This window comes from Neolamprologus multifasciatus, chromosome 2 (assembly GCF_963576455.1).
Source record: "Neolamprologus multifasciatus chromosome 2, fNeoMul1.2, whole genome shotgun sequence".
NCBI classification, from domain to species: domain Eukaryota; kingdom Metazoa; phylum Chordata; class Actinopteri; order Cichliformes; family Cichlidae; genus Neolamprologus; species Neolamprologus multifasciatus.
In genome coordinates, this window is record NC_140440.1 from 6,885,227 (window position 1) to 6,956,656 (window position 71,430).

The window sequence follows — 71,430 nt, forward strand, 5'->3', positions numbered from 1 at the left end:
GCCACAGAAGATCTGCTGACATGAAGTTATTCACTTTGCCCTTTTCCTCTCATCTAAAAAGAACAAAAAACACACACATTCACTTTATTAGGTGAATGTGTACTTTATTAGGTACAGCTGTTGAAGTGTTTACTAACGTAAATATCTAATCAACCACTCAGCCAACCACTTGGCAGTATCCAATGCCTTTAGGCATGTAGACATGGTCAGGATAAACAGTTAATGTTCAAACCAAACATCAGAATGTGGACAAAATGTGATTTAAGTGATATTTAATGTGGCATGGTTGTTTTTGAAAGACTGGCTGATCTGAGTATTTCAGAAACTGCTAAAATAATTTTTCAGAGCAACCGTCTATAAGGTTTACAGAGAATCTGAAAAAGAGAAAATATACAGTGAGAAGCAGTTTTCTGAGAAGAAGTGTCTTATTGATGCCAGAGGTCAGAGGACGGGCTGATTCAAGCAAGGCAACAGTAACCACTAATAAGTAAATAACCATTCATTCCAACCAAGGTATGCAGAAGAGCATCTCTGAATACACAATACCTTGACGCACATGGACAGCAGCAGAAGATCACAGCGAGTGCAATTCCTGATGGCTAGGAACAGGAAACAGGCCAATGAGGCTCAGTTTCTGCTGGAACGTTCAGGATTTGATGCGAACAACATGAAATCATGGATCAGCGGTTCAGGCTAGAGCTGGTTGTGTGATGATGTCAGGGATGTTGTCCTTTAGACTTTACCAACTGAGGATTGTTTAAACACCACTCCTCATCCAGCTGTTTATAACCACAGTGTAGCCATTGTCTGACGGCTGCTTCCAGCAGGATGATGCACCATGTCACAAAGCTCAGATTATCTTAGACTGGTGTGTTGAACATGACGACGAGTTCACTGTACTCAAACTTCCTCCACAATCACCAGATCTCTGTCCAACAGAGCACCTTTGGACGAGCAGCCTACAAATCTGCAGCAACTGTGTGATGCTGTCGTGTCAACGTGGATATTCAAAAAGTTAAGTTTAGGTCTGAAGGCAAAAGAGGGCACTGATGAAGTGTACCTAATAAAGTGTCTGGTTTTATATTTGTGCATCTGTCAATAAAATTAAAGAATAGATGATTCTCTGCTGGACAGATGTGCAGTATTATACAGAATTAGTGGATGTGAAATGATTTCCTGTGTCTGTCATGTGCAGAATCACTCTGTTGGTGCTGCCTGTGGTGCAGAGGGTGGTCAGGATTTTGGACAGTTTCTTCAGTGATCTCTTCTCCAGCATAGTGGACATTTAAGTCTCATAGCATTTGTTTCCTCTGTTACTTTTGAGTTGCCATTCCAGATGAAAAAACATCACAATTGCCCAGTGGCTTTGTTTGAAGTCACAGTATTTCCTCTTACTGGTCCATGAACTTAGATGTCTCTGACATGTCCATTCCTGGCTTCAGATCGCCCTTTAATAAAGAAAAAAAAGACTTTCTGTTTTCTGGGGTTAAATACTGATTTATTTTAGTTCGATGTGATTTTATATCTGAATATCTGAAAGTGGAAACCACTCCACATTTAAACTCCCTCTGCACAAAGACATAACGTGTCCATGTCTGTGCGACAGCTGCTCTTCATTTCCCCACACAAGCAGATTATCAGCAGGAAAGCATCACAGCAGAAAATTTAATCCTGCATGAGGAGATGTGAGCAGGCTGATAGGAGCAGTTTGGAGGAGGTGAACTGGTCTGGAACTGGACCTCCAGGGTGGGCTTAAGTTGTTCCAACAAATGCGTCCTCAAACTTTCCAGATTTAAAAACAGCAGGAAGCAGGAAGTTGCTGCTCTAGTTTGCATGAAGTAACTTTACAGATTATTCACTCTGACACTGATTTTTTCCACCAACTTCTCCTTCTGCTCCTCAGTGAAGCATCACAACAAAGATTTTTTCCAGACTTCTGAAGTGCCTACAGTTACAGTTGATGAGGAGCCATTTTAGCATCTGTGGGAAGTGATTCACTTTTGGAGCCAGCCTCTTTAGTGGTTACTTCATTTCTCTGCCCCAGAGGGTGATGCTTGGCCTTGATGTTTTGGCAGTATTAACCACTGATAGATCGTGGAGCTGTTTTACAAACCTGCAGAGATCCTGTCAGGGTAGTAGGGGCAAAGGTGCAGGTTTGCTTTCATTTATAGTTACACTCTCAATAACAACTCGGTGTCATGGTCCCTCCTGTCCTTCAGGTGGGGTACCTGTCATTGTGAGTGTGGGTGGTCTCTTTCAGTGGCGGGCGTGGTCCAAGCAAACTACAGTCAGACGCACCACAGTCGATGCAGTTTATAAACCACCAGATTTTTAACCTACTTGTCTAGTAGTGGACGTATCCGCTTCTGTAATGCCTCTAGTATTATGCCCATCTGCAGCACTGTTGGTCTTGCAGAGGTGACAGCTTCTGGATGTTGCATGGGTTTAAATCTAAATTGTCTACACCTGAGAAGTAGAATATCTCCCTTTTTGTGGGCATGATCCCTTGAAACATGTGGGTCACAAACAGATTCTGATCTGTGGAAGAAGGTTGGTTATTACCAGACCAAACAACAGCTGAATGTTTAACAGGAGCTACAACAGCAAGAGGAAGATACACTAGACTTCTAGTGTCCATTTATACTTACTAGAAGTTATAAAATGTAATTCAAATAAAAACAAAACAGTATTTCTGGCATACACAAGACAAAATTTTGATTTATTATCTCAGATTTTAATTGTAAAAACGCAAAATTCTGAGTTTTTAGTTATTTATTTATTTTTTAATCACAAGTAAATATTTGGAAGTTGAAATTTCTAGATAAAACCCTGAAATTTCCATTTGAGTGCAAAATATGTTTCCCATAAAACACAGAAAAACACACGATTGTAATAAATATGTGATAAAAGATCAATATTATTTTAATCCATATTCAGTAGCCGTTTAGATTCCCTCCGCGCCGCTAGGGGGCGACATAGCCACCAATTCATGTTTCCGCGTCAGAGGTTAAAGGTTGTAAGTCTGACACCGCCACATGCATGTTGTTGATGTTGGATACTGGAGAGATTTTCCTTACCTCGGCTTGTTTTTTCACGGTGGGTTTATTATTTTTGTTATCGTTTTTATTTTGGCCTCGTCGCGTATTAAAGTTTCTTTAGCTTAAAGCACGCTAGCACGTCTTGTTCCATTTTCGGACACCCTGTAGCCTCAGCGTCTTCATCCCACTCACACTCAGCAGCAAGTACTGGACAACAAACCAGCTGTTTAAAATGTTAAATGTCTTCAAAAAACTTTTGCCGTCATCACTTTTATTTATTTATTTTACTGTTTATGCGTAAAAAACGTTCAGTCCTGACTCAGAAACCTTGCTAACAGCTTAATACGATTCCTTACATACGTAAATATTCCTGTAAGGAGGCTCGAAGTTATTTTCACGCCTTTGAATAGTAATTAAACTCATGTGAAACAAGAATGTGTATTTATATATTTAATGTTTATGAATCTGGAGAAATGTAAACAGTTAAAATAGCCTTGATAAATACAGTTGCAGTCGTTCGTAAATAACCCAGTATTGATGAGGTACAATATTTTTATTATTTTATTTTATAATTTGTTTGGGCGCTTTTAAGATTTGTTTCCCATCATAAGGCAAAACTAAAAAGAACTTTTTATTTTCTGTTAAATGTAGAATTGTTCCTGCATAATTTTTTCATATGTGATATTTTCTGATTCTGTTGTTAGTTTTTATAAGTGTACCATTTCATTTGAGAGCAAACTAAAAAATGTGTATGGAGAATATAACTAAAGGAAAAACAAACTAAGTATCTGACTTCTATAGATGAAAAAAGTTCAGCTGATAACATCCATTTCTTTCTTTGTTGTACGTTTTAGACTTTCAAAATAATAACACTGGTTTAAAAGATGAGGTTGAATGGATATGAAACTTTTCCAGTAAAACAAAACAAATGCAAACGTCATTTTCTCCACATTCAGCATAGTTATTCTATATTTCCTTCCAATATTATTAAGTGTTGAGTTTTGAAACTGAAACACAGATCTTGTGGTTTTAATCTGTGGTAATTTAGGTAAAAACTCTTTCAACAAAACATTTATTTTTTGCCTAATTTTTACGAAATATACTGTGTCAGGTCTCCTTTGGCCCTTGGAGTCAGGTCCTGAGGTGAAATGAGGAATCTGAAACTTCTGAAGAGCCTTCGGAGCTCAGAGCTGCAGGGTCCAGGCTCGCCACAGTGTTTCTCTGTGCGGGCGGACACTGGCTCGCTGCTTATCGCCTCTCAGTACTGCATCACAGAGTACGACCCCCGAACAGGCCAGGTGAGAAGCGATGATGTAACACTAACACACTGGAAATACTATGAAGTGCTGTTAATACTCAACAGGGTGTAGTTTAGCGTGATTCAGTGAGGAGACGGACGTGTTTAAAGTGTCCAAATTTGAATATTTAAGTGTAACATATGTTTGCCTCAAGGTGCACCTGGAGTTTCTTCATACCTGTACTGTTTGGGACTTGAACAGGGCATCTTTCTTATAAGCTTTCAGCTCTTCTCCGTTTTTCTTCGGCAGGTTGTCAGTGAAGCCTCTTTGACAGCAGACGGTTTCCTTCCAGAGGACGGCAGCGGGGTCGTGGTCGGACTTCAGGACCTGGCTGAACTGGAGTCTGCATGTTTGGCCACAGCAGGTGGTGATGTCGTCCTCTTTAACCTCAACACCTGCCAGGTTAGTAATGCTCAAAGTCAGACAGATTTTTAAAACTTGTGTCCCCCAAAAAATCTGAAGTTAGGTTCAAGCTCTGGTTATGATCAGGGGGAAAGAAGTTAGGACAGTCGGGGTCCTCAGTAAGTGTGCTCTGATCCACAGCTGGAGTGCGTCGGCAGTGTTGATAGGGGCCTCACCTCGATGAGCTGGAGTCCTGATGAAGAGCTTGTGATTCTCACTACTGGTCAGTATGTTATATAATCGTCAGAAATGCTGATGATTTCCATAGTGAGCAATATTTCTTAGATTAGAAACCATCACAGATGAAGAAAAGTTCATCTGTGATGGAATGTTCAATATTTGGAGATTTTTTTTTAAAATTTTGTGACACATCATAGCTTAGGTAATTATTGATCACACACAGTTATAGGTGTTGTGGTTGAGTCACTAGTGTTTTGTGTTCACAGGCCAGGAAACGATCATCATGATGACTAAAGACTTTGAGCCGATCACAGAGGTTGGAATCCACCAGGACGATTTTGGTGAAGGTACGGTGACTCTAAATAAATTTGTGGTCTCCCTGCTGAGTATCAGGAGCTACTCAGGTTCACCAGACGGTGATGTGCTCACCCACATAAGTTTGTTTTGCAGGGAAGTTCATCACTGTGGGCTGGGGGAAGAAGGAGACTCAGTTTCATGGCTCAGAGGGCAAACAGGCAGCACAGAGGAAGATCCAGGTCCCTTTTAATTACTCAAATATTTGAGTTTATAAAAAGAAACTGTAAAGTCAAGTTGATGATTTGATCATGTGCCTGCAGGAGGTGCAACCTGCTGTATCATGGGACGACCACAGGCCGCGGGTGACGTGGCGAGGGGACGGGCAGCTTTTTGCCGTCAGTGCCATCTGTCCCCAAACTGGAGCCAGGAAGGTCAGAGTCTGGAACAGGGAGGGTGTCCTGCAGGCCACCAGTGAGCCCATCAACGGCCTGGAGCAGTCGCTCTGCTGGAAGTAAGTTAGTTCATTAGTTTTCCCCCTTTCTCTCTCTGGAGAACTTTTATAAATCTGAAGCACACTTATTGTTGTCTGCTTCAGACCTTCAGGCAGCCTGATAGCAAGCACTCAGCGCCATCCCAACAAGCACAGCGTGGTGTTCATGGAGAAGAATGGGCTGCTGCATGGAGACTTCGCTTTGCCGCTCAGTAAAGACCAAGCCAAGGCATGCTCATCGAAATCACTCTTTCTGCACGAACACTGCAGTTTATGATCCAGTGGAAAGTTTAATCAGATCATTGCACTGTGTTTGTGTTTTTAGGTGAAGGAGCTCCTGTGGAACAGTGACTCCACGGTTTTAGTTGTTTGGTTGGAGGACATGAGTGCTGGAGAGGATGGACAGGTCAACGCTTACAGTAAGTTCACCATCAGATTTAGTGAACTGTCTGCCACAGATGCCACCAGCTGCAAACTCATTTTTGTTAAGAAGCAGGAACAGGAAAAATACCGTTAATGTGGAGAGTGTTGCATGTTGTAGTCAGTCAGAAAATCAGGAAACAAAAAAAGTGTCTTCGCTCTGCAGTCCAGCTGTGGACGGTGGCAAACTACCACTGGTATCTGAAGCAGAGCCTGGAGTTTGGACCAGACCCTCACAAGGTGCCAGTCTGTGTCTGCTGGGACCCGGAGCGCCCCCTACGGCTCCATGTGGTGACCCGGAGCTGGACCAGTATCACATACGACTGGGGCTGGACGACAGAACGGAGCACCGGACTGGACGCCACTGACAACGCCAGCGTGGCTGTGATCGATGGAGGTAAGGGTCAATGAAAGACGAGAGGGCGCTCAGTTGTAGATTTATTCCAGTATGGTGTTAAGATTTACCAAAATCCCCTCAGAAAAAATCTTGGTGACGACCTTCCGGCAGTGTGTGGTTCCTCCTCCCATGTGTTCCTTCGAGCTCCAGTTAAAATCACCGGTTAACCAGGTGACCTTTCTGTGCCAGCCTGAGGGAACCAATCAGCTGGCAGCATTCACCGCCGATGGACAGATTTCAATCTACACCCAAGGTGGCTTAATAAAAACAAATTAATCTATTAATTTTCCTTCAGAAAAAAAGTTGAAGTTTAAGGATTCATGTAGTTTTAGAATGTAACACCTTTTAAAATCTATTCATCAAATGCATAAAAGCGATGTTTACCTGATGTTAAAACCAGAGAGCGTTTACTTCTGAAATACAAATGAAACTTCTAAATTTAAGTGAAAATACAAACTACTTAAAAGAAAAAATCATAATACTTAAAGTTTTGTGGCTAGAAGAAGACCTATATGACTGTGTCTTAAATTCTTTTGTCTCATAAACACGACTTTATCTTCCTGCATGATTCCAGATTCAGGAGAAAAATCAAACAAATTGGCAGATGGGTTCAGGGTTGTGTCTCATCCTCTCATCCTGCAGAAATCCTTCAGGTAACACAGCCTTCAGACACACATTCTCATTTTCTTCACCTGATTAGGCTGTTTCTACAGTCCCCAGATTTTTCTCCCTCCTGCAGACCGGCAGTTCTTCAGGATGTTCCTCTGGCTCTGCGGCAGCTGCTGTGGCTGCAGGATGAGCTGTTTTTGGGTGTCAGTCCTGGTCTGCTGCCAACCTCCTCCACCCTGCTGATGCTCCGCCCCAGTCAGGATGCTGGTGATACCCTCACTGTCAGGTCTGCAAATTAAGAAACCTCCTGCAGCCCCATAAAGCTTGTAGAGTGTCACAGATGTCATTAACAAATCTTTCTAATAGTGATTTTCTGCCTCAGGTCTGAGGTGGAAGTGGACGGTGTTGTGGTCAGTGTGGTTCATTCCTCTCAGACAGGAACTGTGGCCCTGCAGCTGGAGGATGGACGGATCAGGAAACTGATCTGGGGTCAGCAAACGTACCTTTATTCATGCGTTTTAGCAACTGATCCATGGGGTGGGGGGTTAATTTTCCTTTTTTCATTTTTCTGACATGTTGATACTTTGCTTTGAAGCTTGTTGTACATGTAAGGAAGCTGTATCAGTTTACAGGAATAAATGTTTTATTTCTGTATATTTCTGTGTAGATTGTCAAGAGCCATCAGTGGAGGACTGGCAAGACTCCAGCGGCTGCAGCATCAACTTTCCTGTTCCCTGTGTCCAGATGGCCCTCTGCAGCATCGGCGGAGAGGTAGAAACTCACCAGCATATAATTAATTACATGAGTAATTATCTCTAAGTTCTAGTCTGCAGGCCTGATGCTCATGTATGCTTTTGCTTTTCATCCTCAGGAATATCTGCTCGGCTTGACGGAGAGATCTCACCTATATGCTGGAGACTCAGAGGTCTGCATTTTTCTTTCTTGTTTCATTGGCAGTGAAGAAGCAGCAGAGCTTATTAGAAATATGTACATTTGTCTCTGCTTACTTTCAGCTCGCCTCTAGTGTTTCTTCCTTTGCGATTTGCAACGACTTCCTCCTCGTCACCACGCACTCACACACCTGCCGATGCCTCCAGCTGAGCACGCTCACAGTCAAAGGTGGGAGTTAAACCTCCTCTTAATAGGCCAGGTGTGAAAGTAACAATCATGATGGTTCATGACCTGGTGGATAGAAGCCTCTGAGTGTTTTCAGTGTCATCATCTTGGTGTTTTAACATTGCACACTGGCTGTGTGATCATACTATGGTTTATGTAACAAGGACCATATTTACTAAATGAACCTTAAAATAGTGCTTTGAGCTCATAAACCTGTCAGTAAGTGTTTACTGAGGCTGGGGGACAGTTGGAAGTGAGGGGACTGAAGATTGTTTACTTAAACACTTCTATGCGCTCAGAAACCTTTTGGGTATTAGACTCCAGACACTTGCCCTTTAGGCTCCAATCGCAACCTTGTCCCAGGGAGGCTAAGGCCTAATTATCATGTGGTCTTTTTCTAGTGTTTTATATACAGTACCCGCCAATTAAAAACAAATAAAATGCTGTTTGTTTGTTTTTTCCCTTCCTGGGTCCACTCCATTTGCTTTGTGCAGTTTTTTTTTTTAAGGCAGACATATTTGTCCCTCAAGTTTTTCCCCTTCTTTGTACATTCCCTCACATCAATTCTGATCTTTTTAGCAGGAATCTGCTGACATTTGTGAGTCTTTATATTGATGCTATAATTTTCTTTTCTTATTCTGTTGTGATGATCGTTAATCTCTTATTGAAAAATTCAAAAACTGCAGTGAAAAAGTAGCGGGAAATGTGCAGGATCAGGATGAATTGCACTGAACAGGCTCATCACTGTAGTTGTGGGCTGCGCTGACCCAGAGTGTAGTAATATTTCTCGAGAGGTGCACGTCAGGTTACAGCGTAGATTTCCCGCTGAAGCATAAGTCCCTGCTAACTGTGCATCATAATCGGCATGGTTTTTAGTTGGAAAAGAGCCCACTGTGGGTCAAGGATGATTCGTTGCCACAGGTGGAGGAGTTTAAGTATCTTTGAGGTCTTATTTTCTTAACTGAGGGAAAAGCAGAGTGGGCGATCAGTCTGTAGTACAGATGCTATACTGGTCTGTTGTAGTGAAGAGGGAGCTGAGCTAGAAATTTACTCCATCTGTTTGATCTATGATCCATGTTATGTGTGATCCATGTTTCTACATGGATCACACATAAATGTTCACCTACAGCCGTGAGCTCTGGCTATTGACTGTAAGAATGAATCACCGATACACTCAAATGGGTTTCTGGGCTCTTCCATAAAGAAGAAGTGAGTAGTCATTTCCAGCTCACTGTAGCTTGGACATAAATGTTTTTCATTTACTGAGCAAGGTCTTCTTTTTTTGTGATAGTGATGGTGAGCTGAGTGAACTTTGACCCCACAGGGTTGCAGGCAGCTCTAGCCTCCGATGGCGGTCAGAATGATCAGAATGATGAGACGCTTAGGCGAGTGGAGAGAGGATCCAGGATTGTCACTGTGGTGCCACAAGACACCAGAGTGATTCTGCAGGTCACACACACACACACACACACACACACACACACACACACACACACACACACACACACACACACACACGCACACAAGCCCGTTCAGCTATCTTAGTGATGACCTTCATTGACATAATGGTTTTCCTAGCCCCTTACCCTAACCCTAACCATCAAAAATGAATGCCTTACCCTTACCCTAAACCTAACCATAATCTAATTGTAACCCTGACACTAAAACCATATTTTGACTCTCAAAAATGCCTTCAAACGTGTGGGGACCGGGATTTTGATTTAACTTGTGTCCATCCAGATGCCTCGTGGGAATTTGGAGACCATACATCACAGAGCGCTGGTGCTGGCTCAGCTCAGGAAGTGGCTGGATAGGTGCGTTTGAGATCGACTTGTTATGTTCTTTCAGAGAATATTAAGGTTCTGATATCCAGAGCCAAGACTAAACATTTTACACTAAATCGTAAAAATGAGACGTGTTTGTGTAGATGATGGCCTTCTTTTTAAAATTTTTGGTCCTTTTTATTGGTCCGTTTATCTTTAAAATATATTCTGTTTATGGCTAAAATTCAAAGTTATTTCTGTTTGTTGCTATGAAACATTTGGAAGAATTTAGAAAGTTTTAGTACACAGTTCATGTGGGATCTGAGTACTGTAAACATATGTGCACCTGACATTTCTGAGGAAGAGCTTTTAAAAATGTCTCCCTTTCTACGCTTCCAAAAAGTTTGAGAACCAGACATCACACCTCTAAATACTGTAGCCGAAATCTCAGCAACAACCTTCTGCTCCCAGGCTGTGATGATCTGTTCAATTACCTTTTTTTTTTTTTTTTAACCCTTTAAATTCATTAATTAATTAATTTAATCTTATAAATAATGTGTTAAGACTGAAAACAGTAAACTTGTTTTTTTTTATAACCAGTTTGAAATTCAGAGACGCCTTTGAATGCATGAGGAAGCTGAGGATCAACCTGAACTTCATTTATGATCACAACCCAAAGGTTTGTTCTGCGTCTTTATGTGTAGTTTTATAACTTTTTATTTTCCTTTAATGTTCAGGGCAGGCAGTTTATTTAAAATGAAGCTAACGTTTATAGTAATATCTACTATTAGTCACCAAAAGTGATGTGAATATATTGCAAAGCCAGAGAAGCTGCAGGAGGTTTCTGTGCTTAGACACTGAAAGACGGATGGACGGGTGGATGTTTCTAAGCTATAACAAGGCTGTGAATGAGTAAAAACAATGTTATTTTTCTTCAAAGGCTTTCCTGGAGAACATAGAGACCTTCATCAAACAGCTGAGCTCCATCAACCACATCAACCTCTTCCTCACTGAACTCAAGTAAGACTTTTCAAAAAGGTCAAAGGAATACATCCTCACCTTAAAAGAAAAATGACTGTATGGTGTGACATCACCTGCTGTTTTTACTGCATTTTAAAGACTTGGCATCAACATTTCAGCCACAAGTTATCATATTGGAAAAGAATGTTTAGTATTGGTGCAGTGCACAGAAACAGATGCCTGCTAATTAGTACTAACTGATTAATTAAAATACTAGAATTTAATAAAGCTGAAAATATTGGATGTTCGTTCCCATTGAGTCATATTATTTGTTAGATCCTTTGTGGGTTTTCTCCGGGTACTCCAGTTCCCTCCCACAGCCCATAGACTTGCATATTGGTTTAACTGGTGACTGTAAATTGGCTATACGTGAAAAGATGGATGCCTGGATCAAAACAGTTTTGTATCAGGCTGTAAACATGTTTATTTCTGCTGTAAAGAGATTTTAACATGGGAGTCTACGGGGACTGACTCACTGCTGGAGCCTCAAGTGGACATTATTGGAACTGCAGTTTCTTATTATTTGTGCATTTGTTTCGATCTTTAATCCCAGAAGGTTGCAGTTTGTTTTTTATTTTTATTTTTAAAAAAACGTTTTGTCTTCCGTTTTTTACTCAGAGAGGAGGATACGACCGGTAGTATGTACCCCCGTTCCGAAAGCAGCCCGGTCCAGCCTCAGCCTGCCTCGAAGCAGAAGAAAGTGGACGTGGTGTGTGATGCTTTACGGAGTGTCATGGAATCAATGGATCCAAACAAGTCAGTGAAATCTTTTTTTTTCTTAAATGATAGTAAACATATTAATGTAACAAACCTTTACTATTTGCGATCTTAAAATAGCTGAAAGTAAAACTAGGAAGGATCAGAAATGTTCAGTAATCGGATCATTTGATGGGAGCAGTGGGACATAAAACAATTCTCCTTTCAGGTTCTGTCTGTCCATCCTTACTGCTCATGTGAAGAAGACTGTTCCTGAGCTGGAAATTGCTCTGCAGAAGGTCCACGAGCTTCGAGGTGAGCACACCTTAGACCCATTGATGACCTTTCTGTCTGTACTTGCTCTGATCCTTCACTCAGTGCTCTGTGTGTGCATTCCTATTTAGAAAACCCTCTTAAAGCTCCTGGTGCTGTGAGTGCTGAGGAGGCGTTAAAGTACCTCCTCTTCCTCGTCAATGTCAACGACCTTTATGACTACTCGCTGGGAACATACGACTTCGACCTCGTACTCATGGTGGCGGAGAAATCCCAGAAGGTAGGAGACTGCAGGGGAAGAGGAACCACCAGACTTTACCTCAGTGCCATGATATACTATATACTTTATACAGAATTGTTGATAGTGAGATCAGTAAATAAGTTAGTGGATCATCAGGATGTGTTATTTAAAATATGTTTTACATTATTTCTAATAATGATAAACCTTTTGATATTTTTTATTTTTCAAACATTAAACAGGAGACTTTAATGCTCTTGAGAGCCTGTGGTGTAATCAGGGGAAAGAGTATCAGTAAATTTGGTGTGAATTAAAGACTTTTCCATGTCCAAAGTTTTGAGATCTTCATATTTTGGGCAGCAACAGAAAGGTTAATCTTTCACATTGTTTATAGAGTAAGGATACAGCTGATTCATGTTGCTATCTCCTCAATCCCTGCAGGACCCCAAAGAGTACCTGCCTTTCTTGAACATGCTGAAGAGCCTGGAGCCAAACTACCAGCGCTACACCATCGACAAACACCTGAAGCGCTACAGAAAGGCCCTGCACCATCTCAGCAAGTGTGGTCAGTCCGCTTGTGCCTGTCAGCTTGGTCTTATCTTACTGAGAGTTGCTGTTTTTGGAAACTCTGCCAGAATCTTTTTAAGTTACATGATGAGTGTTTTTGTACAGGAGAGGAACATTTTCCTGAAGCTCTGCAGCTCGTGAAGGAACAGAAGCTCTACAGTGAAGCTCTGAGACTGTACTCAGCCGACAGCGCTCACTACAAGGTACGCACACAGCTCAGGACTGTTTCAGGTTCGTGTCAAGCCGAACCCAAACACTGCAAAATGACACATGCATTCATGACACTGATCATAGTTTTTCAAATCACTAATACCAGGAATGACAAACATACACCCACAGAAGGGTTTAATCTGGCCCATAGGATGGTTTTGCAGAAAAAAATGGAAAATAAAATGGCATAAATTTTGCACAGGAAGCTGTGTGGTAAAATCATCAAGGCTAAATCACGATGAAAGAGGCTTTCTGAGCTGTTTATAATTTCCAGGCCAGAGGTCTGATTCTTTGTCAGTTTTACAGCCTTTTGTCTGACAAAGACATCCCATATTGTCTGCCATGCCACACCAAAGTCAGGTGGTTAAACCCAAAAGAGCCGTGCTGATGGGGCTCTTTGATTTACTAGTGGAATTTCTTTGTAATGACTGGATGGATGTGGGAAAACTGAGGCATTTTGTTGAGATTGTGCTTGTTTTTCCCAGACTCAAGTTTTATAAAAGATAATTTGTTAAATGTGAAATTTGTCAGTGTTGTGTTCTCAGTCATCCACAGATCTGGATGGAGTGAAACACTTGAAACGTTTCACCTCATACAGCTGTAAACACTGATGGAGAGTCTCGGGTATTTAACCCCTTGCAGGGTTGTCCCCTTGTATGCTGTGCAGTGCACGGAGAAGCGTTTGGACCTTTTAGATAGAAGAGACTGAACAGCCACGGCACAACATGAGGCCCAGGACTCAGCTGTACTCTCCTCTTTCCTTTAAGTGCAGATGTTTACATTTTGGACTGAGTAGACACGACACGTGGTTTAAGTAAAAGAGGCCATGTAGATCCACTGTGATTGACCATCATCAAACAGAGGTGGTGGTCTTCAACACCAGCTGACGGTGTTGAAGTATAACACAGACTTGAGATGCTTTACCAGGCGATTTGGCCCACACTCACATCTTGACCCATGTGACGTTAATGGCTCGTGATGGCATGATGGGGAAAATCCGACAGAGTGTTCACACCGTGGCCTCTGTGACTGCAGTGAGCCACGTCTTGGGTTACGTGAGGTTCATTTTGAGTTAAAGACACCGAAGCCATTTGGATGAAAGCTGGACAGATCTTAAGACATTAAATGTAAAAGGTTTTTTATTTAAAGAAAAGGAGAACAATTTTAAAAAGTTTTTATTTTATTATTTGAGGTAATTTAAAGAAGAAAAATCGGACTACAAATGTCTTAAAAACATCTTTAAGAATAAAAAGGCACTGAGCAAAGTCTAATGAAATGAAATGAACACAAATATAAATAGAGAATTTATTTTGCATTCTTCGATAATCAAACCTCATTTCAAATCTCACTGTGGCACTTTACGCTGTGAATAAGGTCACACACATAAATTCAGGTTAGCTTGCCAAGTTTGGCTAACGTTAGCAGTGCTAGCAGCAGCCATCTTTCCACGCCGGTCCACTCACCCGTAGAATGCGCTCACCTGTTCACCCGGTCTTATGTTTATATGCCAGTTAATTTTGACACTTTGCTCTTTGACCTCAAGACACTGAGCTGTGCCTATGCCGAGCACCTGGTGGAGCAGCAGCAGGCGGAGCAGGCCGGCCTGCTCCTTTGGCGATGTGGAGAGCCAGCACGGGCCCTGCAAGCTTTTGCCACCAGCTCCAGCTGGAGGAACGCCATCTGCGTGGCGCAGCAGATACCGCTACCACCCGACCAGTTAGCTCTGCTGGCCAGAGACCTGGCAGGTAATCATAAGAACAGGTGGTCATGTGACCTGGAGATTAAGTGGAAAGTCAAGAAGCCACATCACTGCTGGATTATATTTCCAGTGAATTTTTCTGCTTTGTTCCTTTGTAGAGAAGCTGAATGAACAGAGGCGCTACTCAGAAGCTGCTCTGCTGTTGGACCAGTATGCTAAAGTAAGCTCTTTTGCACCCATAACCAACCTGAGAAATTCTGATACAGCTAAAGATCATCCAACAGTGCAGCTCTTCCTGCCTGCAGTTGCTAGCCGAGGTCTGAATGTCTGATTTTCCTTTGTTCCCACAGGACTGTGAGGAAGCCATCTTAGCTCTAATCACTGGGGCATCCTGGGAGGAGGCGCTCCGATTGGTCAGTAAATAAACCACCATCTCTTGGGCCTTTTCACTTTGCCTTCACCTTTCTGTTTACACAATAGAACACAAATATTTCCTCTGCCTGCCTCAGATTTACATGCACAACAGACAGGACATCACTGAAACCAACCTGAAACCCGCCATATTAGAAGGTAAGAGAAGTTCAGTCTCTTATTTTATTGAACCATGCTACTAAGAAAGAGGGCAGCCATACAAAGAGGATATAGTCTTATCATGTTGATGTTTTCCATCAGCTGTAAACACCCAAACCTCCTTCCTGGAGGCTCAGGTTGGGACTTTCACCCGACACAAGACCCGCCTGGCTGTGGTTCGAGAGCAGAAAGAGAAAGCCAGACTGGACATGCTCGGTGAGAATCGGACTGAATCAGCGGTTTTTGTGTTATCTGACGTGAACGTGTTGTGACCCGACCTTTTGTCCGCCTCACCAGACGAAGACGGTCCAGACTGCGCTGACGCTGAGCTTTACTCTGAAGCCAGCAGTGTGATGACCAATTCCAAATACTCTCACAGTAACTCCCGCATCTCCTCGTAAGCCAGCCGCTTCCACCTTAAGAGTTTGTCAAGCGTAGCCCAGCTGGAGAATACTTTAGCTTTGTTACTGATGGAATGTTTGTCAACGTGCTCGCAGGAGATCATCGAAGAACCGGCGGAAAGCAGAGAGAAAGAAGCTCAGCTTGAAGGAAGGAAGCCCAATGGAGGACAGAGCACTGATGTTCGCCCTGGCTGAGATCATCACTACTGTGGACAAAATGAGAGGTACGACTATGAAACAAAAACATCAGCAAACAGTTGTGTTTGCCCACATTTAGTGCTGCTCCCCTTCACAAGGTTTTTTTTTTTATAATCATTCCTCTTGTTTGAACTCGACATCAAAAGATTAATTCCTGGTCTGACTTGGTGTGCAATTTAAACATAATAAGTAGAAAAGTTTTACTGCTCACATGCACACGTATTGTTTTAATACAGAATTCAAGACTTGTATAAGTCACTGTGCCCTTCAGTGATGTTACATCCATCTAGGTGAAACCTTATTTGTTAATTCCCCCTGACAGAGGAAGTCCACAACCTGCTGAAGGTGTTGGTGCTGTTCCAGTTTGACAAACAGGCAGAAAAGCTGCAGCTGACCTACGATGAAGCTCTGCAGATGATGGAGGCAGCAGTTCCTGAGGTGTGGCCTGAAGGCCTGCAGACCAGCCAAGCCCCGGTAAATATAGTTCTTATCATTGTCTTTAAGTCTTTCTGCACATTTGGCTTTGTGCATTAGTATGGATCTAAAGATCTATCTTACATGAACTTACATGAATCCTAAATACACTAAAAGGACCTTTTATGAAAGAGAACAAATAAAGGGAGCTGTTCACCCTGCCTGGGATAAGGGTACACTATTGCACTATTCAGCCTTCCTGGGAAGATGTATGGCAGGGTACTGGAGAGGTCTCTCCATTAGTCGAACATCAGATTCAGGCTTTCTTCCTGATTGTGGAACGCTGGACCAGCTCTTTATCCTCCTGAGGATATTTGGGGTGTGTAGGAGTTGCCCAACCAGTCGACATGTGTTTTGTCACTGAGAAAGAATTCAAACATGTTTTTTGGAGGAATCTGTGGTAGTTTCTTCAGGAGGTTCTTCAGAAGTAAGACATATCTGACTTATGGTAAATGGCCTGTATTTGTATAGCGCTTTTCTAGTCCCTAAGGACCCCAAAGTGCTTTGCACAATCAGTCATCCACCCATTCACACACACATTCACACACTGGTGATGGCAAGCTACATTGTAGCCACAGCCACCCTGGGGCGCACTGACAGAGGCGAGGCTTATTGCTATGAGCTGGCCTCTCCTTTAGAGTGAGGGTTTAAATCATTTGGGAGGGACACAGAGTCGAGTCGTTACTCCTCCACATCAAAGGAACCAGATGAGTTTGTTCGGCATCTGACTGTGATGTCACCTAGGCAAGGTATTGTGGACATGTCCTACCGGGATGAGGTCACAGGATAGACCCAGGATATGCTGGAGAGATGTATGGAGCATCATTGGTGTTTATTAATTTGCAGTGTATCGCTCAGGGTGTAGGTACAGCTCAGTGGGTTGAGCAGACAACTGCAGATGCAGGGTTCGATTCCGCTGTGGGCCTTTTCCTTAACGTCATTCCCTCCTTTCCTGCCCGCTCCACTGACCTGTCATAAAAATGACAAAGGCCAAAAATAAATCTTAAACTTTTCCTGCTCTGCAGCTCACTGGGCCAAACTCCACTGCAAACAGCATCATGGCTTCTTTCCAACAGCAGCAGAGACCAGCAGCTTCACAGCAAGGTCAGCACAATTTGTTTCTTTAGCCAGTCGCTTCTCTTCTCCTTAGTTTCACCTTTTTAGTCAGATAAATATTAAATGCCACCATTTAAATTTTTCTCTTGTTTCCCATCTTTTACCCTCCGTAGACGCCGAGGTCCCGACCGCTCCAAAGATGAGAAACGGTGTCAAGTGGAAGCTCAGTGTTCTGAAGTGAATTAGTTTTGTTTTTAATTTTAAACTGTAAGGTCAAATACTAATCATGTAATAAAGAAAGACTCAGTTATTGACTTCTCTTATAAAATGTGTTCATTCTCTTGAGCTCAAAGAAAACAATATGACATCACATACAGAATAATTAATGTAGCTTTTGCTGCAGACTTTTTCCTAAGTTGCTCTGCTGCTCCACAGCAGAAGATAAAAACATTTCTAACGTGTGAATCCTGCGAAGGTGGGTCTTTGAACCAAGTCCTGCTTTGTTCTCGCTTTGATCACGATCATTATCACACCCTCTTTGCCCGTTTTGCAGCAGCAGCGCGTCTCCGGTTGATCGCCTTGGTGGTGACACGCAGCTTCCGCATGCGTAGCTGCCGCAGCCTGAGCTGCAGGTCTTTGGGAAGTTTCCCTCCCTTCATCAAAAGCTCCTTCAGCCTCTCTTTGGGCATCTTAGTGAGGCGGAAATCACAGGTTGTGGGGTAGTGGTCATACATGACCTGGCAGGTGCGGGAGGAGGGGAAGTAGCCCTCTGCGGTGGCCGTCACCCGATACTCGCCGGGGTTCAGCAACCGCCAGTAATCGCCATCGGCCACTGCAGAAAGGAAATAACAGAAGGTGGCATGAGGAAAAGTATCAGTGCCGAAAACCTTGTTTTTTTTCCCTTTATTATAAAACATGCAAAAAGGGCCAACATTGTATATCACGTTATCAGATTTCCACTTAACATCATGATAAAGAAATAATTAAAAATGTCCAGAATCTGTTGACAGGCTATTGATGTTTAGTTGCTTCTGTTATTCTTACCACCAAAACTGATTCAATATCTGACGTGAAATAAAAATGTACCTGATCTAATGTGATGATTAATGTCATCGACTTTGATAACGGCGTCTGCTATTCCAGCCCCCGTATCCTTGTCGCGAACCACACCCTTAATACCACGGTGCACCTAAAATAAAATAAACACAGCCTTCAAAAAAAAAAAAAAAAAGATAATCAAGCCGTTCATAAAATAAACCTATAAGTAATATACCTGCTCCATGTAAGTCAGCAGAGACTCCCTGTTGTTTTCCCACTCGATGGGAAGTTCGCTGGCGTGAGGAAATTTATCACAGGACAACTCCACAGTCACCTCGAAACAGTTGGTGTGCAGATAGCTGAAGTCATTCATACCTGAAAGTAAAAAAGAAAACTATGACAAACTTTATTTATTCAATCCAAGTTTTGTGCTGAGGTTTTTCTGGTGTTGAGTTTATGTTTTTAAAGACAGTCATGTTCAGCTAAATCAAACACATCGTGTTATTAAACTCTTTCTCCTTTGGTCACCTGCTAGGAGAAACCCTAGTTTATCTGTTCTGATCCGAGAGGTTTCGGTCATATTTCAGCCCTGCTTTCAGAACAAAATGAAGCTAGTGAGGGTGATCTGCAACTGTGAGTCTTACTAGGGATACCCTCGGAAAAAACTGTGACCTATTCTAATGTTTGTCAAACTACGTCTTTACTTTAGGTCAAAACCTGTCATTAAGGGTACAGAGGTTGTATAATATCGTCTTTATCCATTTAGTCTCCCCTATTTCACCCAAAGCATCTTATTTACTTTTAAATAGGTGTGCATATGTATACCATCAGTTTCAGAGCAACCAGGTTTGTTAGCAAGCTGAAAAACACTTTTAATATTTTGACAGCAACACTTTGTAATACAGCCCACGACAAAGGCCTTAATTCCTCTGTAACTAAATGAAATTTCAGTGCAGTTATATTTACCTACATATAGTGAAAGTCGGGGTCCCGAACTCCAGGCCTCGAGGGCCAGTGTCCTGCAGGTTTTAGATACCACCCTGGGTCAACACACCCTGAATCAAATCACCTGAATCAAATGATTAGTTCATTTGATTCATTACCTCAACAAGACATGTTGCGGAGGTTGTTTAGCCATTTAAATCAGCTGTGTTGGATCAAGGACACATCTAAAACCTGCAGGACACCAGCCCTCGAAGCCTGGAGTTAAAGGTAGGCACACCAGATTAACAGGGTAACAAGTCAGTTTTTCACAGGTAATAAAGAAATGATTATACTATTATTAAATTTAAGCAGACTGTAAGTAACCTAGTAATGCGTAAGTAATTTTAGGTAGTGAAAAGGTTAGAGCTAAGGTCACATCTGTCTGCAATTCAATTCAATTCAATTCAATTTTATTTTATTTATATAGTGCCAAATCACAACAAATGTCGCCTCAAGGCGCTTCATAGATACAGAGAAAAGCCCAACAATCATATGACCCCCTATGAGCAAGCACTTTGGCGACAGTGGGAAGGAAAAACTCCCTTTTAACAGGAAGAAACCTCCGGCAGAACCAGGCTCAGGGAGGGGCGGCCATCTGCTGCGACCGGTTGGGGTGAGAGAAGGAAGACAGGATAAAAGACATGCTGTGGAAGAGAGACAGAGATTAATAACAGATACGATTCAGAGGTCTGTTAACACATAGTGAGTGAGAAAGGTGACTGGAAAGGAAAAACTCAATGCATCATGGGAATCCCCCGGCAGCCTACATCTATTGCAGCATAACTAAGGGAGGATTCAGGGTCACCTGGTCCAGCCCTAACTATATGCTTTAGCAAAAAGGAAAGTTTTAAGCCTAATCTTAAAAGTAGAGATAGTGTCTGTCTCCTGAATCCAAACTGGAAGCTGGTTCCACAGAAGAGGGGCCTGAAAACTGAAGGCTCTCCCTCCCATTCTACTTTTAAATACTCTAGGAACAACAAGTAGGCCTGCAGAGCGAGAGCGAAGTGCTCTAATAGGGTGATATGGTACTACAAGGTCATTAAGATAAGATGGGGCCTGATTATTTAAGACCTTGTATGTGAGGAGCAGGTTTCTGCAGATTCTGATGGTATTAATTTTGTCTTGTAAGCTGATAAAGGAGATAAACAGAATAATAATTAAATGTTAATTTAAGAAACAGAACAGAGATTTAAGCTTTAAATCTGACTTTAAAAACACTCGTTCTTACTTCCAGGTACATTGTGCCAGTCGGCTCCATTGATGATGTTGTTGTATCTCAGGAAGTCCTTGTTGTGGCACGGCCGGCGGTCATGGTTGGACATCACCTGTTTTGTATTACGTGTAAAAGTACACTGTTCTCTCACTTTCTTTAAGGTGTTTTGTAGTTTAAGAACGTGGAAGGAGCAGTCACCTGATTGGTGCTGGCGTACACTACCGCCAACCAGCGGAAGAAGCTCTCATCAGCGGTGGGCGTGTGCTCACGAGGCGCCCAGTCCCGTGTCATGTCGTATGGGTAGGTGACCACCAGCTCTCCACCGTGGAGATTGGCACCCAGAACAAACGGGATGTTCTGCATCCAGCTGATGACAGCTCGGGTCTCTGATGCCACCTGATGTTAAAGGTGGCGAGTTTGTTAAAACGTGCAATCAGGGTCAACTCGACTCTGTTTTAGGTGACATTTTAATGCCAGTAAATAGTGGATGGTATCCCCAGAAAACATGATGCCGTGGATATCTGTCCACCTTTTTAGCTGTTTTACAAGCTCTAGCTGTTGTTTGTTCCACAAGAAACAAAGAAGCATCAATTATAACCCCCCTGCAGCTCCTTTCTTCCTCTACCCACTAGGTGCATTTGAATTAAGACATCCTTCAATGTGTTGTATTGAGATTAGCTTTGGGATCGCAGGCAGGAGGAAAGAGGAGACAAGGAGGCACAAACTAGCCAAAAGAAACATTTAGGTATGACTCATCACAATCTAAGAGTGAAACCTACAAAATTACAGGAAGAAAAACTGGAAGCTTATTAAAAGGACTAAAAACTAAGTTTAAAATATCTGTTTTTATTTTAAAAAATCCCTTTTTCTTTCTATTTTCCAGTTTAATTTTTTTAATTAATTGTTTTTAATGTTTTTATTTGTTTAATGGTTTTTTCATTAATTAATTCATACTGAAAATCTTTATTTATCACCCAGACAGTCAGAGAATTTTAAAGTTAAAAATAAAATGTTAAATTTAGACATGTTTGCTTTGAACTATCCCTGCTTCTAAAAGTCTCACATGACCCTGGTCCACGTGTACAGGTTGTTTTTACTGATGCCTTTTCTCAGGACTGAATCGATGTGAAGATACTATGACCCGTCACCCTCGTGTTTAAACCGTTAGGATTAAAACACCATTAAAGTCTCAAAGTTTTAAATCATTCTACAATAAAGTATAAATATGAAATTGAGAGGCAGGAAAACAGGTGATGGAGATGTTTTTCGTGTATGTGAGATGTGTGTTTGTCACTCGTGTGTCTCACAAAAGCTTCTTCGGTGGTGTACTGTTCAGGGATGGGGAAATAGTGGTTGATGAGTTTGGACCGGTCTGTCTCCAGCTCGATGGCGGTCCACATCACTGAGTTGAGGTCAGCAAAGTTGTGGTTCATATCGATGCCTTCATAGCTGTAACGTCCCAGCGACCAGCCTGCCAGCTCTGAGCCCTGAACGTCAAAGAAAACAGGATTGACTCCTTTCAGTTCTGCTAATTTATTACTCTCATGTCTAGTGCTGACGTTCAGAGCTGACAGGGGAGTTTCCTGCACCTTCTTAAAAGCCATCTCATATCCATCGGGGTTCATGGAGGGCAGAAGGTGGATGCGGGTCTCTTTGACCAGGTGCACTATGCGCTGGTCTCCCCGTTTATACTCCTGGCAGATGTACTGCATGAGATTTAGCAGGAGCTCTCGTCCCAGCACCTCGTTTCCATGCATCCCTGCAACATATCGGAACTCTGGTTCTCCTGCAGGGGGCGCCAAACACAGAGATGGGAAGGCTGGCTCATACCAGACTTTTACTTGTCATTTGGTTAATGCCTTTAAAGATTTAAACACAAATCTCATCAAAATCCTTTATGTGCAGTGGATATCGTATGCAACAGCTTTTAATACACGTGCAGTTTGATGTTTTACACGCAGAGTTGCACAGATCAGTGGGCCACATACTGCACATTCAATGGCAGGTATCTCTGAAATGTCACATGTTATTCTCAGAAATGCTCATGAGGAGGACTCTGAGCTCACTTCACTGCTAACAACAAATACGCCACATAACACTCAGAAAGTTTTCAAACAGCGAGCTGTGCCGTAAGCAAATATATTTTAAATATGAAAATGGCTCTGAGGCTATTTAAAACACTTTAAAGCACAGATTTAAAGCTCATCCACCCATCCATCCATCCAACCTCGTGTATGTATGTGTATATATGTATATATATATATATATATATATATATATATATATATATATAGTATAATAGCAGCTGGATAGCGTATTGGTAAGACTACACAACTCTAGAGTGGGACTTTCAAGTTAGACTCTCACCTGGGGCATCTGTATTCAGCAAGGGTACTAGGCTAGACCCCTCATGCTGCTCTCACAGCTAGAGATTGATGAGGTACAGCACACATGCTATGGCAAGGGGGAGCCAGGATGACAGGTCGGGGGGGAGATATCATCACCCCTCCCAGTGTGGTGTTCTGGGATTATACCAGGGGGCCAAGTATAAGATGAGTATGGGGGCAGATTTGCATTCAATTTCTTGTTCACACTATGTTTAAAGGTCATATTCTATAAATATGACCTTTCAACATAGCTTCAACAAAACACTGATGACACAACCATCATCAACAGCACCGTAAAACAAATCAGAGAAAAGAACAATGAAGAAGATGTGGTTAACCAAGCACAGATTTAAACCCAAACAGACACCCCTCCCCCCCACTGACTTCAACATAACAACCTGAAGTGATTTTTTTGGCGGGAAATATCCTACCTACCACTCTGCTGCCACGCGGGCTGAGTTGATGAGGCCAAAGAAAACATTTGTACACCTTAAAGCAAACGAGGGAGAACTCTGGACTGTTTATGTCTCGCACAGTAGTGCACTGTATCTGAAGAAGGGCTGAAAGACACGGTCAGAACCAGCATACTGACCCGCTGACCTCTTAGTTTACTGTCTCATTAGGGGAGAAGCGGCATGCAGCACAGCACCATGTGGAAGATTCAAGGTTTAGTTGAAGCTTCAGATTGGAGCTTTCTTATGAAACAGTGCCTGCCCAGATTAAACGGTAAATAAAACTGTAAATATTCTACACATCAATGAAAAGGCAAATTATGTTGAGGAATACTTTGACCTAGATGGAGCATGTACAAAGAGAAAAAAGAACAGGCTCCATGATTAACCCCTGTGGAACTCCAGATGTCATAACAGCTAATCTGCAGGAGTATTTTCTAGTGATAGCTGAGAAAATCCTGAGTTTAAGATAAGATTTAAACCAGTGAAGAGCCAAAGCCCTGACTCTTCACAGTGTTCCAAGCTCTCAATAAGTAAATGATTGCAGCTTTGTGCCATGTTTCTAATTGGAAATAAGAAGTTCAGCTTCTGAGAAGTAAACAACAGCTATTAAAAAACACCAGTGAGGAGGAGGTGGGACGTCATGAACACGCACAGAGCACCACTGCCATCCTCAGGGAATTTGCACAAGGATACTCTGACATCCAGACTAGAGGAGTCAGGGATCAAACCAGAAACCTTCTAACTAGTAAGACTGGATTAAGCTTTGATTTGTGTTTAAAAAAAAAACTAATGATTTCACTGATGAGCTTTTCTTCCTAGAGTTAAGCTTCCCTCTCCTGCAGCTTTCACATTTCTCTGTAAGTCTCACCCAGCTCGTGTTTTCCTGGATTGTCGGAGATCTCCATGACATAGAGCTTCAGCCCCATATAGCTCTTCCCGATGCTGTAGATGCGCGTGATGTCAGGGCACTCCTCTTGTACTGACTTCATCAGCTGTTAAAACAAACAAACAAAAACAACGTGTTTCACTGACACAGTATTTCAAAGGGCAACTGTTTTGTAGCCTCATTGGAAATGTGTTAAGCTTAGATGATGCCCAGACAAAATTCAAGTGCATCATTTCAGCCCATCTCAGCGGGAAACAAATGATATGTATAAAAATGTGGGGTAAATTATTTTACAAATGGATTATTAGAAATTAATTATCTGAAGGTTCCTCATTTAGTCTGAGTGTCTTTGAACCATCTGAAGTATTTATCCAACACTTCTTTTAGGAAATTGAAGTTAAAAAACTGCCAAAGAACGCATAAAATACACATACAAAGTAAGTTAGATGGCACAGAGAAACCTCTTGTCACTGAAGTGGAGTATAAACATTTCATACGTCTACATCCCATAAATCAGCCATGTCAGACCTCTAGCTATGTTTGGGGAAGGTGGACCTGTGTTTGCTTTGGTTGTTTGTTTTCTGACCGTCAGATTCAGACAGCTCGTAGTGGCAGCACAGTTCATTCAACAGAATGAAACCTCTGTATATTTGCTTTTGGTCAGACCAAGCAGACCACACACACATTAAAATGTTCAGGATATAAAACAAACACCTTTCTCATCTCCTTATAGTTGTGGTGTCTGAAGTCCAGCTTGTCTTTGGACTCTGTGGGCTCTGTCTGCCATGGATAGATACTGTTTGGATCTGTAAAATGGGAAACGTGTGTCACTTTAATTAAATACTTATATCTATATGAATGTAAAAAGCTATTTCCAGCTAGTGGCCTCTTATACCTGGGAGTGCACAGCCCAACACCTCAGCTCTCAGGCAGATGTCCCCCTTCGTCCCATTCTGGTACCAGGACTGTGGGTTGATCCGAATATAGCGTGCCACTGTGGAAGTGTTGAAGAGGGCGAGGACGGGTGTCTCTGCATCTTGGTTTCCTTCAAATATCTGCGACACAAGGACACATTTAGGTTAACGACCTATAATACAAATACGATTTTTTTTAGTAATAAAAATAAAAAATTGTACTGTAATAACTGAGGAAGAGCACATTGCTCTTTCACTGCAAACCATGAATTTTAAGGTCAGTTTGTGCACGCTTGTCATATTTTGATCTCCTCTGATTTTCACCACCTGAATTCAAAAGCCCCGTGGAAAAAAAAAAAAAAAGAAAGAAAAAGGTTGGACAAAGCACATCTGGCACATCGTGCCAGCTGTGGCTGAGTCACACATGCCAGACAGAGCAGGGGAAAGAACAAACCCCAACAAATCTGCACAGTTAAACCAATTTTTGAGTTTTCAATAACTGAAAGTCACAAACTTTGCCCTCATACTGTAAAAATGAAATAGCATATAATCTTTAAATGTGCTGCGTCAACACTATGGACCAAACTTTCCTTTACAGGACTTTGTTGGAATGATGGTAACAGCTTGCGGGTAAATTAAACTCTAATGGCTTTTCCTTTTTTTTCTCCACGAAGTGGGTTCAAGCTTCTGTGGTGGGAGTAAGAATAATGCAAAATTATTCCACAAATACAAGAAAAACACCCCCCCACCCAAAAAAAAAAATCCCTAAAAGTCAAGTGATACATCAGTTTGCTTATATTATTTTGGGCTGTATTCTTTCATAAACATGCAAAAGGCTAACCCGTTACCTTTAACAGATAAACCCGAGACAAAGAACGGCCTCGTGACTCCTTTTATAACCAGCTTAGAAAGTGAAATGTATACACAGAGTAGAGGGAAGATCAGAGCTCGGATGTTCACTCACAGCCTCTTCAGTCCCGTTCATACATGGCTTCCAGACCAGTGTGTCATTGCTGAACTGCACCTTGTAGGTATGCACAATGTCCCAGCTGTTTGTGAACAGAAAACACACATCTGGGTTGTAAATATGGCACATGTGATATGACACACACTTTTTAACTTAATCAAGACATTACCAGGTTTCAGAAAAAGAGCACAACCTGAAGACGGAGCAAAGCCTGCTTTTATGTGTCTTAAATTAAGTAATATTGAGTAACATCTCACAGTAGGCAGACTTTGGGAACATTATCTTGGACTTCAAAATGAAACAATACTTCCATTCTGTCCTGAAACCAGTTTCCCAGCAGGCTTACTGATTTCCAACCCACCAGCACTGACCTCCAGATGGAGTTGCGCCCCTGCAGGATGACACCAGTAAAGCGAGTCAGCCGTCGAGCGTCAACCTCCAGCCACTGCTTCTTATCTCTGTACTGAGCACACCAGGCCCCATCATAGATATCTCCATCCTCTATTCCAGACTGCCACACACAAATGGAATGCACAATATTTATGATGCTTCTGCAAGTATAGCCTGAAGTGCAGCGGTGGATCTTTTTTTCAATTCTGTGCAGTCACCTGGATGTTGAGTCGACCCCTGTGGGGACCCAGACCTCGGCGCTTGTAGGACGAAGCCCTCAGCTGTGTGTCTTTGACCTTCAGTGACTCGAGACCCAGTGGAGGACATTCTGAGACAACCAGCAGGGCTTTATCAGTCATTTCACTTAATTATGAATGAAATTACAGGAGAAGGGGTGAATTCGAAGAATTGTGAGTTCGAAAGGTAGAAGTCTGATTTTTTTAGAACGTTATTAAAAGACAGAATATCTGTGAACTGTCAGTTTTTGATAATTTAGTGCCATCAGACAGAACGCACTGTTGGAAAAAAGGTTTTTCTTATTTACACTGAAGCACGTTTTAGCATGTTGTTGTACTTTTTCAATATGTTCAAAATAAAGATTCAATCAATCAATCAATTTTAAAATGCAAATGTTCAAATCAAACTTCCAGGAACTTGTGGCTCAGTGCGCTTTGACATCCTGCATCAATATGTGATTGTATAAAATATTCAGCCGCATGGATGCATTGCATTTAAACAAACATAACCGTGCCTTGTACATATTTGGAACCAGCTTCCAGTTTGGATTTGGGAGACAGACACTATCTCTACTTTTAAGATTAGGCTTAAAACTTTCCTTTTTGCTAAAGCATATAGTTAGGGCTGGACCAGGTGACCCTGAATCCTCCCTTAGTTATGCAGCAATAGATGTAGGCTGCCGGGGGATTCCCATGATGCATTGAATTTTTCCTTTCCAGTCACCTTTCTCGCTCACTATGTATTAATAGACCTCTCTGCATTGAATCATATCTGTTATTAACCCCTGTCTCTCTTCCACAGCATGTCTTTGTCCTGTTTTTCTTCTCTCGCCCCAACCGGTCGCAGCAGATGGCCCCGCCCCTCCCTGAGCCTGGTTCTGCCGGAGGTTTCTTCCTGTTAAAAGGGAGTTTTTCCTTTCCACTGTCGCCAAAGTGCTTGCTCATAGGGGGTCATATGATTGTTGGGTTTTTCTCTGTATCTATGAAGCGCCTTGAGGTGACTTTTGTTGTGATTTGGCGCTATATAAATAAAATTGAATTGAACTGAATTGAATTGATTTAAAGATTCCAAAAAAACTATCAGAATGCTGAAGACAGAATTCCAACATTCAGTCAGTTTTAAAGTTCATTCTGAATTCAAATACCAGATGTCCGATATTTCAGGCTGAATTATAAGATTAAAATAAAAAATACAAAATAAACTTCCATCAGAGCAGATGCTTCCATCCAAAAATCGCTTCTATGATGAATTTGGAAATGCTCATCATTATTGTTGACCTTTTTAGTGGGCAAATCTGAACCCCTCTATATGAACGTTGAGCGGAAACATAACTATTATTATTTTATGTTTTTAAGATTTTCACTTGTTCATGTGTCTTCAACCCTGATGGGTTTACAAATTAAGCCAAAGGCAGCAGGTAGAAAACAGAGAAAGCTGAAGCAGTGAGGTTTCTGTAAACCTGTTCACGGGCTCTGCAGCCGTGAGTCCTCGGACAGACTCTCATTGTCTGCTGGGTTCAGCTCGGTTCAAAACACCTCCTCCTCTTAGGAAGCTTTATTAGCTGCTAAAAAGTGTTGGGCCAGAATATAGAAGTAGCATAAATGAATGCTAAATGTTGATGGCATTTCCTGTAAAGACCCTTTCCCCCTTTTGCCTTGCACTCCTGTAGGATCTCTTTCGAGTTGCTTGTGAGTCAAAATGTGTCTTTGTTGCTGCTGACCACGGGAATCCTGCCAAACCACAAATTTATTCTCAAACTTCTGAAGCGGAGCCAATGACAGCTGGCAAACTCACAACGATGCCCGGATTACACTCAGCTTTGACTACATTAAAGGAATTCACAACTGAGCTGATTAACTGTGTAAATAAATCCCACCAGGAATTTTTATAGAGGTAGAAGAGCGTTATTGTGCCTCTTTCATTGTTCTCCAGCACTAAAAATTTCATCTTTCATTTAAAATGAATGAAGCCATAGAAGATGTTTTCCTGACCCTGAATCTGACCTCTGTGCTGGTTTCCCATTTTTCCCAGACTCGCTCTTTGCTGCTTCCTGTTGTTCTAAAGTTCAAGTCAAGTCACACTCATATTAAGTTATGCATCATGCTGCTGATGAATGAAGGCACGAAAACACCTCCGCTATCAACCAGGAAGAAGCAATATTATAAGTTTGACACGTACTTATTCTCAACATGCAACATTTTCTGTCATATCACTCACTGCTAATCTCGCCCCAGCACTGTCTGATAGGCCTGCATGGATTTTAACGAACATCGACTCTGATTTGACATGACAGCTACTAAGCATTTATTTCTAGCCAGCCTCCACTGAGCTAACCTTCGATCATTCCCTCTGTACACACAGATTATGCAGACAGATGCACTATACACACACACGCTTACTCAGCTGGCACAATTTCCAGTCTAGTACACAAATATGAGATATGTACTGTATATACAAGGGAATATGCACACGGCAGAAACCAGACTGTGCATAATCACACTAGTAAAACACTTCTATTCTGTGATGTGTGTTAACTACAGGGACTAAGTTCGGCTCAATCATACATGAGGGACATAAATCAAGAGACGCTAAGAGTAAAAGGAAGCTAGAGGAAGATAACAAAACTCTTTAAACTGAAGTGAAGGAGGAGGAAACTCATTGTATATGGTACAATACATCATCTCTTATCATGTTCCCAATGTAAATAAAAAAGACTGGCAGAAGCAGAAAGGTGAAATCTGTGAGCAGTTCAGCAAAAGTCCGAGTCTGCACTTTCTTCTTTTTAAGGGCTTCAATGAATCAATTTTGCGTTTGTATCATGAATACCTGTGTTTTTAAAAGTAGCTGCAGGTGGATGGAAGCTGCTGCCAGGCTTTAGTTTGAGCTTGCACTGAACGAGTGTAACACACAGCAGTTATACATCAGGCTGATTTAAAGTACAGGTTTTTACATATACAGTATGCCTCCATTCAGCACTGCCTTGCGTTTGATTGTCACAATATTAAACCCATAAACGGCTCTTATCTAAGCTAGTTTAGGAAATAGTTTGGTTTGTCTGTGGCTTGACCTCTTTCAAGCAGGAAAAAGCAACCAAACCTGTCTGATGGGCATACTGTATACTTTGGGGCTAACCCCCGATACATACGTGGGGTTGTTTCTGTGGCCACTGATTGGCTCACTCTTTTTTTGACCTGGGGTTTTGCTCTTTCAGCAGCATTTGGCTTCTTGCCGATGACTTTGGGTTTCTTCAGGACCGTTTTGGGCTTCTTTGCTACCTTAATGCCTCTGGTGGACCTCTTTGCTATAAAAAAGCAAACAATTTCATGCACAACAGGACATGCATTCCTCATACCACATCAACATGCAATATTTTAGACAGGACACTTTACAATGGAGCTTTGCTTTCAAGGAAAATAGCTATGTGTCAATCTCTTGCAGAGAGCTAGATGAGACTCTCATATATTTCTATTAATAATGAATTGGTCTGCTTATTTTAACACAGAAATGGGAAAAAGCCCTGCACAAACAATCAAATTTAAAAATTCAAAAATGTTTAACTATGGAAAGAAGGCCAGCTGTTTCTTGGTGCTGTCCATCATTTTTTGATGCGATAATAATAATGTACAGTTTAATTTTTGAGGGTGAGATGACTCTTGGAAAGAAAGCAAACAAGATGTTACTCCCTGCGCCCCAAGTCTGTGAGACAGTAAACATGCACTGTCCTTCTTGAATTAAATAACGAGCTCAATAAACAAACTAACAACCCCATGCTCTGGATATGCATCTGCTCGCTGTGCAGTGGAATATTCCTGCATTACCAACATTACATGTGACTGGTTTTAAGAAGAGTTGCCTTCTGTTTTCTGCTCTCAGGCATTGCACAGCCCATCTGGTTTTCATCAGCGGAAACACACGGCTAAAATGTTTCACTGCACCCTCTGCAGAATGTGGAACATCCTCCCCCAGCCCTCGGACAATGACTCTCCGACCGCAGATATGAAAACACTAACACAGTCCTTTTACACTCCGAGTATCTACAAAACTGTGGCTTCAAGTTGTTGTTGAAAGTCTGTCGCTTCATCAGTGATTAATGCGACCATGATTAGAGTTGGTAGACAGTTTGTTGCATCTAACTTTCAAAGCAGAATTTACATTGAATTAAAATTTTGGCTGCTTTGTTCTCTTTCAGTGTCACTATGATGCATTTACACTGAAACTGCTTTACCACATAGGCTTTTTGCTTAAGGGAAAGGTAATGACCAGTAAAACCAAAGGACAATCAGTGGAGTTCATTTGCTCTCATGTAAGCTTCTCCATGAAGGAGAACCCTTTGCATTTAACAATTTGTCATCAATTTGAGATTAAACAGCATTAAAGAAAACAAAAAACAGAAATAAATATCAGTTTGTGTCCACTCACCCAACTCTGGAGGACCTTCTTCTTCTCTTTCAGTTGTTTTACCAGCAGCTTCACTCAGACTTTCTGAAGCTGTGGTGGGTTTGCTTATTGACTTACGATACCTAGTTGTGAATCCTGCGGTGGGAACCTCAGTGGTATTGGGTTTCCCTGCAGAAAAAAGGCTCTCAGTTGAAGTTAGAGCTGTGTTTAAAGCCACAGTGGCTCTCCTTGAGGTTGTGCCATCTGCAGGTCTGCTTATAACAACAACAAATGAGCCGCAGTTCAGATAAAAAAGCACAGTGATGAGCAGAAATCCTGCCATAGCAACTCTCCCCTGCAGAAAACCCTCTAACACGAACTTCTCATTCAACCTCTGTGACCCGCTGCTCTGCAACATCAAGTCCACAGCAATGCAAACAACTTCCTGTTGTATATACATAGAAGTTAAAAAATAAACTTTAGGTATGATGTGTTTTTGGCTAAATTAAATAAAACTTCAAAAAGCTGAAAAAAAATCAAGCCTTAGTCTGTGTGGAATTATTTTTTGTTGAAAAAAGTAGGATACAAATGAATGAAGACACAGGAAGACAAATAAGCAATTTAAAGGCTTTTACAGTTTTAAACATAGGAAATGTTCATTGGTGTAAGAAACCACCACATCCTTCTTACATGCTGCCATTACAGGAAACAATAAAAGGCTCCAGAATCTTTAGAATAAATGATCTTTTAATAATTCTCTGAAATGTTCTTGACTTGGTAAAATAATCAAAACAATTCTGGTGACAACAATCAGAGTAGAGGTACGTTATACTTTTCACATTTGCGCTTTTATTTTGAAGGATTTACAAACCTTCCTTACCTCACTGACTGACTGGATGCGCCTCTCCTCTGCAGAGCTGCTGTACCGACAGCCATGCACCAGTTTATTCAGGGATTAAACGCAGAGGCAGAGAATTACCAAAACATCTTCCAGCACTCGGGGAGGCAGGAAATGAAATGTAGACCGAAATGCCTTTAAAAACTTCAGATGTTTTGTGAGGCTTCTTTTCTTTTTCTCACCTTTAAAATGTGGAAGATTTCTTGAATTACTGGTATGTCGCAATGATTCAAAAACACTGAAAGGGATTATTTCTTTTGCACAGACGTCACATTTCACTGCTCTGGTTAAACAGCTTTAATGGCACAGACCGACGCTGTTACACAGGACGTGTGCATCCAGACAGCAAATTCATATAAATGAGTATAAAAAAAAACAAAAGACAAACCAGAAGGAAAAAACAAAAAACACTTGACATATTACACCCCATTTCCAAATGATAACCAAATAGGTGGTATTTTATGGATCACTGAACAAAACTGTTTTCTGTCCAAGATCAGCAATGTTTGCGGAATTCAAAAATTCTGGGTGACATTTTCTACATCTTATACCTTTTCTATGCAAAATGAGAGGAACCAACATGCAACCATGAACTATTTAACCAGATCTTACTGAAAAACGCAAACAAAAATATATTTACAAAAACAAACTTTTAAAATGAGTCGGCTCAAGTATCTGCACTCTCACTGTTGACCTCTCTCCTCCTGCTGAAGCGCTCTTACATAAAAGTTGGAAATGCTTGCATGTTGAACAACAGAATCTTATTTATTGAACAGCCAGTGGAAAATGTGCAGAATTATTTTCTTTAGGATTTGATTGAGTACAGTTCGAGAATTTGTGACAATCACGTTTTCTTCACATTTGTAATAATTTCTGTGGAAAACTGTTAATGAAAACAACAACAGCGGGTGGCCTACAAATTATTAAATACCATCGCTGTTCATCAAATTGCTTTCTAAGACACATGAAATGAAAACTTTATTTGTAAAAAATATGCAACAAACCTAAGAAGCTGAGTTAAATAAGACTCTGCTGTGCAAACACGCCGAACTGTCGTAAGCTGTCAACATTCACTTGTATATTTTTTTTAATGATACAAAAACTTCTTAAAATCCTGCTCAGTCTTTGCATTTTAGTCACTACTGTGTTCCCATTAATTTAAACCTCCGAACCACCTGAATCTAAGAAGGATTCATTAGGGCTGCAGAAGGTTAAATAAATCAAAGTGGGCGGAGCCGTGTTCAGACTGAGGAGAGCATCAGTCTCTTCTCCTGAGGGTGTTTATTTTTTTTTAAGGTTTCCAGAGCTTCAGCAGGCCATCCTCACTGTAGGTGGAGATGAGGTTCTGGTGGGGGTGGTGAGCGATGCCGATAACATCCTTCTCGTGGACCTGGAGATGGGAGATGTAAGATGTGATCAAGATACACCAAAAACATCAATAGTGAAACAGAGTGGAGCTTCTTGCAGTCTGAAGTGATGGATTCACACAAAAATTATCCATTATTTTGCAAAACTAAAACAATCCCTCCAACTTCAGCTACTGTGTGTAAAATGGAAACACATCAGCAGTGACCAGTACGACACCTACATGTATATAGTCTTATATGGAAGACAAGGCAGCTACACATACCCCCCTTCAACACTGACTTCAAAACTTCAGCGATAAGAACTTGGGGGAGGAACAGAGGACAGAATATGGTGTGGTATTTTTGGAAACTCTGATCCTGAGAGCCGTAACGTACCGTCAGTGTTCTCTCCAGCTTGCCGGTGACTGTGCTGAAGCAGTAGAGCACAAAGTCTTCACCCACGCAGTAGATCCACTCGCCGCGGGGCGACAGAGTGCAGCACACAAAGTCACCACCTTCCCTCTTACCGGAGCTGAAACTTCTCACGATCTGCACAACAAAAAAACAGCTTATTACCTAAAACTCCGGGTTTAGAAGAAAATCCCAAACAACTGTTAGTGATGTGGTGACATTAACTGACCTGTCCCTGCATGTTCATGATGACCACTGTGTTGGAGCGGTTGCACACGACAAAGTGCTCCGGGTTCTTGGGCAGCAGGATGACGTTATTGACTGTGATGTCAGTGCCGGCTGACGTTCCCAGAGGCTTGAAGGTGCTGGTGCACTCAGTGGTCTTCACGTTCCAGACCTGAAGCACGTTGAAGATGAGCGGGAAAGCAAGAGGCATTATGAGAAAGAAGTGGATGAATGGGGTTATTTTTAAATCAGCTGCTTCTCTTACCTTTACTGTACCATCTGAGGAAGCGCTGATGATGTGATGGCCGTCCGGAGTGAATGTGACCTCGTTGACAAACGAGGAGTGACCGCGGAACTCCTTTAGAGTTTTACCCGACTTAAGTCCATGGATTCTTATGAAAAACAACAACAAACACACAGGGATGACGTCGACATAATAATTTAAGAAGATTTACTGAAGAGCACAGTAGTTTTAATGAAGATTGGAAGAACAGTACCCTATTCAGCCTTGTTAAATTCCTGTGATTCTGCTGACTTCGCACTATATTTTCCGTTGCTGATAAAATACAGACGCTAAGATTGGATGCCACCGTTTGTGTGTTGCTGGTAAACATCTGGGACACTAATAGAAACAAAAGTAACTATGCTATTCTTTTAAATCAACACTACATTAATGTTACAGAGGACCAGAACTATTTCTTGCCCAGCTCCAACATTAATGTTATCATTTATTAGTCATAGCCGGCAGTGCTACCGTAATCATAATGTACGTAATTACATGGCTAATGTTAACGTGTGCCAGTCAGGTAAACATTCTAACTGTCTAGTACCTAAACTTGGAGCTTTATTGAGCTCTTGAAATTCCTTGTTATTACTGGTTGGTTGTTTGTTGCTACTGTTCATGTCTTCAGCTGCTAGTGGGGGGGAGGGGCTTTAGTAAATCATGTTCAGAGGAGCCACCACTGCTGATTTACTGACACAAAAATGCAGCTGTTATTGTTTTTTAATGTAAGTGTATTTAATAATTCAAGACACAATTAGTATGGTCTTTTGTTGCCAATGGTAACAGTATTGTTAGCATCTAGGCACCAGCTGTTGTTAGATAAGAGAACTTTAAACTGTAGCAGCCACTCGTACACTCACACAGAGTGTACAGCAAAGAGAGAGCCTGAGTGGAGCTAAAAACTACGGTTCTTCTTAAACAACCAAAATCATCACGATAAAAAGCCAACTGAACTTTGGGAAAAGTGATCTTTTCACCTGCTCCCATCCACCTCCTACATGCTTGAACACAACCAGACCACACTCATGATCCCATAGCCTGCTTTGAAGTTTGGTCATCATGGACATCAGCACTAGGATCATTCACTTTGTGACAATTAAACAACCTTGCACGTCCTTAGTATGAGCTTTAGATTTCGAGAAATAATAGTGGCAGCCACAACCACTGTATTATCTTTATTTCACACCACAGTCGCAGTGAGAAACTAGAAGTGAGTGCATGATTGCGTTTATTGTGTTTGGTACACACAATGTGCATATGGGGGAAAACACCACTAGAAAAACACCACCCTAATGGCTGCACAGCCTCCTCTGCTGCTGGTAAGGATAAACGGTCAGATATTAGTTTACCTGATGGTCTGATCAAAGGAGGCACTGAGGAGCTGGCTGCTGTCCTTGCAGAAGCTGACACATGTTACTCCTTTGCTGTGGGCACGCTCGAACCTCCTCAAACACTGACCGCTCTGGATCTTCCAAACCTACACAGACACATACAGTTTGTTCTAAACTCGTGTTTTAGTAAAACAGAAAACACGAGTGAAAGAAACTGAGGTTTTCAGTTTTCTGAGAGCTTTCATGTGTAATAATTAAAATGTCTTCTTGATAGGTTTTTATAATTTTATACCAGTAGATGTGGTTATATAGCCTAGAAATGGGCTGCAAGTACAGAATTGGTGAATGAAATACAGAAGGACAATGACAGAAACTGAAGTACAGCTGGTCCTCTATACCTTAACCTTTCCATCCTGGGCTCCAGTGGCCAACATCTCTGTGTCCCGACTGAAGCCCATACACAACACAGCGTCATCCATCATCATGAAGTTATCCTGAGCCTGGTATTTCAGATCCTGCAAACACAAAAGATATATAATAATTAAAAATCACTGGCATAAACAGAGTGATATTTAAGCAGAAACTAAATCTGCCTTTCTTTTCATTTCAACCCACCTTCCTGATTTTGCCAGTTGTGAAGTTCCAGACTTCGATGAAACCGTCCACAGAGCCAGTGACCAGATACTGACCATCAGGGGAGAATCGGGAACACTCCACGTGAGATTTCTGTCCAAACTGCACAGTGAGGAAAAACAAGTCACGTCAGAACAAGTTTAAGTCATGAACTTGAAGAAATGGCAGTAAGGCCTGGTCACAGTGAAGAAGCTGACTAATACAAATTGCCATTTTGGGATAGTGTGGGTACCTTGATGTGTCTGCTGAGCTGCGTGGGAAAGCGTTCCTCTTCTACATCTTTAACGGCAGCTTTACCTCTGAACAAGTCAATGGTCATACCAGGAGGCAAGAGACCCTGATGCTGCTGCCACTTCAGAGCCTACAGAAGGAAAAAGATGATGGGGAACGACATAAGCATTTGCATTTTATCTGAACAGAGGAACAAATTTTATTTATATAGCACCAAATCACAACAAGGTGCTTTATAGTGTGTAGTTAAGACCCTACAATAACAAATCGTCGATATTGTGCATGCAGAATCATAATCAAGGACAACTCTGCTTGCACATTCCTATTTTGTTTTGTAAAATTAAGAGGCAAAAGAGTTTCACAAACTAGTACAACACCTGCAAATTTCCAGGTCACATACCTGTCCCAGCAGAGCCATGAGACGAGAGGGAGGCACCACGCTGACCTCTCCTGCCAGCGCCTGAGCGATGGCCGCCCGACGCTTCTCCTTACTGCTGCCATCTGGGTACGCCTGGATAGAATTTTAACAATGCGTAAGAAAGAAACATGCACATCTATTAAAAATGTACAGCACACTTTAATCTGATGTTCTTTCTGATTTAAAACCTTATTTTTCCAGATTTAAAAAAGAGAATTTATCAAAGCCTACATTCTATCGAGGAGGGAAAAAAAAAAAAAAAAAAAAAAAAAAAAAAAAAATCAGGAAAAAGTGGAAAAAATAAATAAGAGTCACTTTAAGCAATTTATCTCACCTCTCTGGGATCAAAGTAGGAGCGAGCCAGCAGGTTCTCCAAGTGGATGTATCTCTCTGGCTGGGTCTGTTTCAGCATGATCATGGGGTCGGTCTGTCTGAGCAGTGAACGAGCTGCACCCAGCTCTCTCAGTTCAATCAGCTCTAACACGACCTGGTGAGGGAATCAACACAGAGGCCCAACTTAAACAAACAAACAAAAAGATCTACTATGTTTACACTGGGAGATTTGCTATGATACAAATGCTTAGCCAAGAATGACAAGAAAACATCTGGATAAAGACAGTATTACAAGAAACACCTGAAAAAAAAGCCTTTCTGACCAGAAACCATTAGAAATAAAGCTGGAGGACTTAGCCAAGCTTTGGACACCATCGAAAATGGTGTGAAAGCCCAGTTCAATGTACTATCATCATCAACATATATCTATAACTCTCTAAACCTAATATTCACACTTTACTGTCAACACTTGTATACAAACAAGCCCTCATCCCCCCGTATAATCCCAGATGATGATAAGATGCCAGTGTCTTCTGGACCTGTCAATCAAAACTTTATCCAGACCATACCTGTTCGTAAAGGTCTATCAAGGTCTTGTCTGGCAGCTTGAGAGACTGGATGGCTTGTAGAACAGTATCCCAGTGGCCGCTGTTGATGTCTGCCACGAAGCTCTCTATACTGTCCACTGTGTTCAGAGACACTGTCGTCTCCTCCTGCAGAGTGGCTAGTGTCCGGTGCAGATTGTTCTCTTTTAAGTACTGCATAATCAGACGGACCACGCTGTGAAAATAGACAAACAACGTAAGACAGAAGATGGCTCAGCTCAGGTAAAACCAGCTCAGGATTTGGTGGTCAAAAACGTTCCTGATGATGCCCTACACTTTGAGGTATAGTGAGTTCAAATTCAGAGTTTTCATTTCACAAGGTGGCGCTCTTTTTACCTGGTTAGGTTCTCATAGTAACTTATACCAAACATATACCATTATCTGCATTTTATATTCACTACGTCTTCAGTACACTCTAAGAGTGAAATAGATTCTCTGGTGTGGGAATAAGTGTTTGTGCCTTACTAACGGCACGGTGCATTAATGTGGCACATAATCACTGGGACTGAAATACATTTAGACTTTGATGCAGAAAATAAATGCTTTTATGCTTGACTCTTATCTGCTGCAATGTCTGATTATACTGACACAAATGCAGCTAATCTAAGAAGATAGATAAGAAAAAATGAGTAGGCTATTTATTGGCTATTCATCATGGAGAAGATTAAATCTGTTGAAATAATTCACTTTAATCTGGGAACAAACTAAAGTGATTTCTCTTTCATTAGTGTAGGAAAATGCCAGTACTGCATGCACTGAAAGTCCAGCACACATTTTAGAATTGAGTGAACTAATAACTTCTAAACTCAAACTATGTTCTAGATCATCATCACCATCAGCACCACCAAGGGGGTGCCAGGGGGGCAAAATTTGCTGTCCTCCCCAGAGGGCCCTTTAGCAAGACTGTCCTATGTTGGTAATACATTTTAATAAACTTTGATGGCTGGATAAAACTGTTTTGAATAAATGTGTTGCCAAGAGATTATTTTGTTTTGCACCAGTAAATAGTTGATTGTGAAACACATGGAAATATCTGTGTGGTGTTTAAAATGTCAAAAGTCTTATTTATTTATAGGTATTTGATCCATATCAGGTTGCAGAAAAGTTAGTGCATCTCAGGGCCAACATAGAGACAGGCAAACAGTTCACACTCATACATGATCTAATACTCATTTGTCTTTCCTCAACAAGTTTTCTCTTAAAGTGAACTCCATTCTGGGAGAGGAATCTTAAGCTGCTCCTGCTCAGAAACATTAAAGAGTTGGGACGTTCCAGTTAGTCAATCAATCAATTAAAACAGATTATTATGGCTTTCAAAGTCATGCAATTCTTTTATTTCTCACCATATTTTTCAAGGATATAAATATATTTGACATATATATATATGATATATTTGACAACAACATAATAAAACTGGAAATTCTGTTTTTGGTGTGCCACCCCTATATTATTATTATTGCACTCAAATGGCCACCCCTAAAAAAAATCCTGAGGCATCCCTGTATGTTAAACTTGCTTTGGAGCACATCCTTCAGTCGTGATCAATAACGTTCCCTATTTTTTTTTTTATTGTTACCGTGTTTGCCATAAATTTTCATTTTAAGGAGTAAGAATCTGCAGACAGATGTGTGGTCATTTCTAAACACTATCCCTGCTTAATACCAATGTTTTCACTAGTATTTTTTCTTGCAAAAAGCCTCAGTTTAGATAATTCAATTATGGATTCCAGCGAGATTTTGAAATTATAAGCACCGTTTTGAATCTAGTGTGAATCTAGTTTTGAATAAACCGCGAGTTACTGACAAAAAGTGGAGTTACTGACACTAAATGAAGCAGACTTTATATGTCAAGTAATCTGGCTACTTTAGTGAGTTGTCCAGGTTGGGTTTGTTTGAATCAGTAACATTTCCAGCTCATGTCAGAATCTACGGCGACTGGGAAGCGCACATCTTAAGCTAATGCTAATTTACTCACCTCTCTTTCAGTTTTGTGCAGTACACAGAAGCGATTAAAATATAAATGATCAATAAACAAATATTTCATATCACATAGTGTCAGTTGAAAGAGTACCTAACTCCACTTTCCAGTCATACACTACATACACTACAGCGTATGGCTGGAAGTTAGCTCGTTAGCTTAGCACAAAAACGCTACCTACCGCTACTGCAGTTTACTGCAGGATGAAGGAGGCCTCACTGCCCAAAAATGTGATCAAATATGGAGCTTTTAAAACCCAGTTTACTTTAATAATAACCCCCCTTTAACAATAGTTAAGCGGGGTACTTACTCTGCAGATTCCACCTCCAGAGACATGATTATTTATGTGAAAACAGCCTCCAAGATGCACTCCTGAGTCCACAGCAGAAACAAACGCCAGGAACACACGGCTACGGCACCGGAAGAAACAGGATCAGGAGGCGGGTTTTCTTTTCCAAAATAAAAGATTCATTTGACGCTCAAAAAACATGGAGTTATTTTTTGTTGCAGTTTTTGTTTTTGGATGACAAAAATGTTCACGTTTCGACGTCTTCATAATATTCAAACTCTTAAAACAAAAACAAATAAAGACACCAAATAACTGCACTAGTTCACATTACTGTATTAAAAAAACCTTTTCTATGTCAACTGACCACCTGTTTCCTGGCAGACCACCCCATATTATATCATACACAAACAAACAAACAAACAAACAAACAAACAAACATGCTTAATTTTAGCTCTCCACTGTTATTAGTTTCGTCAGAAAAAGGTAAGAAGTATTTTTGTGATGAAGCTGAAGTTCAACATACATTTCTGAGAGCTTGAGTTTGGTTAAAAAATTTGACAGCAAGGCCTGAACTACCATATTTGAAGGTTTATTTGTAACACAGATGAAGTATAAAAAATACTGCTCAAGCTTAAAATGCCCCTAACCTCATCACAAAACTTTAGAGTGTTTTATTTATTTCATTAATAACATTACAAAACTAAAATTGGAAAGTTTTAAGAACTTTTCCATCTGCCAGGATTTTTTTTTTCAGGGAAATCACATATGGTCAGGCTGGGAATTTGGTCAACTGATATGATATAGAATGACCCAGATAAAATAAAAACAGGTATCTAATCCAGTGTTGTTCAGTGCACTTAAAACTTCCTTAGTTTGAAATTTTCACAATTATTTTTCTTTAAAACTGATAAAGTTATTAAATTAGTCTTTTATTTCGTCTCATTTAAGGCTCCTGTAATTTTTTTTCAATGTTCCCTCCAAATATCCATGTTACTTTGGTTGAGTAGAACATAATTCAAATTCACACACTGATTCATGATTCCGCTGCAATATTCACATTTGTTGTAGATGTTCTAATTCTGAGATCAGTTATTTTTAAACTACAGGAAAGCCATAAATCCCTGGGGTAGCCCCAAAGGACAGCACAATTATTTTTCTGCTAGAAAAGATCAAATAAATTAAGATGCCTATTTAATTAATTAAGGTTGTTTGAGTGTGGATTTCCTCTTGCGTCCTTACATGGCATCAAAGCACCATTCCCAGCATTAAGGGATCTTTTCCTCATAAGCGTGTAGCGTGTGCACAGCCAATTCCCCTTTTTTTGCTGATCAACAGGGGGTGCTATTTGCACAGTAATGGCATCGAGGCCCTCTTGACTTCCCTCTTTCTGTCCACGAAGGTCTTTCAAGGTTATAATGATAATAGTGCACAGTGCAGCAGCACTTCAGACTGCAGGCCTGGGTTTGATTGTTTTGGCCAATCATGACATAATCCCACTGTGAGCCCCATCCACATGGCAAATGAAATTGGCATTGAGAACACGGCAGATCCTGGTCGGTTTCATTTGCCTTTGCAGATGGAGAAATATATTGGGAAACGATGAGGGGAAGCAGACGTGATGGGGAGGGGAGGAGTGGTGTTTCCACACAATACCATAAGACCTCAGTCATCCCGAATATATTACCATAAAAGCACAAGAAAGATGTCAATTCAATTTTGCCATCTTCTGGCAGGACAAAGCACAGGCTGCTGTTTGGAGACCGCTTGCCGATGAGATAGACGCCGCCATGCTGGAAGAGTGACAGCAGCACAAAAGGCTGTAATGCAATCACTCCGTCTTCTCTGGTAAAAACAAAAGAAATTTCGTTTCTATTTATGCGAGGTGCCATTCTTGGTGTGAAAAATTGTTACCTCTTTCCAACATAATTAGAACACATTACCACCACAAAGAAACATAACCTGTCTTTGTGCTGTCGGGGAGGAAAAATTGAGTGAAAAAACATTTTTTTTTACCTGATCTGTAACTGCGTTTTGAAAGAATGTCACTGCTGGTGTAACTACACTTATCTTCTTCTTCTTCTTTTTTGTCATGCTAAAAAGGAACACAAGGACACAACAACCAAATGGTGACATTCATTCAAATAGCATTTATCTACCATTCACAGCCACTACAAACAATTCTACATATCTAGGAAAATCTTCACAAATCTTCACCGTCTATTGTTCTCATGGAAACCATTGCTGAGTCCATTCTTTAGTGCAGCTGTAAGTGAGAATAGGTAAACTCGAGAGGCAACAACAAGACAACTCTCAAAAAAGGAAGCAGACTGCTGCCTTCTCCTTATGCCTCCCCTAACTCATTTTCCTCTGTTTTTTGTCACTGCAGGTCAAGCTCCTCCAGGATGGCACATCCGTACAAGACATTGCAAGGTTTGCTGCATTTCCCAACACAGTCTTAAGAGTGTGGAGAAGACATGAGGTGAGCTGGGCAGGACTGTAGAAAGGGCAATAACCCAGCAGCAGGCCCATATCTGCTTTTTTTTTTTTGCATGGGGGGCAGCAGGAGTGCTGCCAGAGCCTTAAGTGCAAAGAAAAAAAAACAGTGAAAAATAGAGAGCAGATGATCATGAAGGGTTTAATGCTCAGAACTGAACAGTAATGGACCCAAAGCAGAAACATTCACAAACACTAAGAAAGGACTGGACTGTAAATACACTGAGGGCTGATTGTGAGTAGGAAACAGCAGAGGAATGAGACACAGGTCACAGGTGAAAACAAACAGCACAATAACAAAGTGGGATGTAAAACAAACACAAAGGAAGAAGCAAGCCCGATTCTACATGCAGAGACGAGAAGTCTCAATAAACATGAAGACAGAGAGAAATGAACATCCACACAGGAAATCAAATCAGGACTGAACAGACAGGGAACTAAACTAATATTTAGGGAACTAAACACAAACAACAAACTCAAAGCAGGAACTTCTTAGGAATAATCCTAGAACAGAAACCAGAATCTAGTCTGCATTCTGCAAAAACATGAAAGCTCAATATACTAGAATACACAATTGAAGCATGAACTGTAACACAGGACACCTCACAAGAAATCAAATTCATCTTAGAATAATAACAAAATGAAAACAGGAAATCCAACATTTCAAATGCCGGGATAATTGAACCCAAACTCAGAGATAATCAAAACCCTGTGACTGTGACAACAGCACAGCAGAAAAAGACATAATGATTAGTTTGAGGAAGGAGTGGAGAAAGAAGAACACCCAGGTATCAATGCATGTCTGCATGTATCACTATGGGACTGTCTGCGATGTCGATATTACAGAGTGCTGTTAACGAGACATCAGACAGCTGCCCTACTTTCTATATTTTTACCCCGTCGTGTCGTGTGGAACTATTGGCAGGTCTTCCATAACAGCTTGTGTTGCTTTGATGGAGAATATATACAAATGAAGGCACTGCAGGTGCTGCAAGAAGAAATGATAATAATTGTCCGGTATTCTGTATGCTATGTTGGTTCTATATATTTGTGTTCAGTGGGGCACCAGCCGTCGGCCAATTACTATGAAAACCCACACAAACTTCTCTGCATGTAATAGCTGAGACTCACTGATGTTGCTTTTTAGTTGGGATAAACCCAGATACGATTAAGCTACATGAAGCAGTAAATCCTTGCAATGAATTGTCAGCAAATGATGGGAACAGATGTGTGGTTGGAGTAGGATGCACCGGGCTCTCTTTGCATGCTTTCTGCTGTTCAGTTGAACTCTGCACATTCACAAAACCGAGAAGCAGCTACAGAAGAAAAATAAACATCCAATCTCATCTTCTGTGTGAAATTGGACATTATGGAATAGATTCATCATTCACATCAGACAAGAAAAAAACCCCAACCTAATGGAATTGTTGTTTTTTTTGTTTGTTTATGCTGATTAGACACTAGAATCTAAAGAACATCACGCTGATGCAATGTGATGGATTATCAGACTGTGAACAGAGTGACAGGTTATTTCTTCAATACGGCTTCAAAAAGGCAGGGAGTTTGGGTGAGCAAATACAGATAGATCAGTGATTTGTTGGACAAAGACACTATTTTTGTACTTTTGCCCCTCTACACCACAACAACAGATTTTAAATCAAACTGTCAAGATGGGAGTGAAATACAAACTTTAATTCAACTTTAATTCCAAGGATTTTACAAAACACCTGCAGTAATTGTTTATCAGTTACAGCCTTTTTTAAACATCACTCCACAATTTCAGAGTCTCAAAACTAATTGGATAAACTAATATTATGTTTAATATAAAGAACGTTTTTAATACTTGCATGAAATTCCTTGCAGTCGGTGACTGCCTGAAGCCTAGAATCCACAGACATCACCAAATGCTGTTTCCTCTCTTGAGTTGCTCTGCTAGACCTTTACTGCAGCCAACTTCAGCTGTTTCTTTTTTGTGGCTCTGTTTACATTCAGTTTTGTATTTAATAAATGAAATGCTGTTCTGTTTGTTGGCATCAGGTTACTGCCTTGGCCACTGAATTTCCCAGATCACATATCTGTGCTATATCTTTGAGAAACTCTTATGTTGGTTTTGCATTATGCTTTGAGTCATGATCCTTTTTGCATCGTGCGTCCCCGTTAAACTAATTTTGGAGCATTTGTCTGAATCTGTGCAGCGAATATAGCCCTGCACCAGTGACCCCAGGTCCATTGGCAACCATACATCCTGCCAAATAAACAATTCCTCCACCATATTTGATAGATGTCGTATATGCTTCAGATCATGAGCCGTTCCTTCCCTTCTCTATACTTTTATCTGCCCATTTGGTTCATCTTGTGTCATCTGTCCAAAAGGTTTCCAGAAGCTTACAGAGCAGTGTTTTCTGGCAAAGTCTAATTTTCAAATCCTTTGTATTTCCATTCATGAAGGCATCTGTTGATTGTAGAGTTAACCCACCTCTTTGGGAGTGACCTTGACTTGGCTCTATGTTGTTGTTTTTCTTAACCTTGGAAATAATTCTGTCATCATGCACTTTCCTTGTTTTCTGACATCGTTCAGGCATGTTGGTGTTCCTGAGTAGGTCAGAATAGTCATCCTTTATAAGAATGGATAACACTCTTGATTTGGCCACTCCTGATGTCTCTCCAGCAGGTTTATTTTGTTTTTATATGCAATTACAGTAAAAAGCTTTGAAAACTTTGAATTTTTTTCTGCTTTATTTTGTCAAGGGAACAAGGCTCCTGTAGCCATTAAACTGCAGTCATTTGTCCAATTCATTTTGATGCTCTGAAGATGAGGAACTACTTATAAAAAAATTTGTAATTCCTTAAAATTTAATGAAATGTTTTTGTGAAACACTTGAATTAAAGCTGAAAATGTGCACTCCAATCACATCTTGATTTAACATCTACTATGATGTATACAGAGGCAAAACTACATCAGAACGTATGTTTTATCCAACACATTAGGAACCTCACTTTACATCTACTGTGTGTTTTTCTATTGAGTGGAGGATTTAAATCTGCAGTCGACTTTCCTTACGGCTTTCAGGTAGCAGGTGGTTAACGTGAAAGGAATATGAAATGGAAAATGCCTTTAAGTCTTTCCAACGTGTGATGAAAGGATCACCCAACGGCTGAAAAAAGGTGCCCCAAATCAAGTCAATTACAACTAAATGCTACATCCACAAGATCTTCTTTTTACCTCATGGTTTACTGGGATTGAGTCTTCAATTGAAAACTGCTGGTAAGAGATTCAAATTCTAACCTCTGGTGCCAACATTTGGCCCTTTTTGTGCCTCAACGATTTAGCCCTGTCTTACTCCCCCTGCCTTTTTTTGTGATCTTTTTTTTTTTGCAAATGATTTTTATTACAGAGAAGCAACAACGCATCAAGAAGACATAAATGACAACAGACATCAAGCAAACACCCCCACAGCTGGTGGGACTCAGTCTGGTTGCTTTGACCAAATGTTCCATGAGGAATTTCCCAGTAATCACATGCTCATCAGTACATGTTCTTGGCAGGCCTTTTCATCCTGATATTACCTAACTAATTATCCCAAAAGGTCAGTAGCTATCCTCTCCGACAAAACTGTCTCTTCTTGCCAAGATTCAGAAAAAGTGCAACTCAAAGTGTCGCTTTGCATGACAGTGTTCTGAATAATACACTGGAGTGCACAAAGAGCATCAGTAATGGATTACATGTATTTTAAAGATGCCTTAAAAACACAAGGCATCCCCTCAATGATGCTGTTGGAGTGATAACACTCAGCTCACTCAAACCCATCTTAAACATAGAGTGTATTTGCTCTGGCATAACATTTAAAATATAAATATTATTTTACTATATAAGTGTTTTCTTTCTAACACACATTTACACTCAGATAGATGCATCTGAGCAACTTGGGGTTAGAACCTTGCACACACCACCGGTCTAAATTTAGTGGAACCAGGACGCAAACATGCCCTCTTCTTCATCATATTGTATTTATAGTCCCTTTCAGTGTTTCTTTAATGTGAATTTGCATCTTCAGATCATCCAAATGTTATTTGAGTGTTCCTTCAATGCTCATTTAACAACATTTTCAGGAAACAGCTGATGAGGAGAACCTCACAAAAACCTGAATGGTTTGACTCTGGAAGAAAACAATCACATCAGATGACAAAGCCTTATTGATCTGGTTGGTTTTGTTTATGTCTCTTTGAGAGCTTCGCCCTTGAGTGTACCTGGCTGCCAAACACAGTCAACAAGAGTCCATTAATTTGCTGCTGAGAAGCTACTTACAGCTCCTTGCTAATGGCTGATTTTCCCACCACTCTCTCATGTCTTTCATCAGTGGTAGGAGTGTGTTTGTGAGGAGAGGTATTGGTAATAGAGTAGTGATGGCAGAGTGGGGGTTATTGTCCAGGCAGTAATTCTTGATTCACCTCCTGTGCTGTAACATGGGTCTGAGCTTCAGTCATATTGGCATAGGCATTATTTTCAATGCATGCATTAGAAAGAGCCAAAGTGAGAAACCTTTGATGGTTTCAGTCTTCTTGATGCACACAAACAGGACTCAGAACCAATGCCACAGCTGCAGGACAGCATTCACGTTTTTGGAGAGGAGATTGGGAAACACAAAGATTCAGAATCGGGTTTGCTCATGCCGTGGCAGCTTGCAATGGAACGCGATAAATAACAGGTCATCAAGGTGATAAAGCATTGAGCTGGAAATGGGATTGTGCCTGTAAGGCAGCGGACCAGGCAGCACAAACGTGAACTGATATACATTAGCCCCCGAGCAGTCTGTACAAGAGAGATATGCTGCTGGGTACCCTTCTACCCGTGACAATGTAAATAGAGGCTATCCACTTACCGGGTGAATGCCGCTGCCTCTCCTCAGCTGAAAGGCTTCAGGGGCTGTGTTGTATTAAAAAAAAAGAAAAGAAAAACGAAAAAAGACCCACAAAGTGCTGACACAAGTGAATGGTTTTGAGTGTGGTAAGAGTTTTCTTTTCACTTACTGGTTCTGCTTGTTTCAGTGTATAAACTCATGTTAGTCTGCAACTGATTTTCCTTTTTTAGGTTCTTTGGGAATTCACTGGAGGCATTTGTGGACATTGACCAAAAGCAGGAGCAGCTGAAATGAGGATCTAATGGATTCTGTTTGGAAGATTGCAATGTGTATGACGAATTTAAAGTGTTAAAAAAATGGTGAGGGAACAATAAAAGCTTGTATATTGCAAACAATGTTAATTTGAAGAAAAAGTAACATCGGGACTTAAAAGATAGAAGAAAAATCTTCAAAGGTTTGTGATGCCTTTTGAGGCTTTGAGTTTGGAAGCTGTAAAAAAAAAATCCCATCACTACTTTGATGATATTCTAAAGGCCTTGGCATGCTTCAAACAAACTAGGCCATGTGTTATTCGACTGTATGTATGCATGAAGGCAAAAGTCTTTATATCTGTTGCAAAGGACTCCTCTCAGTGGTGGAGGGAAAAGCTCTTACTACAGCATCCTGTCTGTGATGACAAGAAGTCTGTCCTTCTAGTCTCGAGAAGATAAATCAAATCAAATCAAATCAAATCAAATCAAATCAATTTATTTATATAGCACTTTTCACAGGATAAAAACCACAAAGTGCTTCACAGTAATATAAAACAGAAATACATAAAATACATTAATAATAAAACACAGCACAAATCTAATTAAAAGCCAATCTAAATAAATGAGTCTTAAGCTGCTTTTTAAAAGAATAAATACAATCAAGGCAACGTAATGATGGAGGGAGAGCATTCCACAACCTGGGGTCCACCGCTCTAAAAGATCTATCACCTCTGGTCTTAAAACGAGTTCGTGGGACTACCAACAGCCTTTGATTAGAAGATCTCAGGCTGCGAGAGGGAGCGTGGGGTTCTAAAAGATCAGAAATGTAAGCAGGGGCATCACAAGACAAAGCTTTAAAAGTCAGTACCAAGATTTTAAAATGAATTCTAAAATGTACTGGAAGCCAGTGTAATGAACGTAACACTGGTGTAATGTGCTCTCTTTTTCGTGTCTTGGTTAAAAGCCTTGCAGCAGCATTCTGGACTGACTGGAGACGGTCAAGATTCCTTTTGCTCAAACAAAGAAAAAGACTGTTACAATAATCTAAGCGAGAACAAATAAAAGCATGAATAACCATTTCTAACTCAGACTTAGACAGCAAAGTTCGCAGTTTGGAGATGTTTCTTAACTGAAAAAGGCAGTTCCTAATTAACTGGCGAGAGTGTTGTTCTAGGGACATGGCAGAATCAAAGATCAATAAAGAAAGATAGATAAAGAAAGATTTATCTTTATAAAGATAAAGATATTACTGTCTATTACTATGATGTCAGGAGTGGCTTCGGGAATAATGTGACCTCTACATGCAAAATAAGGGTATTCCATCAAGGCACTGTTTCAGTTTTTAGTCTTTATTTTAGTTTAGGTCCTCTATTTCCACCTGGAAAAATATTTGGGAGGAAAAGAGTCAGAAAGGGGAAAATAATGACTTCATTATCAGTGTTGGGGAGTAACGGAATACATGTATTTAAAATACAAAAATGAATAACTGTATTTAAAAAGGTAGTATTCAGAATACAATTAGTTTGTTAAAATAAATGGATTACACAGCCGTCTTTTGTTTGACATGTTAGGCTATTCCATCTCTATTCTTGGTAATTCCACCCCGGCGGAGACCCAAACAAAACATGGATTAAGAGCCTCTAATGCCTGTGTCTCAACCTCGCGGCCCATGTCACCCCTACTTGCAGCGGCCCGCATAATGACGTTAAGAAATATTTAAAAAAAATATTCTTCAAAAAATGATTTAATATGAAGGCAAATATAGCAGCATTTCAACGCTTCTTTCTGTCTCTCATTAGAAAAGTTGACCCAGACAACAAAGTAAAGCTAGTTTTTGGCTAAGAGCCCGACACGGAACCAGACGTATTAGCCAGATGTCCCGTTTTATATACGCATGAGGTGCAGCCTTACCTACTGTCCACCCTACTGTTACTCATTTTATATTAAGATTTAAAAATCTAGTTGGTATTGGTATGGCGAGTAACCTTCAGTAATAGTAATAAATCACACAGCAATAGTACATTCATGTAGTTGTAAAAAGCATGATAATATATCAAGTAATCCAAAGTATTCAGAATACGTTACTCTCATTGAGTATATGTTACAAAATACATTTTGGGGCATGTATTCTGTAATCTGTAGTGGAATACATTTTAAAAGTAACCTTCCCAACACTGTTCATTATCAAACTAGAAGACTTCTAGTTAGCTGCTATGTAACAAGCAAAATGGTCTCTATATTTTTGGTCTACTGAAGCACAATCTCTGCAGCAGCCAAAAATTGTCAAATTGCCACTTCAGGATGTCGAGCCCCAAAAACAAATGTTAAATGGCCTGTATTTGCATAGCGCTCATTCACACACACACACACTGGTGATTGCAAGCTACATTGTAGCCACAGCTGCCCTGGGGCGCACTGACAGAGGCGAGGCTGCTGGACACTGGCGCCACTGGGCCCTCTGACCACCAGCACTAGGCAACGGGTGAAGTGTCTTGCCCAAGGACACTTAGCTAACTACTAGTATGTACTTTTTCTTTAAAGGCATATTTGAATCAGGAGGTGGAGTACCAACTTATCAGCTAAGGCTACCAAGCTGCATCAATAAAGTGCATGGGAGCCATGCAAAAGGCACAGACACCTGTAAATTAGTGCTGAAAGTGCTGGAATTTCAGTCCCCAAAACTGGAGCACAGACTTATTGAACAGCCGTATTTTATCTGATAATTCCATTAAAAATCCAACTAAACACAACCCAGTTCCCATGTCAACAAAGCTGTCAGTCAAAGCAATCATGCCCCTAACTTTAAGCCTGAAAAAGTCTCATCTCCAAAATCACCAATTTACATAAAAATAAAAACCACTGACTGTAGAGTTGGTATGAATGGGGAAACATTGCATCGAGACTAAAACAATGCTTTGTAGCAGTCCATAGACAAGCTTTGTAATACTGTAAAACTGAACATTTTACACTGAAGTCCCTGGGGACTGACTTGATTTTGGAGCTGCAGGTGCAGAAACTCCTGCACCTGTTTTCTTCCACTTGGACTTTAGTTCTGATGCGTTTGAGATAAGAACAATTGAGATTTTCTTACAACAAGTCAGAACAGTGAAAGCTTACATTTCACATTCCCAGCTGTCCTTATAAATCTACAATATTTCACTTTTCACCTGATCTCTTCTGTTGCTGGTGGTGGAAACTGAGGAATTGCCTCTTTTACCCTAGTCTCAAGATTCAAACTAAGGACACTCTCTAACCCTTGAAGAATCATGTTCTGTCTATGATACTATAAAATCCTCCAAGGTGCAGAACCACAAAAGCCTCTGTTCACTCAATTGAGGCCCACAATTAAAGCCTAATTGTGTTCAGAAACCCAGTGAACAGAGCTCACAGTAGGCAGATTGAAATGAGCTTATTATGCAAAACACAGAAGACAAAAGGAGACTATTTGCAGTTAATTAATGTGGTAATTTCTTAGTAACTGTCTAATAATTTATACAGCAGTATGGAAGGAGCTGCTTTTCTTTTGTGCTTACTTTTACTGGAGGAATTGCCTTACTTGTAACCTTGCCTGACCCTTTATTTCTATGGCCCTCACACTTTTCCCACAGAGTTATTGATTCCACGTCTTGCTTATTCACATTCAGACACCATAATAAGTAAATCCATCTCCTGTGAGTCCCTGCTAAAGCAAGTGCATTCCTAAGGGGAGGGAGGCAACACATTCAGGCCCAATTTTCTTGTATTTTGTTAAGGATTACCATCATATTGTTATGTACTTTACAGCCCCTACATCTTGCCAATTCATGAAGAGCAGGGGGACTCGGACACATTTGGGATACTCGCTGGCAGAAAGAATCCAATAATAGAATATATTCATCCGTGGTGGCTTAATTAACGGGTGCTGCTGGAGTGGAACAAAGCTAGTTGATGGGATATAAACACTCAAAAAAGGCACAAGTGCATTTCATGAGATAGAAACACCCAAGCTAATGTATAAAGAATATCATTTTGGATTCTGGCCATCTTAGACGTCCAAAGTACAGAAATACTGAGATATGCAATTAGTGTTTTCCACTTAAAATTGCGCCTCAGTTTCCTAGGTCTGCTCTTAGAGTAGGCCGTAGACTTTTTTTTGCAACATGTTAGCATACATGTCAGCTGTCCACTTGGCTTTTGACACCCAACTGGTTCTGAAAGAAAGTCTCTGACATTTCATTTTTCAGTGATTGTAGTTATTCTCGCTGCTTCACTGTAGCATATCTCAGCATGAAGCTGGTTTCAAGCTGAAATAATGGGCCAAGGAATAGCACTGTGCCTCATGTCAGCTGTCATCTTTAGAAATGGGAAGGGTGTGCACAGTTCCTTTTCAAATATTGGATCGGGCTGAAAATCACTAGTCGGTTCCTTAAGCCACAGAAAAGAAACAAGGAATCTTAAATGTCACTGCCTCTCCTCATCTGTCCAGAAGTGCTCTATATTACTTTTCTGTGGCATTTTGCCTCCCTAAGAATGTGCCTGGATGTCAGCAATGAAAGAAAGTGGAATAAGGAAGTAGCCATTTGTAAAGGGCACAGCCTAATAATCAAATCCAGATGGCCTTTTTCCCCTTTCCATATCTGCATTTTGAATTGATCATTTGTCATGCATAGTAGAACAAAGAAAGACCAAACAGGCAGTCTTGTTTTTAGTGCAGGACCATTCACACTTCCTTAACATGAAGTTCCCCCAATGACCACATGATGCACATCTGCTGTGTGCACCGGACATCATTTGCTGTGTCAAAACAGCAATTCTTCAACTTAAGTTTAATCTTGGGGTGGAAGCTGAAGTTGCATTGTGCCAGGACACAATGGGAGTTTAAGTTAACAATCCAACCCAGCAAATTCTGCACCACTGAGTTCCAACCAACCAACCAACCAACCAGTCAACCAACCAAACAACCTTCAGGTTTGGACATTGTTGGCTCACCCACTGAAAACTGTCATCTGGTCCTTGGATCATAAGCATCAGCAGCAGCGAGACTGCTGGACTCAGGTCTGAAAAATGAGGCCAGTATGGAAGTACCACATGGTGCAGTTCTTTTAGCGGCCACTTGAGGCAGCAGCAGGTAGCACTGTGGTGCAGTAGTTAGCTTACTGCGGACAGCTGCTGGTGACCGGTCCAGGATGTACCTCACCTCCTGCCCAATGACAGGTGGAACAGGCTCCAGCCGCCCTGTGACTCCAGAAGAAAACAGAGAGACAGATTGTTAAAAATGCAGGTTTACAACAGTGGGATCACATCACATTATAATAAAGATAATTTACCTATTTTCTTCAATTATAAGAATTAGACAAGGTCTACAAAACAGTAAGATTTTTTAACTATAACTATATTTACTGCTATAATAATCTAACACCCCTCTGATTTGACCTACCAGAGGGGGGTCAAAGCTTCTGGTTATAAGTCAATCAATCAATAAACAAACACAAACATTAAATTCCTAATACAAGCAGCAGTTATATGAGACTGAAGATGAAGATTCAAATCTTGTTAAGCTTCTTTAATGTTTCTATATAATATGTTTGTGTGTTTGATGTGTTGGCTTCTTATATTTTGGTAAAACAATCATGCACAATGTGAGCTCCTGACTGAGTGACACATTTTTCTTTGCTGTGTTCACGAGGATGAATGCTCCCCAATGCGGAGAAAACACCTGCAAACAAAAACATGGACACACACACACACATACACAGGAGGACTGGAAGCAGAAAAGCAATGTGTGAACATGTGTCAGTCTCTCCTTTCTCCACCTCAGAGCTTTAAAGGGAACGTGAGGAGAAAGCGAACACTGTTGCTGCAGCATCGTGTGCTACTGTTTTCTACAGCAGTCTGATTCACTCAGAGAGGCCACAGACATTAGCTGGGTGATCCTGAATTATACTATCATATAACAGTAAATCTAATACTGTGGTTCTCTTGACATGTGACTGGAAGCAATGATTTTTACCTCTGCTTTATTCAGTATTTTGAGCTATTGTGCTATTTGGTATATGTGCAGTGTGCATGGTGCTATTTGCTCTATATGAACTGTTTGATCTTTAAGGTACATCATACAGTACTTAATGTCACAACTTTTAATAAATTTGTGTAACAAAACAGTAATTTAAGCTTTCACATATGTTATGAAGCTTTGAGCTGATTCTGTGGCTCAGTCAATAATTAACTTCCATGCTGTAAAAACTCAAAATAACAGCTTTCCCACCAATTAATTAACCATGAGCCAAATGTTTGCATCTGGGTTTTTAATGAATCTCCTTATGATGGGCTTAACCGCCACTTCACCCCCCACAGATCACAAAGTACAAGTGAGCACGCAAAACATGTATGACTTCCATTTTATCATGCTTTATCGAAATCTTTGAAGTCATGCACAGGATGACTGCGCTGAATATGCTTTCTCGCAGCACACTGTAACAAATAGGTGTAAAAATTCTCCCCTTGGGATCTCATGAAGCACGAGTGGAACATGCACATAATCCAGCCTTTAAGACATCTCGTTCTGATTTGTTATCCAGGAGTCAGAAAATAAGAGAGAAGACTTTCAGTGACATGTCATCAACTCTTTTCAAATGATCAAATAATGACACTTGATTATCTCACATTTTGAAAATCCATCTTCACTTCTATAATATTCTCCGAAAGATTTCCTTTCACAATCCACCGAGTGCCATGCCTTTATGTTCTAACCTCTCCTATGTTAAGACTGTCATGGTCTGCGGTGGGTGGCTGGAATTTCCATAAGGCTCCTGAACTTACCTGGGATCCGCCCCTGGGCAGGGCCAACTCCTCCAGCTGTGCAAGCCTGGAGCCTATTGCAGGCAATCAAGTCAGAGGGATTTAAGCCACACGTTGGCTGTATCCCAATTCAGGGTCTGCAGCCTTAAAGGCCGCATTTTAAGGCCGATTACATCACAGCGACGGGCCCAAGGCTGTCCCAATTTGAAGGCTGCTCGAAATGCGGCCCTCAAATGTGTCCTTCATTTCCCTGAATTTTAAGGACGTGGCGGTGTAGACTTCGTGGCCCAACATATCCCAGAATGCATAGCGCGGAGGTGGGTGTGGATAATTTTGCCGAAAAAAAACGGTGGATGAGGGGCACCCGAAGAGTAAACTTTAAGTAAGTACTGAATATTATGTCACTTATTTATGTGCAAATGTTTAATAATGAAGAACATTAAAACATTACTGTTGGCCACATGTCGGCAAAGTTATGTGACATTAATGACGTTTGTACTAACTTGGTTTTAAAGCCTTTACTTTAAAATATACGCCGTTCAATAGCTGACCTTAATCAGAGAACGATCAAAGCTCATGTAGAAACAAACAAACAAATGAACAAAAGGTTTTCTCCTTCATTTCTGTCAAACAAAGCTGTATGAAACGTTTCCAGCTGTTAGTATCATGGTTGCTAGGCAACCTGGGCAGCGCAACGGAGGCTAGACCGTCCCATTTCACAATCCTCGCACTTCCGGCCTTAGCGGTCTTTAAGTACGCGGCCCTTGAGGACCGTTGAGGCTGCGTACTTTAAGGCTGCAGATGCTGAATTGGGATACAGCCCACGATGTTCATTTGTCATCAACCCATGTTGGTAACAGGCCCTTATGCTTCAAGTTCTTGCTGTGATTTATCTTGTTAACAAGACTTTCTTGTGCTGCAGTTGCTGGATTCACCTTGGCTCACGCTCCACCTCCGGACTCAGGATTCCAAGCCATCATTTTGAAAAACCTCCCTAACTCCACTATCTTCTCTCTTCAGCGTGACTGTTCCCTGCTCAGCTCCACTCTGCATCTCAGGCCCCGTTCCCTCGCCCTAGCCACGTCTCCCAGACCACGCCACGTCAAACTCCACGTCTTATTGTTTTTTTGTTGTCCTTGCTACGTTTCTTGCACTTAAGCCTAATAAATAATTGTTACATCATCTGCTGTCTCTGCTCTGGGTTCCTGCACCTGAGTCCTGTTCAGTACAGGCCACTCGGCCCCGTGACAAAGACATCTTTATGAATGACAGAATTTATGCATATTTGTGCAGACTGATCAGTTACTTTTAATATTTTTGTTGCTTCATCTATAAAGTATCTATCAGGCCATGTGATATTCTCCTTTGATTTTATTTGTCCATCCAAGAAGACACACTGAATATGTAAGATATTTATAAGCGGATATGGGTTCAGTCACTAAAAGACATTAAACTGCACTACAGCGTTACTTTTAGACAAACGGGGTATAAAACCATTAACCCTGGCAGTCAATGCACTTTGCAGTACTCAGTGAGCCACACTGAATCCCTTTAGCCTGGAACTAAAAATAAAAAGGACTGCACAAGCTGTTGCTGTGAGCGACTCTGCAGTTTAGTCAATATGTATTGTCAAAATTATTGTCCATTTAATTTCCTTAATTTGGTTCTGAGTAGAGGCATGAGAAAATGTGCTGCTCAAGGGAAAAATTATGTAACATTAAATGTCTTTTGTGGCCAAGGAGAAAAGAAGAAATGAATGATGTCAGAGAGCAGAGGTGTTTCTAAACCTCCATTCACTGGCATAAAAGCTTACACAACATGAAAACCCACGCAGCCCAACACTGAAGAGCTGATAAGACTCTAAAGCAAATCCAGTACATTAGGGTGCGACTGTTAGTTTCTGGCTGCAGAGAAGACAAAGACAGAGCAAAAGGACAGACACAAGGTTGTCACTGTGGGGTTGTTGGTTCACATCTCTAGATTGTTGCATTCATAATGACTGCAAAACAAAGAGATAGTTGACCCACATTATACTGAATTGTTAGATTTCAAGGCCTGACTGAAAAAAGGACAAACAAAAAGATAAATTCCACTTCTTTTTCCTCTGCCTTGGAGATAAAATAATGAAATCAAAGGACTGTTCTGTTTGCAATAATGTGAGTGTTTAGTGAGCATTTTAAATTTAAGTGCAAGGATAAATAACGCAACTGCTGTAACTGATCATGTTGTTAAAATTTAATAGTTAAATTATTACATTATACTTCCTGGCATTTTCCAGTCAGATGGTCTTTACTGATGGATGAGTTTCCCTTCCAACAGAAGTCAAAATCAATTCAGTTTTTACCTGCCATCTTTTCCCCCCATTTTAATTGTTCAGCTGTATCCCACGCAGTAACAAGCAACACACCTGTTAGGAATTTCATATTACTGACCAACAAACTTTAATGATCCTTAATTTACTGACAACTAAGTCTTATTAAAAAAGTCTTCAATTTCTGTCCAAGAGACTTCCTCCAGGGGCTGAAAAATGAAACCAACGTGAAAATGCTAACAGCCCTTCTTTGAAAGGCCTTTAATCTGCCTCCTAAAGTGAGTTTGTCCCCACAGACTCTCACTTTGAAATGAAGTAAACGTGTTTACAAGCTGCCACAAAAGTGGTTTTGGCCTCTGTAGCTTATTTTCCCTTCAAGCACAACTGTAAAAGGGTTTATTTTTATTAATAACCAACCTGTTTGAAATGCATAAAGTTTAAAGTGATATGCTATCAGATGCACGGATGCTTTGAAAGGAGGATGCTGCTGACACAGCTGTTTGTAGGTGGCTGCTGCCTGTCTGGCATCATCTCAGCTAAAGTGAGTCATTGAACAGGACTTCTTTGCTCTGGAGTAATCTAATGCAACTATTGTTAACGTGGCTTGTCTTCAGTTTACCTGAAATTAAGCTGCACTAATGTTTCATCCGAGACGTATTCTGTGCCTCAGTCTCGGTCAGGAGTAGATTAGTAGGGAAGATCATGGGGTGCTGCTGCTAGTGCTTCCTTCCAAAAGAAAGATCATCTGTAGCACCACCTTTGCTTGACCTCACCTTTCTCATCTGAGTGAGTTAGCAGCAAAGCAAAATGGCAAAAATATCATCTTAAGATTGCTAGCATCAGCTGATAAAAGAATACTTCATCTTAACTGTAAAAGCAAGCATAGTGGGTATGTTCACCTTTTATGTGCCGTCTATATCATGTGATGCTTCACAATTTCAGGTATTAGATCTGGTGAAAAATGACTTTTCTACCGTGTTAATTAATTTCCATAACTGCATCTTGGCGCTGTGGCTCATTATGTAATCATGGCTTTACACTGTTTCCATATCAGTGATCCTCACCAAATGAGCATATGTTATGTGAAGGCATAAAAACGTGCTCTACCATTTAGTGGTCTAGCTTGGAAAAACACTCGGGAAACATGGACATTGCCACATTTTCTGTCCAGTATGCAACCTTGTTCCCGTGGCCCTGCTGGCAGTGGCAGTGAAGACAAAAAGTCAGCGCCTCGGGGCTAAATGATGCATTCTGTCGATGTCAGAAAAGCAAGGCTCAGCAGGGAAAAGGAAAGTCCTGCTAGAGTTACAGTATGTCTGTCTGTATCCTCATATGAACCCAGTGCGGATGACATTATATCAATAAATTCAAGATATGAAACCACTGTAATATGCATTCTTTTTGTTTTAAATTATTTATATCGAATATTTTCATTCTTATTTCTGGCTATCTTTATATCTTTTCTTCGTGAGCTGACATCTCAATTATTTAAGTGAGTGTCTTCCCCCTCGGGGATCAATAAATAAAAAGTTTAGTTTGTCTTATCTTGTTTCTCCAGGGAAAGTTGACTGAGCGTGCACTTGTTTTAGCATTAATCAGGCTCAGTCACAGTTAAATGAATTCACACCAGGATGCTACCTAATAAAACCACAGTCTGCTGAACACTGACTGAACAGCTCCATTGGACCAGTTTGGGTTTTTCTACTTTGCTCAAGGGCATTCTCGTTTTTGTTGTTTTTACTTTTTCATTTAACTCAACCTCAGTTAATCAGAGGTTGAGTTTTCTCTGCAGGGCTGCCGTCTGGGATTTTTATTTTTTAATGACCCTGAAACATTCTTTGCATTCATAGTTTCCTAACATACTTTTAAAAATGTTAAATTCCACCTCAATAGAATGTATACACACTATAGCTCAAGGGTCAAGTAGATAATGCTATTAATTGTCGCAGGTCATCTGCAGAGTGTTTTTGAAGAGATCTCTGTTATAGTTACACTTATTATGTGCACTTACATATATTAGCAAATAGCAGAAATCATTTTTTTAAATTACCTTCACATTAACCCGAAGACCAAAACATCACCCCAAAGCTTTTAAAGGCCAGCTGAAGATTCAATACGTTTTTTTTTAACTTTGTTCACGTGGTTATCTGCGTGGTGTTTTAAGACTCGTAAAAACACAAAATAAGCTAAAGCATGGCTGGGAACTTTTTCCTTGAAGGTTTGATTCTGAAACTCTTAACAGTATCAGAAACATTTTATGTTTATAGACAGATTTATGAAGTCAGTGTTGAAACACGCCGAGAGAACATAACCCATTAACCTGCAGTGACGGGGTAACTTATCTGTGCTGATGACCGAAAACAAAATTTATGTAACACTAGCAACAAAATAACTAGTTGATAAAGCAGACAACATTTCATTTCAGCTTTTTATGTTTTTACTGCCTCAACACTGACTAGCTCTACTAGTCTCTCTCCTCTGCTTAAATTTGTGTGTTTGTTTGTTTGTTTGTGTGTGTGTGTGTGTGTGTGTGTCAGAGTGTAGTATTTAAAGAATTGCATAGAGTTTTATTCAACTTCCTCTTGTGTGACAGTAACCACAATTAGGGGGCAGGGATAGCTCAGTAGGAAGGCGATCGGAAGGTCAGGGGTTGATGAACGGCTACCCTGAGGTACCCCTGAGCTTGCATTCACCAACGAGCTGAACCAGTTCTACGCCCGTTTCGAGGTTAGCCAGGCGGCTAATGCTAACTACCGCCTGACTACCGAGGACAGTGACGTCATCAGCGAGAGACCGGTGATCAGCATCCCGGTGCACGACGTTCGAGCAAACCCTCATCCCTGAACGATTACCGACCAGTTGCACTGACCTCAGTAGTAATGCAGGTGTTCAAGAGGCTGCTGAAGAACATCATCTCCTCCTCCATCCTTCCTCCATCCCAGACACCACAGGTCTGCTCCAGTTCGCCTACCGACCCAACAGATCCACAGAGGATGCCATCGCCATGTTTATTGATTACAGTTCAGCGTTTAACACAATAGTGCCCAGCAGACTGTTCACAAAGCTCAGGGATCTGGGACTCAACAGCTGTCTGTGTGCATGGGTGTTGGACTTCCTCACTGGCAGAACTCAGGTGGTGAGGGTGGGTAGATGTGTCTCTAACAGCATCACCATCAACGCAGGAGCACCACAGGGATGTGTCCTCTCGCCACTGCTCTACTCCCTCTACACTTCAGTCTGTGTGGACACCCACGGCTCCAACACCATTGTGAAGTTTGCAGACGACACAGTGGTGTTGGGTGTCATCTCCAACAACGATGAGACGGCCTACATGGATGAAGTGAAGAATCTGGCATCATGGTGCCAGGACAACCATCTCCAGCTGAACGTTGGCAAGACCAAGGAGCTGGTGGTGGACTTCAGAAGGAGTCAGCACAGAGACTACAAGCCCATTATCATCAACGGAGCTCCAGTGGAGAGTGCCTGTACCACCTACGACAACTGAGGAAATCCAGGGTCTCTCCAGAGACAGGCGCTGTGGAGAACACCCCCCCACCCCCCCTTGTACAAGTCGAGGAGCGTGTCAGGTTACATTTGACTGTGTGTTATTCTTGTAACCTTGAACCTTGAACCTTAACACTGAACATTCTCCCACCCTTCCCTCCCCTCAGGTTAAGAGTTTGGGTGTCATACTTGATAATACTCTTTCATTCCAGTCTCACATTAATTACATAACCCGGTCTGCTTACTTCCATTTACGTAATATTAATCGACTCCGCCCCTTCCTTACTCCCCATGCTGCTGCCATCCTTGTCCATAGTCTTATTACATCCCGTATTGATTACTGTAATTCCCTCCTATTTGGTCTCCCTAAAAGGTCCCTTCATAAACTCCAACTTCTTCAAAATTCTGCAGCTCGGATCATAACCCGTACTCCGTTAAGTGCTCATATTACCCCAGTTCTTCAGCAGCATAGAAGCCAGGATAAATTTTAAAATCTTACTTCTTACATACAAGTGTATCCATAAATCTGCTCCTTCATATTTGTGTGACCTGCTCCATCCATCATCATCTGCTATTCATCTTACTGTTCCGTCCTCACACCTTATTACAATGGGGAACAGAGCTTTCAGTCGCTCTTCTCCCCGGCTCAGGAACTCTCTTCCTCCTGCACTAATAAATATTGACTCCCTCTCTGTATTTAAGACACAGCTCAAAACACATCTGTTTAAACTGGCTTATTCGCTTTAATGCTGATTTTTATCTGTTGTCACGTTCTGTTTTGTAATTTTAACTTATTTTATGTATTTTATGACTACTGTTCCTTTTATTAATTGTGTTTTTTGTAAGGTGACCTTGGGTTTCTGAAAGGCGCCCTCAAATAAAATGTATTATTATTATTATTATTATTAAAGCTTCTTCACACTTCTTCACACACACTGGTTATTTAGTTTAGTTTGTGTAGTTATTATCCTGTTTTTTCTTCCATGTCATGCTGGAACATCAGTCTCAACAAAATTTCGGCAGAAAGGACTAATGTGCTGCCGTCCCCCATGTAGCAGGAGAACCTGTGAGAGAGTGGGGTTGGGTTGTAGTGTAGGCAAGTGGGGCTGATTTTCATGTTACTAAATCTCACTTAGGCAAGAATGTAGTGTATCATTTAGGTATTGGAATCATGAATGTCCATGTCCATCCACTGCTGCAATGTTGTTGCTTTAGACTGATTTATAAATACATGTATTTATTTAAAATGACAAATTATTCAGTTTCTCTGGATTTTTTCCCCCGTGTTTTGTCTTCATATTCATTATTAGTGAACTTTGTGTATCTTTTTATTATTGAGTGTGAGCTATTTTATTATGTTTTCTAAACGACGTAACAATCCTCAAAAATGTGCCACACAAACAAAATGCTCTATCATTACACATACTGAATCCTACATTTTAGCTTATGAAAATACAATAATTTATCATTTTAGACATGAGACTGAAAGGCAAACATGAGCTGTGTTTGTGTGAATATCACCGTCTGTTTCCTTTGATCGCACTCATTAATGATGTTACCCAGTATGCTTGTACATCAAATTTACAAATATATTTATATAATTTATAATTTTGTCTGCGGACAACAGTATTAAAATTGTATTTTGTAGTACAGAATCAAATGGATCAAAACTTCTCCATTACGTAAGAGATTTAGTCAGATTTCAGAAAAATCAGAAAAAGGAAGCAGTGGGTGGGAATTTATAGTTAATCGATGTACAACTATCCATCCTACTTTGACTCCACTTTAAAATTGATCCACGCACTGATGCACTTTCAGACGCTGAACTTTCCATCTTTAGCAAATCTTGTAGCTGTGATCAAACCCTGATGCACTCTCCTTGGCCTCAGTCTGACTTCCACAGCATGACATTTCTCAAACTATTCAAAAGTGTTTCTCTCATTAACACCCGTGACATTTAGACTCTTCTGTGTTCAGCTGCTCTTTCACAGCACAGGCTGTATAAATTATTTATGAGTGGAGTTCAAACATGCATCTGGGGTCAGATTCAGATAAATGAATTTGAGCCCTACTGTACTCTCATCATGGTAGCATGATATTAAAAAACATCCAAAGTTTCATCTCAAGTAATCCTTGTGAGCCACGGTGTCAGGCTCTGGCTCTACTCTAGGCTCTTTATGATGATATCGAGGTAATGTCCTCATGTGATGACTTCGTTCACATATCTGTAGCAACAGTCCCACACAATCACCAATCAAACCTCTTCTTTTGGAGCCAGCCAATCAGAAAACAACAACAAAAACAACATACCGCTTACTGCTGGAGAGTGGATTGTAAAGCTAATTTATGCAAAGCAACTTATTTCAGAGAAACAAACATGCCTCCTATTTGAAGTATAATTCACCTGAAGTAATGCTGTACTAGTCTAGTAAAAGATACACGAGCAGCCTGCTTTGAACCAAATATATCAATATGCCAGGCTGAATCTTCTCTCTGCAGTGTAATGGACCGGCATCCAGCTGAGATGCAGCACACGAGTAGACAGATGGAAAATGTGTTAGGATTTATTTACACCATGTTAGTCAGTCTAAAAATGTTATCCATTTTACGTAATTTGTGTAGCTTTGAGTTGATAAAGTGAATGCTAGCAGTGTTGGTAAATTTAATGGAGTAAGACAGTCTGTTTCTAAGCCAATTCTCTCCTGGAAATGGATTCAAACTGCTTTTAAAGGAAGGAACCAAAATCCAAAATCCTGAACAGATCCTTTTGTTATGTCTGCATCTTGAAATTCGGCACACCGTGCAGCCCCTATTAATGACTGATTGCTGTGGTCCAAAAGTCTCCTTCCTCTGCCTCCTGCATGTGGACATTTGTGGCAAGCTTCACCATCAACTGACACACCTGTCTCCCAACTAGACTGTGTGTAAGGGGAGGTCTGTTCCTCCACTCTTTGCCAGCACTGATAAATGACTCATGTTTGGTTGTGGAACAGTGCTCTTAGCTAGTGCTCTCATCTCCTTATCCATTGACCTTGGTGTGTTGATAACATTGACTCAGGTTTGGATATCTGTGATTTTGGAAACTGCTCTCACACTGGAAGGAAAACCTTGCTTGCCATTCACCTGTCCACTCTCTACCCTCCATACCTCTGGATCGACCTGCCTGAGTCTGTAATAAATCTGGTAAACTTGCGTACAGACCCCCATCTACACTTTGAGTCCTCAAATTTTGGTTCTTTATAACACCTGTCCTGTAGCAGAAGTGGACCGCTAACGATGAGCTCACTGTCACAGTTTTTTTTTTTTTTTTTTACTTAATCACATACAAGAACTGGAATGAAATCGCATTTGTGAAACTATTTTTTTGGGGTATATGCGTGAAGCTGTAACTCATATAACACTTCATCTGTTTTGTGTCACCAACACCGGCAACATACAGAAAGCTGCACCAAGAGATTCAATAAAGGATTCAAAAGGATTGAGATTTGTTCGTGTTGCTGGTAGACACAGCTTTGCTCGACTGCATTATGTCAGTCAGTCCCTGCTGAGTTTGAAACATAATCTTCAGGGGGAAAAACAGTCTATTAGATGACACTTTGGAAAAAGAAAAAGGCATAAACAAAGGCTGCAGCACTGGGTGACAAATTGCCTCCTTTAGCTTTAGCAGATATTATCTGAAAGGACGAGATCTCATCTTCTCGCTGCTTTTATCGACTATCAAACTCGTTCTCCTGAAGGCGGACTCTCCGCTGCTGGGCTGCAAAACATGACAAACACTATCAGAGTGACTCTGGGGAATTCCAGTGCAGATTCACTATGATATTAAAGGTCATCTCATTTTGCTCTGATTAACTTACTTGTCTTTGATACTCTTGCAAGGTAATAAATCTTTTTCCCAAGCTCTTTCACTCTTTCACACACGCAGAGAGACACTTTTAATCACATCTTATGTCTTATGAATATAATGGCTGGGTGTATCCAAATTGCAGCGGGAGCATTCAAAGATGATAGCATATCACCCCCTCTTTTCATTCCCCATAGTGGAGAATAATTAGTTTAAGGCAAAAGAGAGGATTTGTGAAGAGGAGGTCCGTCTCACTGCTCCAGCGCAATCAGTCCTGTCTATAAGTTCACTGGCTTCACTCCATTATGTTTGATGATACATGTCTAATATCTATCTCGTTGAAAGGCACTGTTACGGATTCAAATATTGGGGATGGATACAAGAGGAAAACCCAAAAATAACAACACTGGTCCGGCCGGGTCAAGTCAAACGATGATTTAATGAACACACGCGTGGGAGATGGACACCATACAGCAGACAGCATCAGATCTCAAAATGGTGGAGCCTTGATCAAACTCTTATAGCCTCTAGTGGCCCCCACCTAATTATAAAAGCCTAAACATTCACATTCTTTCTCACACAGCGCCTAAGCTACGACCTTGGCTCCCTGTTTATCTGCTCCTGCTGAGATGGGGCAGTATGCTCTGTTCTCTTCTAACCAGACAAATAAGGCGATGACTTTCTGGAACAGTATTTCTTATAACTCAGCAGTATAATGCATCATAAAACAATATCATTCATTCACAATAAATCAGCAGTCTAATGTAATGCAAATCAGTTTACCAAATGTAATAGTTATACCTTCTTCTAATTCAAGAGCATAATGCAAACTAAAACTACATAATAATTCACAATCTTTAGTTAGGGTCTAACATGGCATAAAATAATATTATAATCCGACAGCACCTCACGAGGGAAGAACGCATTTCACTGTGCAATTTATACCGAGGAGTCGATGAGACTCAAAGCAGTCCCTCAGATAAAAATCAATAGCATTATGAGGGTTGTGCTTTATGGAATTATGGGTAAGAAAATTCTTAGGTGCAGTTTACAATTTCTACACTTTCTTAAAACACAAATCTCATTCTGGCAAAATTGTACATTGAAATAACAGCTTCAACAGCCCTTTGCTGAATTTTATTTTATCACTGGACATCCCTGTAGGAAGTTGTGGAAAAAAAGAAACTATATAATGATAATAATTATTATTGGGATTTTGAGATGTGGCTTATGTTCTAGCTCTATATCTAGCCCTTCCGGTGTTTCCTCGTGCTTCTGAGTTTCCCCTTGTGTTCCTCAATAGGGTATGTAATACATAGTTTGCATTTTGGGTTCTTTTTGGCCTGGTCTTTTTTACATTTCAGTTCAGTGAGGTTTGCAGGCATTCATTTATGCACAGGTGTCTTAAAGTCCTGCCACAGCGGTTCAATCGGGTTGAGCTTCGGACTTTGAATCAGCCATTTTAGCACCTTGACTCTTGTTCAGCCATTCTATTATAGATTTGCTGCTGTGCTTAAACCATGCAGAGTGGAGGCTGATTGGCTCATTGTCCTGTTGAATGACCCAGTTTGGGCCAAGCTTTAGCTGTCAGACAGATGACATTTGACTCTAGAATACTTCATGGTCGACTCAGAGAGCGTAAGGTGCCCAGGCCTGCAAAACAAGCCTAAATCATTTGTCCACCCTGTGATGAAAGTTATACTCAAGTTCAATAAGGAAGGTCACTCATTTGCCTCCTTTCCTTAGTGTTGAGTTGTCTTTTCACCACGTTGCTATAACTTTCCCCTGCTGTCACACTCAATATTAACATCATTACACTGGCCCAATCATCTTCTTCCCTGCCATCTTTGAGGCAATCAGCCTCCAGTCTGCATGGTTTAAATCTCAGCGATCTCCGTCATTCTCCCTTTCAGAACCTCATTCATGCAACTGACCTCCTCCCCATCTCCACCTCACTCGAGTCCCTCAGAGCTCCATCCAAGCTTCAGTCTTCATCGTGACCAGGACGAGCATCGTTCCTATCCCAAAGCCCATCCCTACTGGGATTCTGTTTTGCCGCGATAGGTTGTTGGATTTAGTTGCCAAATACTTCAATTAATTTCTCTATCTCTAAGTGTCATGTTCAGTTTTTTTAAATGACATCTCCTTATTGAGCTGAATGTTGGTAAGAGGTGTTGCTGATGTGCTGCGTTTGGTTTTTGCCAAATGTTGCGCTACACATGATGGTCAAACATCTCCACTCTGGCTTCTCTGTCCAAAGGACATTGTTGTTTGTTCAGATTCAACTTCCCTACCTCCAGTAAGCCGTGCTGCCATGCACAAAGAGAGAAGCAGCTCTCAACAAGCCATATATGTTCAGTCTTTTTTTTAAAAGGTGTACAGTCATGAACTTTAACCTTTAACCTAACTTTAACAGAATCACGAAGACTCTACAGAGTCTGAGATAGAGCTCTTGGTTTTTTCATTTTTTTCTAAGCGTTGCATGTTTGTTCTGCAAAGGCAAATATGTATTATCATCAAAATCTTTTCAATCTTTTAAATATTTCCTCAGACCAAGACTTAATAGTCTTCTGTATTTGCTTGAAATGGCTTTTCAGATATCTTCCTGGCGGGGAAGCTCCCTCACCATCAATCTCCTGAATTTTTTAATCTTGTATGTAATGTTTGCTCTTGGGAAGACTTCAGTGCCACGCTGCTGGGGAAAGAGATGTCAGAGAGCATCAATCCATCTTCAGACACTCTTAATGGGAGTGTTTTTCCAGTGCTTTGGTGCATCCATTTGTCCATTAGAGGCTGCTGTATTAGTGTGTGGGTAGTTTCCCCTTGTCTCTCTCTCTCTGTGAGCATCTCTGTGTGTGTGTGACTATATATTAAGTATCCTGTCTCTTCCCAGAGCAGGTAAACAGCCCTTGTTACAGAAAAAAGTGGCGTGGTGCTTCCTCAGTCATCAGTTTCCTCCCTGCAGCAGGTCTCTTCTTGAGGACAGCCTCGCGCTCTTCTGATTTCTCCCCGGATCCACGTCCTCTCATTCCTTATGACAATAAAATAATGGCTGTTGAATAGCTCGTTGATGGTGTAATCACATGCTGTCTCTGGGTGATCTGCCCATGGCTGGTTTCTGGTGGTCACATTAGAGGAGCTGATAAGTGAATGTGATCCTCTCTGAACAAAAGCAAGGATTCTGATTGGGCGTGTTGTTAAAGTGCCAGTTTATCTCATAGCAAAGTGAATAGTCAGGCCTTGAAATTCACCTGACATGTGAGAATCTGTTTCATAATATCAAAAAACCCCAAACAACCCTGATCTGCTGCAATTCTGCGATTTCACGGTGAGAAATTAGTTGGAATGACTTTGGAAAGGTTCATGAGTTCACAGCTGTTCTTTGGAGAGGCTGTGATTGTTTGGTTCACTTTAGTACGTGGGGTGTGTGTGTTACTTTCATGATTTCTTTTTGTACTTTTAGCCTAAAAATTCCATATATATTGTCTCTGATTTTCTCAAAGCCCAATACAAAAAGTTTTAGTGACTTTAAAAAGTAATAATAATGAAGAAAAAAAATTCTGTATACAGTTATATAACAATATATATCAATTTAGCCATTTTCCTCTTCTTGCAGCTTTGGCTTTCTTGTATAAAAATTTTCAGTCCAGCATGTTTGAAATGCTCTGTTGCTGTGTTGTACCAACCTACCGATTAGTAGGTGACCTGCCCTACCACCTGAGCTACAGCCACCCTTACAGTGGCATCATTGTTTTCAACATTTTATTTCACTTTACTTATGTTAACTTATCTTCTCAGCAGCTGGCTCATGGACCAACAAGAGCGCAGCCAGAAGTGTCCAGCAGACTGGTTGTACCACACACTTTGGGCTCTCCATGTATACAGGTGATCCAAAGCGGTGATCCAGGAGAAGCATGCTGAGCTGCTGAGCTGGTGGCTGGTGTTTTCAGCAATGCCTTGTGGTTGCGCTTAGTTAAGGCCGTATAACCTGCATTGACCATCACACTCAAAGACTTTCCTCTTGGAAGAACTGCTGTCATGCCTGTTGTTGTGTTGTCCTTTCTGACTTAAGCTTGCTTATTATTGTTTCACCTGCTCACTTTTAGCACTGTTCAGCCAATCCTCCGGTGGTGTGGTTTGCTTCAGTAGATATAAGTGTTGTTTCAGCTGTCATGTTCCTGCTGGTCATCCAGCAGGAACATGATCTCCTTGGTGGTGGTTCTCCCTCATATCCCCCTCTTATTTTACAGGACTCTGGGTATTTGGTGTACAATGTGTACATGTGGGCGTATCCCCGTTGCTTCTATTGACCCATGCTAGTGCTCTTTAAGCCCTTTGTTGATATTTGTTTTGAGTTACAACAGCTGTAAGAACTACATCTCTTGCCAAGGTGTATTTTTAAACCCTTTTTTATCTTTTTACTTGTAGATTTCCCCCAGGTGGTATTATCACAGCAAAGTAATATTTACACATGTAATGCAGAGCCACATGTGCAATGGGCTCTGCATTAACCCCCCACTGTAACTGTGAATGTGAATTTCACGTGAATTTAGTTTTCAAAAAAGATTTTCGGATATCAGCTGGAGTCCACATGAAGTAATTTACTCACTGTGCACTGCTTTGCAGTTGGTGTCTGATGGACGTTCCAGGCTCCACTTGTGTAGGAAACCCTCTAACGTATTTACAGCCTCATCAAATGTCAATCAGCGGTACCCTTCTCTCCCACGGGTCTTCCCTTCAATCTCCTGCCTCAAAGTTTAAAGAAAAAAACAAAACAAGAAACAAAACAATAAACTCACCCACTTTGCACAGCTGGTTCTTTTTGTCATAAGTGTCTGAATTTCACTGATATAAACTGTCGTTTATGGTCTCTGCTCTGTACATTTCTTCTAATGTTCTTGCATGGATGCCTCTTAACATCAAACCCCCTTTGGAGAGGAGATTGGTCGGTTGGTCGGTGGCGCTGTCACTTGGTGTTCGCTCGCTCTGTGGTATAGTATCGCTTCCTGTTCCTGCTCAAACATAGTGGTGTTTCTGAGTAGCTTATTTGCTTAGCAGTTTAATTAACAACTTTTAAATACATTCTTTTTTCACAGTATAATAGGGTTGCCAACCGTCCCTTAAAAAACGGAATCGTCCCGTATTTAGAAACAAAAGTACACGTCCCGTATTGAGCTAATAAGGGACGCACTTTGTCCCGTAATACAGTGAGAATCAAAAGTAGTCTATAAGTTTTAATGTAATTAACGCTTTGTTTGAAAACATAATTCCCAGCCCCGCCCCTGCTTTGTGACCAATGAGCTGACAGCACACTTATGACAATTCGAGTATGACAATTCAGATTACCGCTCATCTCATTGGTTGAGGAAAGGTCGCTTGCGGAGACAATACCGGAAGACAACAGATGACCACAACAAAAAGCATGGCCAACAGGGAAACAAACGCCGACACTGCGGTGCAAGTCTCAGACGACAGTACACCTGAAGCTGGGCAAACACTGCGATTTTCAAACTGCACGATTGGCTCGCATGGGTTATAAGTTCGTAGGTCACGATGCAGGTCTCACACTATACCGCCCGATGCTCTGATGCGACCTGAGTCACACTGTGCCTCCATAAAATGAAGGTTATAACAGAAAATCTGTCGCTCGCTCTCCCTCTTTGTCTTTCACTCACACAGACACACACCACCATCAACTTTGCTAAATTACTAATGACAAACATGATCAGGCAGCTGTGATTGAGCAGCAATGTAAATCCAACTATTTTCACGGTTGTTGTGGTCGTGATAATTTGGTGATGCCACATCGAAAAGGCTCGGATGAGCTTTCCAAAGTTCTACAAGTTGTGCCTCCATCGCTTGTGTCCAGATCACACGCTGCACAGCCGTGCTGCTCCGTCTTTTTCACCGACGTTTACGTGTTTGCGCGTGAGCAGTGTGAGCGGCTGCGGTGACACCCTCACGAGCGATTGATGATCGGGAGCTGGTCATGAGGTGTTAATCGCTTCTCGTTACCCCACGTATACTACACGATGCACGATGAAGGCCAAAATCGGGCCGATCACCAAATTGGTCGCACGACTCAAAAATCGGCTCAAAATGGGCCAAAAATCGCACAGTGTGAGCCCAGCATTAGACCAGCAATGTTTGTTCCTCTCAGAGAAAGAAAAAAAGGCTGCAAAAGTGCAGGGAAGAATGGGAAAAGGAAAACACCTGGCTGGAAAAGTGCACGATAACACCTATAAAGCGCACTGCACTGTGTGCCGGCGCACTTTTTCCATAGGCGTGCTTCTAATGGTGGGCACATGAAGAACATGAGGGGCGTGAAAGCTCGGGGAACCCTTAACCAATTTTTGTCTACCAGGCCACGGCAGAACCAGATATGGTAAACACTGGTTTGTTTGTTTTTAAACCCTCTGGTTAAGGTTAAAATGGGCATGTGCAGTGAATATCAGCGCTATGTGGCCAGAAGTGTGATAATATAATTTATTTTGTGTAATAAACAACTGCAAGGATAGATGATTACAACAAATAGATGAGTAATACATAAAAGTAATACATAGATGAATAATGATGATGAGTTATGACGCGTAATCATGGGAACAAGTGGGTTTACAAACGGGAGCAAAAGCTGAAATAATGCCTCTGCTGAAGCCAATTGCACTAAATGCACTAAATGTGCACTGTTACAAGAATATTTTTCTTTCTATTGTTTTCTATTAATTTATATAATTTTAAGTTAAGCAGGACAGAGTTCTTTTAAAGAAAGATTTACTTTTATTATCAAAAGTTAAGCATGACAGGCTTCTGTTTAAGAAAGAGACCTGTTTTATTGTGTTAATGTTGTCATTTTGAGCTAAAAATAAATGGCTAAATGATTTTTGTTTCCCATGTGTTGATATCACAAAGAATACGCATCTACTTAAATCAAATTCAAGTCAAATGGTTAAAAAAAATAATTTCACACACAAAAAAAGAGCTAAAAAATTCACCACACTGGGAAGGGTGAAGACAACTGGGTCGCCCGGCCCTGGCCACGAGGTGTCCCTTATTTATTTCTCAGGGAGTTGGCAACCCTACAGTATAATCTTCACGTGCTTCATCCGAAGCACACTTTCTGTGTACTCACTACCTAATTTATAGCCAAAGTA

General features: G+C 41.0%; 3 protein-coding genes across 4 annotated transcripts; 1 reads left to right on the forward strand and 2 right to left on the reverse strand.

Annotated features, from left to right (window-relative positions):
• The first annotated feature begins 2,969 nt into the window (after positions 1-2,969).
• On the forward strand, positions 2,970-17,772 carry elp1 (elongator acetyltransferase complex subunit 1). Its single transcript, XM_085181387.1, has 36 exons — positions 2,970-3,096; positions 4,150-4,336; positions 4,586-4,738; positions 4,880-4,961; positions 5,185-5,265; positions 5,369-5,454; positions 5,536-5,726; positions 5,811-5,934; positions 6,031-6,124; positions 6,292-6,522; positions 6,605-6,775; positions 7,097-7,175; positions 7,262-7,417; positions 7,514-7,620; positions 7,799-7,902; positions 8,003-8,056; positions 8,145-8,250; positions 9,572-9,696; positions 9,988-10,061; positions 10,611-10,689; positions 10,951-11,030; positions 11,649-11,786; positions 11,956-12,041; positions 12,131-12,279; positions 12,679-12,802; positions 12,910-13,007; positions 14,558-14,759; positions 14,872-14,933; positions 15,064-15,126; positions 15,223-15,283; positions 15,386-15,499; positions 15,581-15,680; positions 15,781-15,908; positions 16,205-16,356; positions 17,382-17,460; positions 17,586-17,772. The coding sequence occupies exons 2-36, from the start codon at positions 4,187-4,189 to the stop codon at positions 17,651-17,653; spliced, it is 3,951 nt and encodes a 1,316-aa protein (XP_085037513.1). The 5' UTR covers positions 2,970-3,096; positions 4,150-4,186; the 3' UTR covers positions 17,654-17,772.
• cpxm1b (carboxypeptidase X (M14 family), member 1b) lies at positions 17,720-33,289 on the reverse strand. 2 transcript variants are annotated; one of them, XM_085181400.1, is made up of 15 exons: positions 31,303-33,289; positions 30,029-30,184; positions 26,865-26,974; positions 26,628-26,767; positions 26,254-26,338; positions 25,271-25,430; positions 25,090-25,181; positions 24,358-24,481; positions 22,237-22,433; positions 21,955-22,134; positions 20,846-21,043; positions 20,663-20,759; positions 18,686-18,825; positions 18,499-18,601; positions 17,720-18,244 (listed from the first exon to the last, which is right to left on the reverse strand). In XM_085181400.1, the coding sequence occupies exons 1-15, from the start codon at positions 31,718-31,720 to the stop codon at positions 17,940-17,942; spliced, it is 2,505 nt and encodes an 834-aa protein (XP_085037526.1). In that variant the 5' UTR covers positions 31,721-33,289; the 3' UTR covers positions 17,720-17,939. The 2 variants fall into 2 exon arrangements, with proteins under 2 accessions (XP_085037526.1, XP_085037534.1); XM_085181408.1 differs by lacking the exon at positions 30,029-30,184.
• Positions 33,290-33,438: 149 nt separating this feature from the next.
• smu1a (SMU1 DNA replication regulator and spliceosomal factor a) lies at positions 33,439-40,401 on the reverse strand. The gene is made up of 12 exons (XM_085181420.1): positions 40,262-40,401; positions 37,939-38,149; positions 37,371-37,523; positions 37,019-37,129; positions 36,620-36,748; positions 36,370-36,489; positions 36,153-36,269; positions 35,773-35,900; positions 34,406-34,532; positions 34,145-34,312; positions 33,901-34,053; positions 33,439-33,548 (listed from the first exon to the last, which is right to left on the reverse strand). Exons 1-12 carry the CDS (start codon positions 40,285-40,287, stop codon positions 33,450-33,452), a joined length of 1,542 nt encoding a protein of 513 aa, XP_085037546.1. The 5' UTR covers positions 40,288-40,401; the 3' UTR covers positions 33,439-33,449.
• Positions 40,402-71,430: the final 31,029 nt, after the last annotated feature.

Excerpts from the sequence above, each read along its gene's own strand:
- elp1 (XM_085181387.1), top strand. The coding sequence starts at position 4,187 with ATGAGGAATCTGAAACTTCTGAAGAGCCTTCGGAGCTCAGAGCTGCAG. Across the intron at positions 6,776-7,096 it reads GATTTCAATCTACACCCAAG|ATTCAGGAGAAAAATCAAAC; the intron begins GTGGCTTAATAA and ends GCATGATTCCAG. Across the intron at positions 7,418-7,513 it reads GGTGATACCCTCACTGTCAG|GTCTGAGGTGGAAGTGGACG; the intron begins GTCTGCAAATTA and ends TTTCTGCCTCAG.
- cpxm1b (XM_085181400.1), bottom strand. The coding sequence starts at position 31,720 with ATGTATATACAACAGGAAGTTGTTTGCATTGCTGTGGACTTGATGTTG. Across the intron at positions 26,768-26,864 it reads GGGGTCGACTCAACATCCAG|TCTGGAATAGAGGATGGAGA; the intron begins GTGACTGCACAG and ends TGTGTGTGGCAG. Across the intron at positions 25,431-26,253 it reads TGAACGGGACTGAAGAGGCT|ATATTTGAAGGAAACCAAGA; the intron begins GTGAGTGAACAT and ends CTTGTGTCGCAG.
- smu1a (XM_085181420.1), bottom strand. The coding sequence starts at position 40,287 with ATGTCTCTGGAGGTGGAATCTGCAGA. Across the intron at positions 36,270-36,369 it reads CAACTGGCAAAATCAGGAAG|GATCTGAAATACCAGGCTCA; the intron begins GTGGGTTGAAAT and ends TTGTGTTTGCAG. Across the intron at positions 35,901-36,152 it reads CCCAGGATGGAAAGGTTAAG|GTTTGGAAGATCCAGAGCGG; the intron begins GTATAGAGGACC and ends GTGTCTGTGTAG.